This window comes from Vanellus vanellus, assembly GCF_965231255.1.
Source record: "Vanellus vanellus genome assembly, chromosome: 14".
Taxonomy (NCBI): domain Eukaryota; kingdom Metazoa; phylum Chordata; class Aves; order Charadriiformes; family Charadriidae; genus Vanellus; species Vanellus vanellus.
Window position 1 is genome coordinate 15,108,786 of NC_138919.1, and position 69,045 is coordinate 15,177,830.

General features: G+C 54.8%; 1 protein-coding gene across 3 annotated transcripts; it reads left to right on the forward strand.

Moving 5' to 3' along the window:
- Positions 1-588: 588 nt before the first annotated feature.
- MAP2K3 (mitogen-activated protein kinase kinase 3) lies at positions 589-35,166 on the forward strand. Of its 3 annotated transcripts, none has more exons than XM_082490293.1 (13): positions 589-642; positions 19,817-19,849; positions 20,466-20,535; positions 22,428-22,476; positions 25,437-25,550; positions 26,048-26,167; positions 26,645-26,761; positions 26,925-26,976; positions 27,792-27,919; positions 28,527-28,604; positions 30,772-30,911; positions 31,753-31,798; positions 32,293-35,166. In XM_082490293.1, exons 1-13 carry the CDS (start codon positions 627-629, stop codon positions 32,374-32,376), a joined length of 1,047 nt encoding a protein of 348 aa, XP_082346419.1. In that variant the 5' UTR covers positions 589-626; the 3' UTR covers positions 32,377-35,166. The 3 variants fall into 3 exon arrangements, with proteins under 3 accessions (XP_082346419.1, XP_082346421.1, XP_082346420.1); XM_082490294.1 differs by lacking the exon at positions 589-642 and adding an exon at positions 14,576-14,593; XM_082490295.1 differs by lacking the exons at positions 31,753-31,798; positions 32,293-35,166 and having other exon boundaries at positions 30,772-31,124.
- The last annotated feature ends 33,879 nt before the right edge of the window (positions 35,167-69,045 follow it).

Sequence of the window (69,045 nt, forward strand, 5' to 3'; positions counted from 1 at the left end):
TTAGCTTGTTCAACTGCATCACTCGCGCCCTGTTCAGCTGCTGCGTTCTGCAGCCCAGCTCGGGTGTTTGGGGGAGCATCCTCACCCCGGGATGTGTCACGGCACGTTGCTGGTTTAGGGGGTGTTGATTCCTCAGTGATTCGGAGAGGAATCGATTTTTCAGCCAGACACGGTGTGATTTTTCCACACCCACGGGGTGCAGAAGTAGGTTCCCATGAAGATGTCATGAGTTTGGCCGGTCTCAGCTGCCCAGCAGCAGCCTCCCAGTCCAGCACCACTCTTGACCCCGTGCCAGTCACGGGACGGGGGCCCCAAACGCCATCTGTACCCTGCGGGTGCTGCGGAGGTGTCACGCCGGTGGCGGGGACAGCGGGGACGCCCCGGTTGCGCGGCAGCACCTCTCCCGCCCGCCCGCCCGCCTCACTTCACCCTCACATCCGTGACGGAGAACCGCGAAGCTCCTCCCTGGGAGGCAGTAACCACTCCTCCTCTCCCGCCACTGACCAATCCCGCCGCGCGTGTGGAGGGGGCGGAGCCTACCGGCACGTCGCCCCGCCTTGCCGCTCTTCCCCGGCGGCCGCCGCGCTGGGCCGGACTCCGCCGGGCGCTGCGGGCCCGCCGCCGCCATGTCACTGCCCAGAGGTAGGACCGGGACCGGGGCCGGGGCCGGGGCCGGGGCCGGGACCGGTGGGGAGAGGGGGGCTCCGGGCCGGGTGTTCCGGGGGAGGGTGGGAGCGGGGCTGCGGGCCGGGCTGAGCCGCGTCGTTGGGTCTGGCGTAACCCGCGGGGACGGGGCTGTTGCCCAACCCGGGCGTGGGCCCCGTGGGGCTGCCTGTGCGTGGGCCCTGAGGGCCTCGCCTGCAGCCCGGCATCGCCGGCCGGGACCGGGCTCCCGCCTCCGTCCCGCCACCCTGAGCTGCAGAGCCCGGGGCGTGTGAGCGGCGTGGAGGGGGCGACGCTGCTGTTGGGTGGAGAACGATGGAAATACGCAAATTTCATGGCGGAGCCTTTTCCCCCTCAAAGCAAACGCCCAAGCGTCGTGGCTGGCTTGGAGCAGCGCGCGCCGAGGATGAGGAGAGCCTTCGTCGGGGCCTGGCGAGGCGGGAAGGCCGGGGGTGAGGATCCCGCTCCCCACGGCACGGGCGGTGCGGTGGGGTGACCGGGGCAGGGCTGTCACCCACCGCTGCCGTCGCCTGTGCCGGGAGCGCCGCGGTGGAGTTTCCCATTGTCTGCGCCGTACGCGGTGGGCAAACGTGACCGTGTGTCACGGGGGTTATTTATAGAGCATCGCCCGTGACTGAGGTAGCCGGGTGGCTTGTCCCGAGGTGAGCGCCGGCTGGCAGGCATCGGCCCAGGGTGACACCGCCGGCGTGCCGGGGCTGAGGAAGATGGGGAAATGGCTTTGCCGGTGTCTCGGTGCTCCGGGGAGCCGGTTGCATCAGCGCCGTGCGCACAGACCGGACGGAGGAGGGAGCACCCGGAGTACGGTTGCTGCCTCTCTCTTATCACCGGAATAAAATTTGAGGGGTTTTCCTTGTTCGGGAGTGATGCGCTGGAAACTTGAAGTCAGGAACCATGTGAGCAGATGAACGCACCTTGGCGTGACTTTTCCACCCCCCCCCCCCTGCCCCCCTTTTTAAATGATCCATGTCTTAACCGGAGGGAATGTGGACCTGAGTTTCCTGTTTGCTGTGTAAGCAGGGTGTGAATCAGCAGCGATTTACGGTGCTGCTGAGCGGAGCTGCTGACTCACAGGTAGAAGCACATGCCTCCGGCCGCCGGCCCGCGTTGGAAGGGATCAACCGGGCTTCTTAAAAAGGCTCTCACCGGGACATCTGAGCCCAGACCTCTCGCTCGGCTCGCAGGTGCCGTGGGCAGTGTGCGGATGTGTGGATGGAGGGAAGAGGTGAGCCTGGCTGAGGGACTGCTCGTGTCCCATGGGAGAGGAGGCCCGAGCTGGGCCCGGGAGGATTTTGGGGGAAGCTGTGTGGCTGACAGCAAAAGGCGATGCCTGCGGGAGCAGCTGGGAGTGCAGTGCTTTCCTCGGAGGAAGTTTGGAACCCTTCTGTGTCTGCAGGTTTCTGGTTGCACAGGGCGGTTGATTGTGACAAACCGGTTCATTCATACAATTACTCCTAATATCCTTTGCTGGGGGTGTCACACGTGTGCCGAGTGTGCCCGGTCTCTGCTGGCACTGGCAGCTCCGGGTCCCCATCTGACCCGAGCTCCTTTGTCTCTGTTGGGGCAGCATTCAGCATGGGGATCGATCCTGACCGTGTATAACATGTCTGGCTCTTCAAAACCCTCTCCTCTCGTCCTGCTACCCCTCCACTGTGCCTCTCCTCGGTTTTGCATCTGCCTCGGCAGCGCCAGCCCTCCGAGTGGGTTTGCCGGCTGCACATTGCTCGCGGGTCCGAGTGCTTGCACCCGCTGCTGGCAGACCTCACGGCGGCTCCTTCTGCCTTACCTTTTGAACAGCCTGAATTTAAGCTAAATTTCCCTAATTTCCCGTAGGGAAATTCAGCAAACAGTCTTGGGTTTCCTTTTGCTGGTTGCGTTCCCTTCTCTGGCTTGAGTTGATCGGGGTTGTATACGGAGGCTGCTGCGTTGGAGCTCTCAGGTTGGCTGTTTCCATGATGGATGCGTACCAAAACTCACCTGCCGTCATTTTGGCTTAGTCACGGGATTGTCTCCTGCCTCAGGAGTTTTTGGGGGTGCACGTGGCTGGCTGTGACACGGGCAATAGGAATGGTGCTGGGCGAGAGCTTTGCCTCCCTCTGTGCTAAACATAGCTTGTGAGATAAACACCTTCTGGGGATTATGCGAAGCTTAGGAAGGATTCCGGCTTTCTTCCTCTTCCCATTGCTCCTATCTGCTTGATCCAAATTATCTTGCAGGATCAGGCGTGCAGGGTGGAAAAGTCGCTTGGTTTCCTTGTTATCTTGCACTGTCAAGTCTGATGTTTGCGCAAAATATGCAAAAGCTGCCTGTTGTCTTGGGTCACCAAAGCTCCCTCCAGCTGTGCTTCCCGGAATGGGTGGCACTAAGGGAAGGAATTGTGTGCAAAGCTCCGGAGCTGCCCCTGTGTCCTCCTTGCAGAGCTTTGCAAGGGACGCGGCCTCTCGCCGCAGATTGCAACACGTGGCTGGTCCTGGGCGTGATTTTCCAACAAAGTCTGCACCTTTTTTTTTTGGTGAAATGGCAGCTGTGAAGGGAGGGGTGTTGTATCCGAGGGGTTAAAGCAGAAGGGGATGAAGCATCGGGGAGTTCGCAGCTTTTGGGTGTGTGCAGAAACATGGCAGAGGGTGTAGGGTCTGTGTTAGACTCTGTGTACAAATCCAGGCTGCTGCCTTTCCCCTGGGGCTCGAGGAATATTTTGTTGGGGAGAAGGGACAGGATCGGGCTGGAACCAGGCTGTATTTCTGGGGAGGCAGCTCTCCTTTGACACCGTGGCTTGGAAAAATCAGCGGTGAGAAATGCCAGAACCTGGGCATGAACTGGTGCTTGTTCTGGTGGCACGTCTATTCCGGGTAGGTAAATAAGCGGTGGGGACGCGTCCCTCTGAGGGAGCACATCACCGTTACGCAGTTCAGTCGGCTGTGAATCCTGTACTGTCTCATGTGCCATTCACACTTTTCCTGCTGCCACCCTAAAACCAGGCAATTCTGCTGAAAATACACATGGGGCCGTGACCCGCAGAAGCAGGACTTTGGCTTCAGGCTCCCGTCGCCTCTGGGCAGAGCAGCCACCAGTCTGGTGTCCCCTGGGTGTGCGTGGGCAGGGGGGCGGCAGGGCTGGGAGCTCTGATCCCACAGAGCCAGGTTTTTATTTTAATTCTGGTTGGAGCCTCACGGAGCTTGCATCCAATTAATTACAACAATCATCTAGAGAGCGCAGTGCTTTGCTGCTGCCCTCCTCCTCGTGCAGCGCTCTGCTCATGTAACAGTGGGCGCCTGTAAAATAGCATGTTGGACGCGATAAATATTTTAGCTGTGCTTCAGCAGTCTGTTTCCTTCCCTGGAGGGATGCTCCCCTGCTTTTTTTTTTTTTTTTCCCAGTGGATAATGCTTCTCCCTGAAGGCTGCTGCTTTTATTTTCCAGCTCTGGGCTGCAGTCCAGGGCTGAGCCAGAGTTTGCTTTGCCCCCGTTGTTTGCAAAGGTGGTTGTCGCCGGAGGAAACTCTTTGTGCTTTGTTGAGCTTCTCTTTGGGTGTCTGGGGATGGGTGCAGGTTTCTGGTCCCGATGATTTTGTGACCGGAGAAGCCACTGCTGTGAATGTGGGGGAGCACTCTATGGGTTTTTGGACGGAAGATGGTTTTCACTGGTGTTAATAATAAGCTGCCCAGACAGGCTGTTTGCTGGGGAAAGAGCTGGGAGAGGAACTTACATTGACTGGGAAGGCGATTTTACTCTACCGACAAAAAGTTTGGGGTTTTACTGCCATGATTCAGGACTGCTTGTGGGCACGTTTGGAGTGAGATCTACCCCACTGCCTGTTTTGCTGACAAAACTCTGTAGCGCAGATCGAGTGTTAGCCAGGGATTTTGAGTGGGGAAGAGGGCAGAGAGGATTTTTTTATGGTGGAAACTGGAAGTTTCCGTTCTTTTTTTCAGTTTGGGAGATACGCTGTGTCCCCACAGCCCCATATCTGCCTGGGGACGATGCTGCACTGATACCGTGGCAGCATTGCGAGTCTAAACGTTCATTGCCCCAAGGAATATCATAATTACTGGGCATGACTGCAGCTATCTTGGATATCACAGTAGTGTCTTGTGGCCCAGCTGGCCTCTGTTTGCCGTGGGTCTGAGTCTGCTCCCTTTTTTTGGAGCTGGGATAGGGCTCCTTGCCTGCACCTTTCTCATGCAACGGCTTCTCTCTCTGGCAAAAGGCTGGAGCAGAGTCGGTGCCCATGCAGGAGGTGGGGGGTTATGGTGTGGCTAAGGGGAAGGGTGGGATTTGGGGGTCCCATGGTCCCAGTGCATAGGGGAGGGAGAGGGGAATCGCTGCCTAATGCTGGAGGAGGTTCTGAACCTGCAGTGGGATGAAGGTGGGAGCAAGGCAGACCCTCTCCAGCACCCTTTCCCCCAGTAATTCTGTGCTGTGTTGTCTACGTGGCTTAATTAATCCATGGGCTTAATGCCGCTGGGCTCCGTTGTGCACTGTCTGCTCTATCGACCTGTCGCAAGAGAAGATGGGCAGCACTTGGGAAGAGCGTGACCCTTTCAAGCCCCGGAGGCCGGTGGGCTTTTCCATGTGGCATGATTGCCCTTGTGTGCTGCTGGATCTAACGTAGGGGAAAACGGGGAAACACTTGAATCGTGGGCTTTAATGTCAAGAAGGACGACAGTGAGCGTCATGCTCGGCTGGAGGTCAGGGTGTTGCTTCCAGGAATTACTGCAGCTGGTCCGACAGCTTTTGGGTGAATTAAGCCAGATTGTGTAAAAAGACACCCGATCTTGTTTTTTAAAGACATCCAGTGCTGGAGTTTGGTTTCTCCGAAATGTGAGGGTTGTGACCTTGGGGAGCTGTTTGTTGCGCTGGGGTGTGGTACGGCGGGATGTCCCTGCCCTGCCCCTGGCTCCCTCCTGACCCTGGAGAAATGGCTTTATGGCCCCGCTTGCCGGGAATCCGGGGAAGGAGAGGTGTGAAGGTGATGGCCTGGCTGTTACCTCCTCCCCTGGGAGCTGGCAGGGTGCATGAGGAGCTGGGGACAGTCCGGCACCCACTGGGCTGCCGCAGCCCCCGTCCTCCTGCCTGCACTGTGCTCTGGGGGGTCACTGCTGAACTAGGTCTATCCTGTGCTCTAAGCTTCGATTTCATCATTTCAAGTGAAATGCTTATTTTTTAATTGGAAAAAAAGATGAATTCCCATTAAAAACATCACTTGAGTGGAAGAGGAGGCAGGATGAGGAGGAGACAAAACTTACCAGAAGTTTGTAGAGCATCCATCCTTCCTCCCCCCACACCACCACCATCACCAGAGGAAAGGAAAGAAACCTCCCGAGTGCTCAGTACAGGTAATTTCCCATCAGAGGCTGCTAACCCTCAGCTGTGATTTGGCACTGACACCAGTCTAACTGCTTGTATCCGATGAACCTCTCTGCGGATGACGATGCTTGCTCCCTGTGCCTGTCGGCGCCTGGACCCCCTCCTCCCCAGGAGCTGCCTGTTGGGCACCGAGTGCCCCTTGTCACGGGGCGTTTGCACCCTGTCCCCTCATCTCCTGCCTTGGTAGTGCCCGTTGTAGCTTAAAAGCAGCTTTTAATGATTATATTTCGTTCCCATAAAGGTCTCGGAGGTTTCCAATGAGGAATGCATAAAACCCTGCAGTGCTGCCGGCATCCTGCCGGCATCTCTTCGGTGGTGCCGAGAGCCGTGTCCTCCCTTGCTGTCTGCCCGGTGACGGGTGGGACCAGCGGTGCAATGACCCGCGGTGCAGGGCAGAGGGACAGGACGGGAAGAAGCCCGACTGCAGGGTTTGGCAGGTGACAGTCATGTGTCTGACAGATCATAAACACGCAGGGCTGGTTACGTGGACAGGCTGGCGGTGGTTTAGGGGAGGATGACGGGGTTATCTAGGGAGTGTCAGCGTGTCTGGGCTTGCAGGCCAGTTAGATACTGCTTTGTGGTGCGTGTGTGTAAATTCCCTCCTAGCCTGAATCTGGCAGGGATGGCTGATGAAGCAGCTATGGTCGGTTGAGTGCCGTGCAGCCCTGGCCATCTTTACTGGTGTTACTGGCAGCCCTATGAGACGGCGGCATCCTGACCTGGCTTGCTGGAGGGCATTTGCCATTCATCTCAAAGCAGCCGGAGCAGATGTCCTCTCCTGCTCCGTGCATCTCTTCCTGCAGGAGACTGTTTCCCATTAAAAGTAGTGAAGGGCAAGCACACCGTGTGGTGGAGGTATTTTTGGCTGTAGGATGGAGAATCTTGGTTTACTTGGTGTCGGAGCGGGAAAGTTGAGGCTTGAGAGGGAGACGAAGGAGCAGCAGAGGGTGCAGCCCGATGGGCCGGCGAGGATGGTCCCTCTGAGTCAGTCCTGAAGGTGTGCCCCGTGGTGCAGGGGGTGTGTGGTCCTGAAGGACGTCTTTGCAGCTCGTCACCAAAAATGACGTGGCTCTTTTGGTGACAGCCAGATGTGCTCACCATCAAGGCTTTTTAAGAAAGCTGCTCTGCATAGCTAAAAATCCCCTGCCGCTGCCGACCGCTTGGTTTCTCTCCTGACACACTGCCAAGTTGCACCTCAGCCAAAGATGAAACGATCTTGTGCTGCTACGTTGCTTTGGCTGGTCTTTGTCATCTTCCAAGCACCTTTAAAAGGTGCTCCGGGGCGGGGGGTAGGTGGCAGGCACAGCCCCACGTGCCTGTTTGTAAAAACCCCATGCTTGCACCCAGAAAATCCCTGCCGGCGCAGGGCAGGGCAGCGCAAGGCATTTTTGTGTGTGTGTGCACGCACGTGTGCTCAGCTGGCTTTCGAGGTTTCCCTGGTCTCCCCGCAACTAAGATCATTCACCCTGTGCCGAATCTGCACCCTTTTTGCCTGCGATGCTCCCTGCCAGCCGCCGTCTCTGAGCTTGGTGGTCAGAGGACCCAAATGATGTAACGGTGCAGAAAGGAGGATGCGGGTGCTGGTGGGGTGGGATGTGGGTGGCGATGCTGCCAGGGGACCAGCACGGACCCATACCGGCCTCTGTTCTGCTCTCTGGCTTTCTCTCTTTGGCAGCACCTGTTTTCCTTAAGGCTGGAAGCAGCCGCACGCTGCCTTAAGGCTGCCAACAAAGGAGGAGGTGGTGGGTGTTTTAGATCTGCTGCTTCTACAGCCCCCTGTGTCTGATCTTCATTAGCATCTGCAGTCTGTTTCCTGCAGGTTTTTGGGTGATCCCTGCAATCGCTTGCCATGAGTACTGTGTGCTGGAGGACGGCTGGCATCGGGGACAGGGCTGGGGTGGTTCTCCGAGCCCGGGATACCCGCAGGGCTGTGCCGTGGTCGGGCTGCCGCTTGTGCTCCGCAGACGCTGCTCTCTTGCCCAAGAGAAGCTTTTTGCAGATATTAATTATACCTGCCCCTGCCTGGTTTGTTGAAGGACACCGGGGTGATGAGAGTAAAGCGGAGGCTGGAGGAGGTGCCTCTAGAAATCACCAGGCAGAAATTGTGGGTGAATTTTAATTGAAACTCTTATCAGCCTTGAGTGTGCTTCGCTAAGGTGCTAGAAAACGACTCAGCTTTTCCTCCAGCGGCTCTCCTGTACGCGTGGTTTCCTTTTCTGTGTACGTTACGTTGCAGGTCGCTGCAAGAGTTTACCCTTAATTTTGGATCCACAAAGAATTTCTTGTTCGGTAACTGTGGATTTCCCCATGGGGTTTTTACAGTCGCAGCTCAGCGAGGGAAACCGTGCGTAACTGTCACAGGGAAGGGAGCCGGCGTGCGTTTCCCTTTATCTCAAACAGGTTTGATGTTTCACGTGTCTCCTTCCAGCTCCTCTCTTTGCCGTTTCGCAAGCCGCCCTGCAGAGCACCGCTCCTTTCCCAAAAGTGCTGATGTGAGGCTCGCTCTTGGGGGGTAAAGGGGATTTTAAAAAATGTATTGTTTCTTATTTAAGTGGAAACGGTTCTTGGAAGCCCTCAGTGCGCCCCACGAGAAGCTGCAGCCTGAGCTGCACTGAGTCACAGCCTGCGAGCTCTTGAGCTGGGACGTGAGCCGGATGCATGCCTTTCCCAGGCATGAATCAAAGCTGCCCTGTGGGTACTGGGCAAATCTGCCGCAAAAAAAGGTGTTTTCCCCATGCAGAGCTGTTGCAGCCAAAGATAAGAGCCCTTTGGGGGGGGTGGTGGAGGGCGATGCTGGGCAGTGGGGCTGGCAGCATTTCTTGGTGTGCTGGTGGTCCAGTCTTTAATTGGGGGGTGGATTTTTGAGCATTGCAGCAGGAAGTTTGGAGAAATAAAGGAGAAACGTTTGCAGGTGACTTCTGCAAAATATGGAGCTTAGCAAATATGTGGTGCTTGTCTTTATATGCAGATATATATCTCTATACCTCTATATATCTTACTTTATAAGATGGATATATAGGTACATCTTACTATAACTTCCTAAACCGATGAGCAGAGGAGCTGATCTCGCGGACCAGCTGGATGTGTGGGACATGTTCTGGGAATGTGGGCATACCTCTGTATGGGGCAGAGGAGCAGCGATGGGAGAATAAGAGGTATGCGGTGCGGGTCAGAGGGATGGTGTGGTTAATGCCGGGAGAAGAGGCCGCAGGTCCGGCTCGCTGCGGCTGAGCTCTCCGGGGGGTTTCAGGAGCCAGCTCTCCCCTCGCTACATCAGCCCCGTTGCAAGCAGGTCACGGGGACCAAACAGGTCACCTGCTGCCTCTCTTAACCTGGGAGCATCATTAGGTTTTAAGACTGAAGTTTTTCGGCTGAGCGCTGAGGTTTGAGAGCGGTAGGGGGCTTTACATGGAAATAAGGATGAGTGCTGGCCTGAGGGGAATTGGGCAGTCTTCATAGTCCCTGTCTGCTCTCAGCCTGTGGTTTTCCTATGTCTCACCCAAGTCTGGGGAGGTCTCCTGACTCCCCCTTTGTCTCGTGATGGGGTGGATTCTTCTCACAGAAAAACTCAGTGGAGAAACTGGGGGCTCCAACTGGCTGTGTCTGCTTTGCAGCAGCCCTCTGGCATGGTGAGCCCTTTGCATTTGTGTCGTCTTCTTGGTTCCCTGCTGCAGGGAGGGGACAGGGTGAGAGAGGCAGTGAAGAGGGATGGCACTGAAGATGCACCAAAAAGAGCAAAGAATTGCTGTGGGACAGCAGGAGACATAGGGGAGCGTACTGCAGCCCTCGCCAGCCACTTTCTGGAAGCGGCTGGATCAGCACCCTGCTCCAAAAGAAATAATCCAAGGTTTTCCCTGCTCTTCCACCCCGGAGACGTGGTGCTGGGTCACTGCTGGAGGTTTTGCTCTGAAAGTGCACAGGTTTTGTCTGCCTGAGCTGCGGTGGTGTCTCAGGAGCGGGGAAGCGCTCTGGGTCCCAGGGGACAATGTCACTGTGAGCCATCGGAGCAGCTGCCTGCCCTGTTCCCCAGCGCAGATGCTGGTCTCAAGAAAATCCTGCCTGAAGTCTCCGGGCCAGGGAAGCACCTGGGTCGGTCTCTTGTTTCTGCCACTCTCCCAGAGCTGCGGACTTTGAGGCCTTCTTTGTTTGGTGGTGGGTTTTTTTTTTTTTTTTTTTTTTTCTCCCCTCCATAAATTCTGTTTTCAGAGCAGGTGCCTGCTCTGTCTTACATCATTTGCAGAGATGAAATCACTCTATCCCTGCCCAAAACAAATTGGAGGGAGGATGGTAGAAAGCTAGTTTGGTTTTTTTTTTATTAAAGAACTGCATTAGAAGCAGAGAGGGAATACATTGCTCTCTTGCCAAGTTTATGGAGTTTTGGGGACACCTGGAAGTACTTGAATTGCACCAATTTGGATAGAAAAAGAGTGTGTAAAAAGTGTTGACTATAGAGTTGAGTTACAACTGACAATTAAAAAGTCAAATGACTCTTTTCCTTTCCTACTAACTAACCTTGTGCCTCCTGTCAAGCTGACCTATTCCAAAAGCGATTTGAGTTTTCTCTCCCATCAGGAAACTGTCAGCAGCCAGTCGCATCAGTTCCAAACAGGTTTTAATTTTTGGTGGCTTCGCCTATGGGCTGAGAAGTCAAAGGCAGGAGCGTTGCTCTGGGGAGGACTGGGTACCGGCTGGCACGGAGGTGGGCACAGGTGACGACGGTTCTGCCTCTTCCTTTTTCTCTGTTTTTGTTTTTTTAATATGCTTTTTGCTTCTCTCTAAGCACGGTCTCCTTTGCCTTTTAACACTTAAGGCACTGGAGCTGGGATTGCTCCCAGACCTTTGTCTCACGACAGCTTGCCAGTGTCTGCAGCTGAGTCAGTGTAGCCCGTGCTGGTCCCACGAGATGGCTCGTGGCCACGGCTTTCAGGCTGGCCATGCACCCGTGCGCTGCCCAGCTCTGGGATTCCCCATGTGCTGCGGGTTGGATTAATGACCCATCCCAAGCGTTTTCCCACCGCCCCCCAGCCTACCCTTGGTGGGTCCACGTTGACATTGTGCCGCAGCTGAGCTTTGAGGAGGCACGGCCTCTGCCGCTGCTTTTTTGGGGGAGAAGACCCAGTCGGAGCGATGGATGCAAAGGAGGCAGTCCGTAGCCCCACGAAAGATGCTTTGCCCCTGCCCCGGCTGGGTGCCTGTTCCCTGTGACCGTAACCACCTTCACAGGGGGGTTTTGCACAAGCGCTGGTGCGTGCAAGGCTCTTGGCGTGTATGTAGTGTGTCCTATAATGGCACCGAGCAAATGCCAGCTAGCTGGGGCTTTTAAGCTTCTAAAGGCAGTCTGGTCTCCGCTCGTGCGGGTTTCTCAGAGGGGACCCTGTGTGCTCGTCGTCGCGGGGCTGCAGGATAGCAAGCCGCCACCTGGGAGCAAAACACAAAATCAAATGTTTTTTCCAGCCCTCGGGGTTATGCAGGTAACCTAAAAATACAGCTGGAATGTAGCTGGGCGGTGACATCCTCCCGGAGCTGCCGGCAGAGCCGGCGTGGCTCGCGGCGGCGTTATCTGGCCGGTGCACGGAGGCCGGGTGTGGCTCCGAGCCCCGGAGGTGGCAGTGCCAATGTCGGCCTTTGGCCATCGGTGGCTTGGGCTAACGTGCCTGTCCCCAAATCCCTCGCTGGGTACCAGGAGGTCGCACCCTCCTCCTTTGCATCAGTCTCGCCCGGCCCCGGTGGCACTGTCGGTGTGACATCCCGCTCTGCCGATTGAGACGAGCCCTGCGCGGTATCGGTGATCGATCGTCCCCAAGCGCCATCCGAAGGGATGAGAAAAATATCCCTGTTCCCTTTCCGATTGGATTTGGTTCAAAGGCTTTGCTTAAAAATAGAGCTGCCGCAGAGTTTCCAAGCTGCAGGTCCCGTGCCTGGCTCGGGCACGCGGGGCTTTCCCGTGGGATGTGCACCTCGTCCATGGAAAGGCAAGTGCATCCCGGGCTTGGGGCAGCGGCTGCGCTACAGCCTTGGCCAGGGGAACTCCTGCAGTTCCCAGTCGGACAGCGAGGCGCAGCGGGCAGCGTGGCACTGGGACGGCACGGCCAGCTGGTGCGGGGACTTTTCCCTGACCAGAGGAAAGGGGTGTCCCCTGAAAACCGCCCCCCTCCCCTGGTCAGACAGTGGCTCTTCTTTCAGGGCAGGTGACACCATTAATTTTTTTACTCGGCCCCAAATGCACACCTGTAAAAAAACAAACAAAAAAAAACCAAAAAAAACCCCAACAAACCAAAACACCTCCTTGCTGACCCTGAATGGGGTGTTCCTCTTTTGCCGCTCACGGCGCAGCGGCTCTTCCCCGGTGCCCGGCTGCGATGGTGACCCAGCCGTAACCAAACCGGCCTCGGGAGATGCTGCCTTCCTGCAGGGGAAGGGTGGGGAGAGGGCCGCGGCATTGGCAGGGCACTGTTTGAGCTCATTGCTGTTTTTGAGGGTGTGCTCTTCCATTTATTCAAGCCGGCCCACTGGCAGGGGGCTGCTGGGAGCGATGGGAGCGCGGCTGCCACCCCACCGGACCCCCACCTCTGCCCCGGCGTAGCCGGACCTGCAGCGAGTGCCTTGGCTTCTTTCTCCCCATTGCAGGGTTTGCTCCCCCAGCATCCCTCACCAGTTGTGGGGTGATGTCCCAGCCCAGAGGCGTGGAGAGGCTTCGTTAACACCAGTGAAACACCCCATGCCTTTTGTTCCTGCGGGATTACCTGTAGCGTTTAAAGGGCTGGATGATTAATACACAGTGGCGTGCGTCTTTCGAGGCTGGGCAATTCCTACCGCGTCAGCAAACTTTTGAAAAAGCTGCCAATGGTGAGACTTGAAAGGATGCTTGGGTTTGGGTTTGTTTTGATTTTATTTATTTATTTATTTATTAAGATGCTTCTGAGATGTCGCTCTGCTTTGCACCACCCCTGCTCCTTGGGCACTGAAACCCAACAGGACTGATTCAAAGGGAATCGTGTTTCCCATCCCACCTGCTGGGTTAGGGACTTTCTGCTCCAAAGCAACACTGACTTTGTGGGTGTCTGTAAAGGTCCTTGAAGCATCTTCTGTCTGGGTCAGGGAATCAGCTGTGAAGCCAGAGGACGATGCAGCATCGCTTTGCTGGTGGCTCTCGGTGCCGTCTGCGATAGCAGCTCCTGCGTCAGCATCCTTTATGTGCCGATGATCTGTGCCTGAAACTATACCCTGGGAGTGGAAATGCGCCTGAGAAAATATCTTCCGCAGTCCTTCTGGGGTTTATATAAACACTATTTAAAATTAGCGTCACTCATTATGTTGGTATGTGCATTTACCTCGACCTCTGACTTTCCTGCCTGCAAATGTGTATGGCCCGGCACAGCCTACGAGTTAGGGAATAGCTCGGGAGCGAAGGGGAGGCATGTTTTCTATAATTAGTTTAAGGTAAAGAAGCTGGTACAGTATCTCCCCTCCAGGCTGACAGGGAAATCGAAAACAAAACTGCAGCCCGTCAAAGCCGAATCTGGCTTTGATCAGGAACGTCAGCGCTGGCTTCTGCCGGGCTGGTTTTGAGGGAGAGGGGAAGAGCAGCAATACTTTGCCACAGCTTTTCTTGCATGTGTTTGCAGAGAAATGAATGATTTTTTTTTTTTTTCCCCCCCATGCCTTCATCGCTCTCCCTTGCTATTTACCAGCCAAATCCATGCAGCGATTTATATTTTGCCAGCAGAGATGCCGTCTCGGTTGTCACCCTGGAATAGCTGCTAAGCTCTGTGCTGGTATTGTCATGGAACAATATTTCTACTATTTGTTGTGGTAATAGTTGTTAGTGGCAAAGCAATTAGCGTGTCACCTGCAGCACAAAGAAATGTGACCTCTTTCTCTCCCGGCATCCCCTCGGTGCCCAAACCAGTGAGCGTGGGCTCCCCTCTGCTCCGAACCGGCTGATGCCGCAGGGCTGTCCTGGAGCCGGGGTGGCTCCGGTGTGATGCCTGGGGAAGGGCGATGGAGGAGGCAGGAGCGGGCTCTGCCCCTCCGCTTGCAGGCTGGGTTTGAATGATTTAATTTGTCGGAAGAAAACGTGTCCCACCGGGATGCACTGTAGCAGTCCAGTGCTTCGATGGCTCCCGGAGCTGGAGCTGGCTCCCCCCCAGTTTCCTGTTGACGTCATCTGCTATTTCGCTGCTGCAGTTTTTACAACTGTTGAGCTTTCAAGGGTAATCGGAGCTGAGACCGACCAACCTCGGCAGCTGCCGATGAGGGAACGTGGCGCTACCTTCCCCGTCTCCCCCCACTCGCCGGCCTTGTGGACCCCCGGGAGCCGGGAACGCCGGGCGAGGAGAGCTGCGTGAAGCCGGCGAGCGAGTCGGGCCATGCATTCCCACTGAAAATAATCATCGGTGCTTGCAAAAAGTGCTGTGTGCTGGATCCTTTTTTTTTTTTTTTTTTTTTCCTTCCCCTCCCTCTTCCATCCCGCCCCCATCCCTCTCTTCGTCCAGGCGTGCGGACGCTGTTCTTCATTTCTGGGAAACCATGGACAAGAAGCAAGGTAGATGTTGCAATTTGCAAAACACGTGGTGGGGGAGAGTGAAGGGCTGATTGTGGTGCTAAAAGGGGCTGTGCAACTTTTTTTGGGTCCATCCGTGCGGTTTTACTTCTTTCTCCTTGCTTGGGCAGGGGGTCGGTGTTTGCAGCTGGGGGTCTATTTTTAAAGCATTGGAAAACTTGCATGTTTTGGGGGGGGGTTGAAACACTGGCATCTTCAGTGTAAAAAAAAAAAAAAAAAAATTAAAAATATCAAATCTAGCGTGGCTAAAGGAAAATATTTGGAGAGTAATGCTAGCTCCTGGCTCCGGTTCTGGTTGCACTGCTGGGACACAGGGTTTTCCAGCAGCTCTTGAGTGGTCGTCCCCTGCCTGTCCCTGCCTGTTGCATTGGAAAGACGGGCGGCTGCCCCGGCAGTCAGGAGCTCTGATTCAGCCCGGGCTGACAGCCTGTTTTGGGGCTGCAAGGGGCTTTTTCTGAAGTGCATTTTTTTCCTCCTCCTCGCTCGCCTTTTTTTTTTTTTTTTTTTTTTTTTTTTTTTGCAGAAGTGGCGAGCGTGGGGCGGCGATGACCCGCAGGAGCCCCTCGCTGCAGCGGCACCTCGGCGGGCCGATGAGTGACGGCTTTCGGCAGGTTGAGAGCCCTTTTTCCGCTTCCACAGATAGCTTTTTTTTTTTTTCCACTCTCAACAGTGGAAAATAGCACAAAGTGTGCCTGTGAGGAGCTGGCTCTCATGACCGAAGCAACCAAATTCCCCTCTCTGCTTTGCACCCTGCCTCTAATTTCTTTCTTTTTCTTTTTCTTGATGCTTTTTTCGGTTGCAGCTCTTTCTTTGCAGCGGGGCTGGGATCCCGCCCTCTGGCCTTCTGCCCCAGCCGTGGCTTTTTGCTCTCCTCCTCAGATGGAGGAGAACAGGGATGCATCCCTAACATTTTTTCCCCAGCGCTAACGAAGCAGTCCGGCTCTGGAAGGAGCCTCCTGTGCCGAAGCCGTCCCCGGGACTTACCTGGGGCTGGAACCAGAGCCCTGGGGAGGCAGCGGAGAGGTTTAATTTCAAAGGTCGGCTCAGGCAAATAGTTTTATTTGCAGTTCTTTAGATTGTCCTGTTCGTTTCTCTCCGCCCACGCCAGCAAGAGTGGGAAGGATAAACCTCCCGGGGAGAGGTGCAACTTAATACCACTGAAGTCGGTGGTGGCGGTGAAGATGAGGATTCAGATGTTGAATTGAGCAGTTCCAGGAAATGTCTGTGTAGCTGGTGGAGGTTATAGCACGAGAGAAAAAAATTTGTTAGGCTTTTTTTTTTTTTTTTTTTTTTTCTTTAGAAGGAAATGGTTCCTTTCTTAGCATAAAGGATGCAGTTACGTGCCTGCAGCATCACGTGGGTTACAATCTCGTCCGCACCAGGAACTTCTGTCAGCTAATTTTCCCCTGCCTGGCTGCGAGGCGCCGTGCAGCGTGTCCCCGCGGCCCGCAGCCCCTTCCGCTGCCCGGCATGCCACACTGGCAGCGCCTGCCCGTCCTGCGTGCTCGGGGCCGGCAGCAGAGCCCTGGGGCTCGCGGGGGTAACCGAGATGTGTCCCTAAATCGTCTTGCTGCTGCCCTTTTGCCCGCGTGGGGGGATCTCCAGAGGGGAGCTGCGTTGCTCTGTGCTTGCAGCCGCCCTTCTTGCAAGAGCCCGGTGCCCTGGGAAAATAGCCTGTTTCCAGGATTTTCAGGTGGCACAAACCATTCTTCACGGTATAGCAATTCCTCCTGCACCGACCCTACCAGGATCCCAAATGTGGGAGAGACGGTGCCGAGGCCTCGCTGGTGGGAAGGAGCCGAGAGCAGCTGCCTGCGGGGGCTCAAAGCAAATGCTGCCCTGGGATGTACTCGGGACAGAAGGGCTTGAGCTGCAAGGTCTTGTCGTGCTCGTCCCACTGCCTTTTTTGTTCTTCACGTTTTATTTTCCTCCCCAGACCTTCCTCCACCCTCATTCACCCTGAAGCAGTGCGTGGGCTCTCCCTGGGGGGGGGGGCTGCAGAGGCTCAGGAACCAGGTCACCTCCCCGGGGTGATGCATCCAGCCCCGGGAGAGTTTGCAGCAGGCAGCCCGGCAGCCTCCGGATGCTTGGGGGGCCATCGGTGGGCTGTGCCCCCACCTCCCATGTCAGGGCTCTGCCTGCACTGAGCAGGCTTTTCTTTTTTTTTTCTTTTTTTTCTTTTTCTTTTTTCCTTTTTTTTTTTTTTCCTTTTTTCCCCCCGGCTGTGCTCAAGGGGAAGCGTTGCCTGCCCACTCAGCCTCTGCCCAGCTGGACCCATGCTGCTGCGAGAAGCTTGGAGCAAGAAGCCGGAGTTCAGGCCAGCCTGCAGGCTGCTGGAAAGCTTGTGGCAAATTTTGGGAGAGCTGTAACAAGCGAATTCAATGTCTGCCTCGGCTCCCCCGGCTGCAGGGCAGCATCAGGGCTGATTTTATTCCTGCAGGCATGGGCTGAGCTGGGTTTTCCACCGGCCAGAGCCTGGGAGTGGTGGCAGAATACCTCCGGTTTAATCGGTGCTTTTTCAGGTTGGAGCTAGGAAATGCGTTTTGGGACTAAGGTGTGACAGGGTGGGAAGGGGATTGTCACTGGTCTTGGCAGTATGATGCTGGGAAGCGAAGGGCAGTGCTTTGGGGGTACAGGGAAGCAGGGTGATGTGCAGGACCCCCATTATAGCAGAGTTCATGGGGGATGGCCAATGCACAGAGACGTTAAATGACTCTCCTGTATGGTGCAGGGGGGTTGTAATGGGGAATCTCCCCATCCCTCGCTGTCCCTCTGACTCTTGCTTGCAAACCCTCCTGCCTGCGAGCATGGGCTCCACCGAACAACGCGCCCCATTGATTCCTGACCCCGGGCTGGGTGCTCCCAGCTCCCTGTGGCCCGGCTTTTGCAGCCAGGGCTAAGGAAGGGCTGATGCTACATCCTGCGGGACGCCTGGCTCGGGGAGCGTGTGGACCCTGCTCCCGCTGCGTGAGTCACCGCGCTGCGGCCGGCGCTGCCAGGGGAGCCGGCGGCACAGAAGGCGCTTTGTGCCGGCTGTGGGATTACTATGGCAATCGGGGAGAGGGAGAGCAAACAGATGAAGCAAAATACCAGCTGGGATGAGGGGCATTTCAGGGCTTCGTGCAGAGGTCTGGCTGGTAACTGCCTGGGGGGTGCGGCATGCAAACTGCTGGCTGTGCTTCGGAGCAGGTCATGGGGGAGAAACGCTCGGTACAAGGCTCCCAGTTGGCAGCAAGCTGAATCCATCCCCCTGGATGGGATGGGATGGGATGAGATATGTGCCCATGGTGAGCTCCCCAACTCGCCTGGGTGCAGAAGGACTTTGGGGACCCATGTTTTTAGGTGCTGTGGTTGGCCCCCACGCTGAGTAGCGAGAGGCTGGGGGTGGGAAGGGGAGGTATTTCTGAACCAGCAGACGGCATCTTTCCTTTGGCTCCGTTTTGTGTTTGTTCCCATCATTGCTCACCCAGGTATTTTGCAAAGTGTCACCAGTGGGCATGCTGGACTATTGGTAGCCCCCCTTCCAGCCCTGCTGGGTGGGTGATGGGGAAAGGGAAGCTTTACAGGCTTGTGAATTACAAGCTGTGATTGCCGTGACATGGTCAGGTCTCCAGAGGTGGTTTCCAGCCAAGCGGGATTGGTTTGGGATGGAGCAGCTCGCTGGCTGGTTTTATTGAGCTGGAAGTTCACGTGGCTCCTGTCGCTCCTGGGAACTGCACTGGTCCCAGACCTTGTGGGCCGGCTCTGATGCAGGAAAGCTGGCAGGGAAGATGGGGATATGGACCGATACGTCCTGATTCCCTGGGCAGGGAGGGATGCTGCTGGTCCCTCAGTTGGGACCTTGCAGTATCTTGCAGACCAGCTTTCACCTGCGGCCTCAACAAGGTTTGCGTTTGGGGAAGGACAGGACTGGAAAAGTGGGTTTCAGGCACCTGTCTTAGCTGAGGCATCTGGAGAGGGATGGGGACAGGGACTGGCTGTGCTGGGAACATGCTGGATGTGTATCGTCCTTCTGTCTCACTGCTTGAGCTCTCGCATGGTGCAGCATCTCCTGCTGAACCCACAGCTCCTCGCCTCTCCCCTCCCTTCCCTGGCAGCCTTTGGAGTGCTGGACTTTGTCCGCACGCCCGTTCCCGGGAGCCAGGCAAGTAGGAGCTGTTTTGAAGGGCTGTCCAAGGCCATGCCGAGCCGTCCGCTCCCAGCCCGGTGCCTGGAGCTCACCTCGCTGTTTGCGCTTTTTAATGCATCTTCCAGATCTGTGAAGCCAGAAGCGCCTTTAGCCGCAAAGCGCAGCTGCCCCCTTGTCCCTCCTGGGGGGCTCAGGACTGCGACGCTCTCAGCTGTAACACTTCAGCCCCCATCCCAGCCTCTCGGGGTCTGTTTATTTTCCCAGCGAGCTGGGGTAGATGGGTGAGCTGTTTGCTGATGGAGGAACGGCTGGGGCTTCGGTGAGCAGCCTGAGGTCCGTGGCACCGCAGGGAGCTGATTCTTAGCCCTGCGCAGGTTTTCCCTGCCCAGTGCTGCCCGCTGCCCCCCCTGTCCTGGTTATCTCTCATCCCTGTAGTTTCATCTGCAAGTGTTTGGCCTGTCCGGGAGCTGCCTGAACCCCGTTTCCCTCTGCAGCAGTGGGTTATGATATCTCAGTGCTGTTTGGAGTTGGGGAGGAGCGGGAAGAGAGCATCCTCTCGCCAGTCCCTCCTGATGGGGTCGTGCCTTGTCTGGTGGGGTCTCTGCAAGCCTGGGTTTGTGGCCGGTTTGCAGTCAGCTCATGTCTGGTTTTACCCTGTTTTCCCTTTGTTGGGTGTGGGGTGTCCCCTCTGATGTTTGGAGTGACTCCTTGGTTTTGCTTGAGGTCTGGTGACCGTCACCCTCCGTGCCAGGTCCAACCCCCGCTGCAGAGCAGGTCCGGCTCTTCCCAAGCAGGACCTGGATGGGGGCCGGGGAGGGGGGCTGTGGGGCAAGGAGGAGCTGGACAGGGAGCATTTTTGGGAGCATGGTTAATGGCGTGGGGACCTCTTGTGGCTGGAGAAACGGGGATCGGGCCGGGCTGGGCTGGGCTCCGGCAGCCCTTCTACCTCCATCTGCCCGCAGCGCAGCGGGGATCGCTCTCCTTGGGCCGTGCGTGGGACCGTGAGGGATGCAGGACTGGTACCCGGCTCATCTGCAGCACAAAGACTGAGCTGATGTCTCCCTTCTCTCTTTCAGATTCCAAAGGATCCTTGGAGCCTCACAAACCGGGTAAGCACCCAGCAGAAATCACAGAATCATCAGAGTTGGAAGGGACCTCTAGAGATCATCTAGTCCAACTCCCCTGCTAAAGCAGGATTGCCTAGAGCACATTACTCAGGACTACATCCAGGCGGGTCTTGAAAATCTCCAGGGAAGGGGACTCCACAACCTCCCTGGGCAGCCTGTGCCAGTGCTCTGTCACCCTCACCGTAAAGAAGTGTTTCCGTGTAATCACAGCTTTAACCCATCTCCTGAACGTCAGCAATCAGCATCCGCAAAGAGAGGGGTCTGTTAATGGCCATGAAGGGTAAAGAGCACTTTTGGGGTGTCTGCAAGGCGGTGCTTGGCTGCAAGACTTGGAAAATGGTCTCTGTCAGTGCACCCCATGGTATTTCTGCAGGCAAGTGCTCGACAGGGACATTGAGACCCACTTGAGCTTCTCGCTTTTGCCTGAAATTTTGGGCAAATGGCTGTGAGCGCTGTGACCTTCTTGTCACCTTGCTGTAGCTGCACAGTGTCGGGGGTCCAGGCCCTGCCTCCCCTACCTGGTGGCTGCGGGCAAGAGGATGCTTGAAGGAAGAAAAGTAAAAATACCAGTTGCTCACATGTGCATCTTCTCTTCCAGTGAAAAGCAAGAAGAAACGGGAGCTGAGGATAACATGTGTCCCCATCAAACAGCCCGTTGCCAACACAACGTAAGTGTCTCTGTTGCTTAAATCCATTTGGTGGTTCTCTGGAGCTGGATTCAACACCATGTCAAGGGGATTGACCTGTGTAGACTTTATAGAATCAGGATAGTTACTTTTTTTCCTTAAGCACTGGCTTGCAGGTGATGAGAAAGAATTACACACGTATGCACGTGTCCATGCACACATCCACACAGCATGTGTGTCTCTGGGAGGTGCCTGCTTGACTTGAAATAGCTGAAAGGCAAAGGCTAGGAGGCTGCTGGGAGACTTTCTTCAGTCTTTTTGCTGTGGCTGTACCAATGCCAAGGGGCGAAGGCATGGCAGAGAGAGCAAATCTGCCTAAGAGAAGAAGAGGGAAAGGTTTTTAATGCAGAAGAGAAGAGGTGATGGCAGCTGGACCATGGCAGGAACAGGGGGATGAGGGTTGGGGGATGCTCGGCATGGCAGGGCATCCTCCCCTGCACCTGTGCGTCAGGGCTAGTTTGAGTTGTTTGCAGCTCCCTTCTTGCAGTGAGGATGTGGATGTCTTGCGTTGCTGTGCTGTGCACTGCTGGGTACCGAGGGCTGGTGCCCAGCTACATCTGAGGGCACTGGAATTTCTCTCTGCCCTGTTTGTCTTGTGTGGCTGATGCTTGTTATGCTGTGAGGGAGAGCCCAGGGTAGAAGCACTTGGTTTGACAAAGAGCAGACGGCTTAAATACCTCTTCCACGGTGCTCTTCCAAAACACCTTGGGCTGCCTCTCCACCGCTGAGCCTTGCTTGCTCCAGAAACCCTTCCTAGAGACCCTCCCCGCTCCAGGAGAGCAGTGAAATCCCTGAAGGGGAAATACCACTACCGAAACCCCCAGGTAGATGGGGCAGATCTGTTGGAGGGGCAGCCAGGGGAACTCCCCCGTTAATGCTGTGCAGTCTACCACGCACACGCCGAGCCCTGCAGGCACCAGCCATCTCCTTCCCCCACGGGTGCATCTGTCTCTGCTCCTATCGGTGTTTAAATTTTCCCTGAAGAAGGCGTCACGCTGGAGCTTGCGGGGTGCTTGCGTGCCTAGAGCGCTCGTGTAAAAGCTGGTGCAAGCTATCCACAACTCCTTTGCTCTGTGCTTTTCAAGCTGCAGTGCAAATATTTGCGCAGCGCAAGGCTTTTGCTGTGAGCCTGAGGGACTTCCTTGAAGCTGGAGGTGGCCGTATTGCTCTGATGGCGACTAAACCAGTCGGGCAATCTCCCCCGGTCTTAGAAGGTCCCAGGGGATGGGGAGAGCAGAGAAGCGAGGCACGAAGGTCGGAATGCTTGTGTTGGCTCTAAAAGTACCGTGCTGCCCATAATGGGAAGTGGGCAGCAATGAGGAAAAAAGCCATAAAGGAAGACTTTCGCCTGCGCGGTGTTGTGCAAAGCGTGACGCTGAAGTGCTGCCTGCTCTGCCTGCCACGCTGCCTGAAACAGGCCCACGAGTGTACACAAATGACTCACGGGGGAGGAATTACCTGTTGTTCCCCCGGCGTGCGTTTCGGGCTACGTGGCTGTCCTGTTACAACACCTGCCTGTCAAAACATGACAGCGGAGCTGCTCTGCCACAGAAATGTCTCATCCCGTCGGTCTCGGTTCCTCGGGCTCCTGAGCAGGGGTGGTTTCGTAGCCTGTTGGTTCGATGCCTGTCTCACCTAGCTGACTCTCTGGGGTTCTTCGCTGGCTGCGTGCAGCAACTGCCTCGTGGGTACGGGCTGAGGTGTTACTGGCAGGATTAAAGCATTTGTGAGTGTTTGGAGGGGCTGGTTTGATCCCACGACAAGGCACAGTGGAAAGCAGGGGCTGAAAGTGCTTTATGGAACATGAAACCCGGCTCTGGCCAAGAGGGTTAACAAAGCCGGGCTTTTTCTTGACTCTCTCTCTTTTCTTGCAGGCCCCCAAGGAACTTGGACTCCAGAGCGTTCATCACTATCGGAGATAAAGTACGTGTCAATGTGTTTTTTTGGGGTGTGTTGTTTTTTTTTTTTTTTTTTTGCTTGCTTACAATTTTATTTGCCCCCTGAATGGGGGGTTTTGCAGATCACGCCTGACAAATCAGATCTTGAGATTTCGGAGCACCCCAGTGCTGTCCTAGTGCAGCCTCGCAGGATGCATCTTTGCAGGGACAAAGCATGCCACAGCAGGACCTTTCCCCTGTGAAGCAATGGGGTGTCTGTGTGTATTTAGAGCAGTGACCGGTGGGGAGCTGAATGTGTCACCCCGCCTGCGAGACGGCTCGTCTCTGAGCCCGTGCGCTGGCTGGCTGATCTCTCCTGCCGGCGGGCAGTCCCTGCACGGTGGGTGTCAAAGGCAGGGTGTGCAGTTTTGTCCGTAGCGAGGGACCACAGTGGTCCCATGACAGCCCCACTGGCCACCTCGGTCTGAATGCACGGACCCAGCCCATCTGCCCTAAATCAGCGTGGCCTCACCGCGCTCTCTGGCTGCCCCAAACAAAGTCCCCTTTGTCCTGCTGACCCGCAGGGCTGTGTTACTGCCCGCGGCCCAGGAGGAGCTGCGCACAAAGCTTCTCCCTGGCTCTCCAAAGCCTTTCGTAGTGACCTGATGAAAAACGCTGCTAGAAATAGCCACTGTCTCTCTTTTATTTCATTCTCTCGTTACGGGCTCTCCTGGGGCTGCAGAAGGCTGTTTGCAAACGAGCTAAAAATACCGTGCGTTGGATCAGCCCTATATCTGGCTGCTTACCTTCCAGGCTGGGAGGTGGCTCGGCTGATGGCATCTGGACCCCTCAGCCTTGGTGCAAAGTTTTAGGGTTAGGGGACGGATAGGAGAAGAGAGAGGGGAGAAGGAGCTTTGGCTGCATCCAGGGAACAACCCCACCGATTGTGTCATTTTCTGGCCATTGTGTCGAGTGTATTAATAGCCTGGGGAGAGATGCTGTCTGTAACAGCCTGGGCATGGCGTGCGCAACAGAAGAGTGCTGTAGCTTGAGGAGAGCTCTCTCGAGTCGCTTCCTTCCCTGCTCTGCCTGCACTGGTGTTTGCAGGAGGGGTCTGGTCCAGGTATTTTTGGAGTGACACAATGTGGGATGGAGGAAGAGCGCTTGGGCAGAAGGCCAGCTTTGCGCCATCAGGGTGGATGATGACCTCAGGTCCGTTGGATCCGTGCAGGTGATGCTGTGCGTCCCCATTACCACCTCAATACCCTCAGGGCATGGGGTGAGCGATGCTGGGGCTCTGTTGGTGCATCACCTCTGTTGCTGGGAAGGGCGATGCTGGTTCCTGGAGCATGCTGGGAACCGCCAGCTTCTGGGGAAGCCTTAGGGTAAATGCCAGGAAAAAAAACCACAACAATAACCTGGAACAACTGCGGAACACGTGTCCTGAAAAGCACCACCAGATCCTTCCTGGAGGCCCCCACAGGAGCTGCGAGCCTGCACTGCTCCGCTGCCAGCTGCCCAGGGCAGCAGGGTGGGGGATTGGATGTGTCCCCGCTAGCCCTGCTCTCCTTGTTTCTGGATCCACCGTCCTGCCCAGGAAAGGGCCGACACTTTCCTGTGCTGGGCAGTGCATAGCTCAGCGTTGAGCTCAAGCGCAGACCTCTCTTGCTCCCTGCCTCGGCCGCCTGCCAGGCACATCTGGCTCAAATAAACAGGAGCTGGGGCTGGTGGGATGGTCTGGCGGACCTGGTCGCTGCTGGCCGTGCGGTGGCCAGCGCTGAGGGGAGCTTGTTGGCCAGGAGCCCGGCAGCCACATCTCCCAGCTTGGCTCCTTAACGCCAGAGGCTGTTTCCTCTCCGCTCTGGGCGTAGCTCACAGGCACGGTATCCGGCGCTGTGCCGTGGATGTTTCCCACCCTCGCTGCCTTTGTGGCTACTGGGGCAATTTGGCATCCTGGTATTATATTTTTGTTCCCTGAGACCGGAGGAAAACTGGAGGCTGGATAAAGCCTGGCTAAAAGAAGGCCTGTGACTTATTAGGAGCGATGAACGCAGCATCCAAAAATAGCCCATGTCTCACTCAAACAGTTTGTGCCCTGCCCAGCAGAGCAGGCAATTACAGGGTAACACGTCTTCAGGGAAACTGGTTCGTGGGTTGCGCAGGAGCTCGTTGGCTCCCTGCTGCGTGGGGCATTCGCTTGTCTGAGCACTGGCAATGGATTTTTTTTTTTTTTTTTTTTTTTCACCAGCTTGAAGGGAGATTTATGTAGTTGCACTCACCTGAGCACCTTCATTGGTGCTAACTCATGTTTTACCTTGCTGGCTGCTTTCTAATGGTGGGAGAAAGTATCGAAAGCGGGTAAAACCCATTTGAACTCCCCGATAATCAGGAATTGAGTTACTGGGTTGCTGCATGCACCGTCCCATCGAAGAGAGGCTTTGCAGAGGCGGAGGTGGTGTTAGACACATAGGTGTGTTTGTGACCGATGATCTCTTGGGGTGCGGGGTGAGGTGGGGGATCCCCGGCTGCACGTGGGGATTTGGAACTGCGGCAGAGGTTCCCGAGTGCTGCCCATGTTGGCACAGGAGTTGTTAAAATCCTGCAAGTAGTTCGTTAACCGCAGAAATACCCTAGTGTGGGTAATCCCGGGTAGGCGGAGAGGCACGAACCTTCGGTTCCCTTTCCAGTGGCAGCATGCCCTGGCTTAAAGGATGAAAGTCCTGATCTCTAGGTGCAGATGGGGAGTTAAGTGAGCCCTGGTGAGTACAGGATGAGAGGGTTTGGGCTCCGGTTCAACAGAGAGAAAAAAAAAAAAAACAAAACCAAAACAAACCCAGCCAACCCATCTTTAAGCATGGTGCCTCTAGTACGTATCGGAGCTGGTGGAGTCATGTAGGTACCGTCGTTTGGAAGTGCTCTGCATGAACGAGCTGCAAGCGTTGGAGCTCTGCTGATGTCCTTGGTGATAAGTGTGCCTGTGTCTGATTTTTGTCTCTCTTCTTAAAGAACTTCGAGGTGGAAGCTGATGACCTGGTGGCAATTTCAGAGCTGGGCCGTGGGGCCTATGGTGTGGTGGAGAAAGTGCGGCACGCGCAGAGCGGCACTATCATGGCCGTGAAGGTGAGGACAGCTGCTTTTTGAGGGAGGTGGAGGTTGGGATGTGCAGCTCCAAGGGAGCAGAGTGACTCTGCTGAACTCGACCGATTGCAGCAAAATGGAGACAGACTTGTCTCAATTTGGCAGCCTCTGGTGTCCCTGGTGTGGCTTCGCTGTTGAAGGGTCTCTGCTGATACCAGCTGGACACTATGGGGTTTATCAGCAGTCTCTGAAAGCCAAACTTGGTGCCTGCAGTTAGATAGCTCAAGGTTTGGATGTCAGAATGCTTTCCAGGCTGCTGGCCTGCTCCTGCATCCGCTGCAGAGCTTGCCAAGGGTTTGTCATTCACTACGGTGCTGTGTGGAAGAGGAAATGTGGGTATCTCCTGGGGTGCTACTGGCCACAAAATCAGCCCAAAACACTTGGCCTGGCTTCAGAACTGCAGGTCCTCTGAGTCAACCCAAGGGACAATGGTGTTTTCCCACCTACATGAAACACCTCTTCTTTTGTATTTGTCTCAGAGGATTCGAGCGACAGTGAACACTCAGGAGCAGAAGAGATTATTGATGGACTTGGACATCTCCATGAGGACAGTTGACTGCTTCTACACTGTCACGTTCTACGGAGCCCTCTTCCGTGAGGTACTGAGCTGGTGGATGATTGGTGGGCTGCGCAGCACCTGGGGCCCCTGCGGTTGTACTGAAGGCATTAAACTGTCCCAAACCACCTCTCCTTTCTTCAGCCCAGCTGGGCTGTGTGAGATGCTCCCATGACATAAAGTTAAAGCCTTGCCTCCATCAGGCAGTGTTGAGCAGGCCCTGTTCCTCAACTTCCATGGCGAGTGCCCAAGCACGTTGTCCATGGCCCGAACTGGCTTTGGGGTAGACCCTCAAAGGGTGCCATCGCAGGTGGTTTTGGTCATACATGATCATCTGTGCCCATTACTATCTAGTGCAGAGCCCATTTGTTGATGGTGTGGCCAACAGCAGCTACGCAGCAGGGACCTTGGCTTGCTCTACGTGGAATGGGCAGGGTCTGTCCGTCCATCCCCACCTCTCCCTTCAGCTCCTGGGGATTTCCAGGGTATTCCCTCTCAACTGCTTTCTCTCTGTCTGCAGGGCGACGTGTGGATCTGCATGGAGCTCATGGACACCTCCCTAGATAAATTCTACAAGAAAGTACTGGAGAAGAAGAAAACCATCCCTGAAGACATTTTGGGGAAAATGGCTGTGTCTGTGAGTGCCTCTTTGGTTCTTACATGGTTTTGTGCATCCCTTGAGCCTGTTGGAGGTCTCTATTCAGGATCACAGTGTGTGGAAATGGGTGGGGTGGTGTGTTTGCAGTGGAAGGCTGGTGCTGTGTGTGATTAACAGATACTCTTTCTGTGTTTGTTCCCAGATTGTACGAGCTCTGGAGCACCTGCACAGTAAACTGTCTGTAATCCATAGAGGTAGGTGCTGGATGGGATTCATGTGATGCGGCTGGAGATCTAGCCTTGAAATAAGTTAGTGAGGACTCCTTCCTAGAAGATATGTGGTGTGTCCCTCAGGGATGCCTACAGTGGAGTCTAATGGTACTTTGGACCATGGTGGACAGATCTCGATGTCCAAGGCTTGTTCCTGAGATGTATCCTTCATGCATCTGTTTGCATGAGGTTGTTCTCATCCTTCTTTCCAGATGAAGGGTTGAATATAATAACTGAATTCCTCACTACCTGTATTTTTATGGGCATCTCTAGCTCTTTTCGAGTACAGAGGTGCATCGAAGGCAGCTCTTGGGGACAAAATCCCCCAGCCTTCCTGGCTGGATTGTTCTAGCAAGGTGAGGGCTGAAAGAGATCTTGCAAATCACTGTAACATTCTGGTCCTGTTTGTCATCCTGGTATAGTTCCTTGTGCAGTTGTGGAGAGATAATGATGGACATGAGACAAGCTGTCCTGAGAACTCTTATCGAGTTGAGCTTTTAAGGCTGAACTGGACACGTAAACCTCTGCTAAGGAGCTGGGAATTAACTCCTCAACATTTTATTTCAACCTTTTGACCTGCCTCGTTAGAGAGGAGGAGGAGGCAGCGGCCTGTTCTGCCTGGAGGGCATGGTTATAGTTTTACTTGTGAACAACTTTTATTGAACTAAGACTGGTGGGGTTTTGTCTCCCTCCCCTTGTGTTAGGGCCTGCCTGCTCCCCTCCCACCTCCGTGGGGAGTTTCCTGTCTTGTCTCAGGCTCTGCAAAGGCTCAATCTGCCCTCTCGTGTTCTCTCTCTTAGACGTGAAACCTTCCAATGTGCTGATCAACAAGGAGGGACATGTGAAAATGTGTGATTTTGGGATCAGTGGCTACTTGGTGGACTCGGTTGCGAAGACCATGGATGCCGGCTGCAAACCGTACATGGCTGTAAGTGTGTGTGAGGGGGGCCGGAGCCGGAAGAGGCTGCTGCTTAGAAACCTGCTGCTTGGTTCACCTCTGTCCCGAGATAGAAACCACTTCAGAGTGCTGTGGGCTTCCTGACGCAGCAGAGTCCTCTGAGGACGGGATTACCCTCCCTGTAAGCCCTGCTGTGTGTGTTAATCCCACAGCAGACTCTTCCTCTGCCACCTTCCATTTGCAGAAGGGTAAAAGACTGGCTGGTGGTGGTTGGAAGGGCTGCTCCTTGTTGGCAAGAATACACTGAGGCTTTTCTTGGTAGGATCACCTAATTTCATCCTCTCAAGTCAATATGGATTTCCCTTTGCCGTACGTGGCAACTGTGTGGGTAGCTTGTGCTCCTGGGGCAGGGATCGTGCTGCAGGGATAGTGCAAGTCTCGCTCAGGAGCTGGAAGGGAGAGTTTACGTGGGTTGTGTGGAGCAATCAGTGCTAGATTTAACCTCAGAAGCTGCCTCCATGGCAACATGAGCCAGGGGAATCCACCCAACCCGGGTTTTGAGCCAGAGATTTGCTCTGTGGGGTTTGCACTGGGAAAATGAGATAGAGTTGTAATATCTTCCATTTTGCTGTTACAGCCCGAAAGAATAAACCCTGAGCTGAACCAGAAGGGCTACAACGTGAAGTCGGACGTCTGGAGTCTGGGGATCACAATGGTAATACTGAGGGCTTGGACTGGCACCCTGGGGTTGGGATGGGGTCTGTACTGGTGGGGCTCTAACCCTGCCACCGGCGGTGGTATCTGGTGGCTTCACCCCTGGGTGGATGCCCACCAAACGGGGCTAAATTCTGAGCGTGATAGCTCAGGGCATGAGATAGTTCAGGTGGTGCCGCTGCCCTGTGCGCACAGGGGTACCTCACCCCGGGGCGAGGTGGCTGTGAGCCAGGGCGTGCAGCCAGCAGTGCCACCACTGCTGCGGCTCTCGCTGAGTCTGCCTGGCTCTTGCCAGGAGATAATCCATCTTCTGCCTCTTCTCTTTCCTCCTCTCCCTTCTTGTATGTTCCTGCTGGATCCTGGGGGATACATAAAGGCCCGTTATCCCCACGTGGGTCCCTTGTACCCCTCTGCTTGGTTTCATAGAGCTACTTGTGTACAATGCCAGCTCCAAATCGCTCCGTTAGCTCTGAGCTGTGTTGGTGCGGATGGCAGACTCCAAGGGGACAATATCTGGATGACAGTGGGCTTAGCCAGGCATCCAAGACTTTGCCTTTTAATTGCTCTGCAGTTCTCCGTGTGCTGGCTGGAGAGGTAGTCGGTGGAGCAGGGTTTGCTGCAGCTTGGTCACAGCCTTCCTGCACTCCCCCCCTCCCGAATTAGCAAAGCCTTGCGTGAGGATCGGGGTGAACTAGCCTGCCCCGCTGCAGCGAGGGGTGCTGTGCATGGTTTGCAGCAAGTCCTGCCTGCAGGGTGGCTCAGAGCAGCCAACAGGAAGGGGAAATACTTTCAGTTCCAAAATTGCAGCTGCTCAGGATGGTTTATCTACCTCCTGCGAGAAACGGATCTTGCAGAAAGCAGCTGAAATCTTCTGGCACCAGAGGACAAAGGAAATCCCAGCTGTTGGCTTGAAGGAGATGCCGCCTGGGAACGCGTCTCTTGCTTTCCAGGAGACTGTCTCTCTGCGGGTAGATTATTTTCAGGAATTTTTCCTGCCCCCTGTTAGCTGTGACTTGTTTGGGGCGCTGCATCCCTGCATTTGTGTGCGCTGCACAGATCTCTTGGCAAATATTCCCTCTTCCCCGGGTAGTTCTGTCTGCAGTGCCAAACCCAAGCCCCTCTCCTTGGCGTCCCCATGCCAGTGCAGAGCAAAGCTGGGCTGGCTGGCTGGAAATGTAATCAGCTCCAGCTTTCCTCCCGAGATGCAGGAAGCTGTGGGATGGGAGATTACGTGAATGATGAAATCTCTCAACCTTTCCAAAGCTGGATGGGAGAGGGGACCTTGCTGAAAGCCTGCCAGCCTGCAGCTGAATGGAGCCCCAACCTGGCTGACTCCCTCTAATGTCTTCCTCCTGAGCTGGCTTCCTGTTGTTTGTGTGTTGGTTTTTTTTTTTATTTGAGGGGGTTTGATTTCAGACCGTCCGGTTTTAGGGCCGCTGAGTTGCAGGGCTAATCCAGTCCTTTCCAGGCTGGTGGCTTCATTCAGTTTTCCAGCAGCAGGAGCTGAACTCCCGAGGCAGAGGCAAGCGAGGGTCCCTGGCTCTGCCCTGCCGCCTTTCACGTTTCTCATTCCTCCCATCCCACCCTGCCAGGCAGGTCTGGAGGTTCTGCTGCCTGTCTGGAGATGGGAGCCGACCCTTGGCATGAGCTGTGATGGGCTTTATCCTGCTTGAATGGGTGATGGAGCAGAGCTGACTTGTAGGAAGGACCTGGTAATGGAGGTGGTTTGGCAAAGATCTTCCTAAGTGATGTTCTAGCACTTAGTTTTTCTTGGGTTTGTGGATCTTTTTTGTGTCTAGCTCAGACAGTAGTAGCCTGAAGCCCAGAGGCTGGCTTACGGAGGGCAAAGCACTCTGGAAGCTGGTGCAGAAACAGCGTGCCGTTATTATTATCTTTTTAAATAATCCCATTTTACATATCTTTGGTGGCTTCCTGTAAATGCATTAATATGCTGAGCCAGCCTCAAAAGGAAGTATTTTTGGCCTCTGGGTCTTTGTATTATAAAAAAAAAAAAAAAAAAAAAAAGTGGTATGACCCAAATTGAAAATGGTTTGTAAGGAAAGAGGTTTTTCATTTTGAATCCGAGCTGGCTGCAGAGGCTGAGGTAGGCAGGCTGTGTGGGGTTGCACTTGTCCTGGTGTCTCATGTCAGTCTGTCTCCATCCCCAGATCGAACTGGCCATTCTTCGCTTCCCGTACGAGTCCTGGGGGACCCCCTTCCAACAGCTCAAGCAAGTGGTGGAGGAGCCTTCACCCCAGTTACCCACCGATCGCTTCTCCAAGGAGTTTGTGGACTTCACGGCGCAGTGGTGAGTCTCCGACAAGGACTGGTGGCTTTTCCCAGCCTGGCTGAAGAGCAGCCCTGATGTGTGGGGGTTGGAGCAAAGCGTAGGGCTGAGTTTGTTGTCTTTTCGGAGCCCATTTCTCCCCACTTGGCTGTACCAAGGCTGGTGCTCAGCCATGGCAGGAAGCACTGCCCAGACTGGTTTTGCTCTCAGCCTGACTCACCCGGGCTGGTTGGAAGGCGCAGAAGTTTCTCTTCCCCTTTTGCCATCGTTGCTGCTGAAATTTTGGTGGTTTCTGGCGAAGCGGCAAGGAAACGAGAACGAACCCCTTGGCAGCGTCTGGGTGCCTCTGGGTGAAAGCTGTTTTGTGGTTTTGTGGGTACCACGTACAGTAGCTGCTCCCCTCGGGGTGTCACTCTGCTCCCTGTGCGCTGCTTGGAGCTGCCAGGTCGGGGTGAGCCCGCCGAGGCAAGGGCCAAACAAGCTTTGAGATGGTCTGCCTGCCCTACGGGTGGTGCGAAACCATCTCCTCTCCTTCCCTGGTCTATTCTGGACTGTGTGGACAAGTGAGGGTCTATTCTGGACTGCACGGGGCAGACTGCAGCGAGCTGCTTGCCTTGAGCTCTTTGTGGCAGAACACCACGAGTTGGCCTTTCCCAGTTACCTGCCTGGCCGCTTTGCTGGTGGTTGAAACCTGCTTGGCCAAGGAGGGAGAGGAATGGGTGCTGCCCATGAAGAAGGATGTCATGTTGATTGGGAAGGGGAGATCCCTTGTGACAGACCACATACAGCAAAAAAAATGATCCTACAGCCTTTCTCTTCCATTGTTTTTTTTTTGTTTTTTTTTTTTTTTTTTTCCTTCCAGCTTAAGGAAGAACCCCGCTGAGCGAATGAACTATTTAGAACTTATGGTAAGTGCGAAGCCATTTCTGCTGGCCTTTATCACAACACGTTTCAAAAGTCCAGTGAATGGTCCGGCAGGTCCTAGGAAAATGGGACAGCAGGACGTGTGGGTGATCGGTTCGTTGTGTTTTTTCAGGCACGGAGCGGGATGGGTGTAGTGTGTCTAAGGTGGAAGGGTGTGTTGATTTCATGGGTGTTAAGGTCAGGGTTTCTAGGTGTCTTCTCCCTCTGTCCTATCTGCTCTTGGTGAATTTAGACCTCAAATGATGGTAGTACAGCTGCCAAGGTGGGCTGTTCTGCTGGGGTTGGACCTCGAAATGCCAAACCTGAAAGCGTTAGCTAATCTTTAAGCTAAAGGATGGCATCCGTGGGAGCCTGGGGAGGAGGTTGGTGTCCACCTCTCCCCCAGTACCTTGCCAGCGGCGTGGCATCCCCCAGGGACTGCTCTTGGGCTTGTCTGTCCTTGGATGTCAGCTGATGATGTGTTTGGTCTTGTTGGCAGGAACACCCTTTCTTTACTTTGCACGACACCAAAGAGACTGACATGGCCTCCTTCGTGACAGAGATCCTCGGGGAAGACTCCTAACTCAAACCTCACAGCTCCGTGCGGTCCCCTCCATCCTGGCTTCCCCGCAGAAGAGCGGATGAGGACTCGAGTTAATGGTGGTTTGCACAAATCGCATTTCCCCAACCTGTGGGCATCGCTGGCCCAATCCGGCCTTGCAATCTCTTTTCTTTTTGCCCTGTAAACGAAATCCCCCAGGATGTGTATTTTGAAGCCAACACCTTTCCAACTAAGCCACGGAGACCGAAAGCTCAGGAGTTCCCCGGTGATGCCAGCGTATCCCTCCCGGGGAGAGGACCCTGCCCATGGTGCCTGAGCCGGGCCAGGGCAGAGGGTGCCAGAGGGCATTTCCCCTCCCCAGCAGCCTGGTGCGCAGCACAGGGGGGTTGTTTTTCTTTGCCTGGGGAAGGCAGAGAGAAAAAATGCTGCTGAGCTTGTCCCAGTCTTCTCTCCTGCCCACCCAAAGCCCCTTCGCTGGAGTCTGGTCTGCCTCACCTTCCCTTTGTGCCTGGCTTTCTGCCTCCAGGAGCCTACGTGGCTTTTTAGGGGGCTGTGGGGCTCCCTGCGCACACTGCTGTTCACACCAGAGGTTGTTTCAATGCCTGGCTCGACATCTTAATGACCCTTCGAGGCAGCGCCAGACTGGGCATCCCCCTCCCTCAATGGATACACTGCTCCTTTGGGGAGAAAACAAACAAACAAACAGAAAAAAAAAAACCCAAAACCCCAAACATTTTTCGATGAGCGCACCTTGACGCAAGCTGCGACGCGCGTTGTCCCCACACCTGCCTATGGGACTTCATCCAGCACAGAGCGCTCCCTTCCCCACGCGGGCACAAGGGGATGGAGAGACGAGCAGGTCCCCGGGCGCTGCCTCTCTCCCCTCCAGCCCTGGGCTGGGAGGACTCATCCCCTCTCCGGGCATCGAACGCCTTTTGCAGCCTCCGCCTTCCCTGGCTCCTGGAGAAAATGTTGCTCCATCTCCCTTCCAACCTGGAGCTCGCGTAAGACCTCGCACTGTGACACCCGCTCAGTTTCGGAGGCCGTACTTGCACCCCGCGTGTCCCAAACTGCCTTCGAACCCTCCAGCTGCCCGCCGGGGTGTCAGCCGAGATCAAAACCCCAGTGACTCGCACGGGGGCTGCCGACAGTTGTACATTTTATGTCTATATATAATGGACTTTGTAACATGTTTCCTAGTTTTAATCTAACTTGCTATAAATTAAAGCCCTTCTGTGTGGGAGGAGCAGTTCCTTCTCCACTAACAAATCCACTGTGAAACCCTGATGTGTTTCCCCACTCTCCCAGCCCGAGCACTCTGCAAGGGAGCAAAAGGGATTTCTGTCTTCTACTGTGTCTGATCACGGGATAAACGCACCGGCTGTGGATTTTGTTGGGTTTTTTTTTAATAGATTGAGTTTTCAGAGGCAGGTTGTTTTTTTTTTTTTTTTCTTTTCTAATATATATTTGTGTGTGTTGTGTATGTGTGCGCGCTATATATATATATTATATATTTTTAAATCAATGATGAATGTGTGAATGTCTATGTGGCCAGCAGATTTGGTGAAATGGCTAGCATTTTTCTGGCTAAATTTGGGGTGGTGGGGAAGGGGTCACTAGAAGACACCCTGGCCTAAGACTTTTTTTTTTCTTTTTTCTTTTTCTTTTTTTTTTTTTTTAAAGAAGAAATGCATCTATTTTTTAACTGAATCTTTTGAAAATGTTTATTCCTGGAATTCATACCCTGGAGGTCTGGATTTCAGGGTGCATTTCCAGCGTTCAGGGTCCCCAGTCAATGAAGAATGATGTCCCCTTAAATTCATTGCTCCTCACTCCTGCAGCCTGGGGTCTGCAGGAGCGCTGGCACCCCTCTGCCTGGGAACAGGGTGGCTTCACACCATCTATTCCCGCGAGCTTCCCCCCGGGGCAAGCTGCTGTGGGGCAAATGGTTTTCAGTCCTCGATGCCCCTGTGCTGGGGCATCATTCAGCAGCGCTTTTCCCCCCCATCACTGCTCTGATCCCCTTCCCTGAGATGATAAACCCCGAGAGAACCAGCCCAGGCTGAGCTGGACAAAACTCTCTTCAGCCTTGGTTTGACCCTGACCCCCCACCCCCCCTCTTTATGTAAAAATAATAAAGCGATTGATGTTGTTCTCCACTTCTCCCTCCTCGGTCCTGCTCGGCAAAGCACCTGGCGCTCTCCGGGAGCACCCGCACCCTTCCCGCTTGGTTTGACAGCTTTGCAGCTGAGATGTACAATTGTATTTTTTTTTTTTTCATAGTTGGTTACTTTGGATTGTTTTTTGTTTTTGATGTTTAGCTTTTGGGGTTTTTTTTCCCTTCTCTCTTTCTTTTGACCCGTTTCACCTTCCTTTATCCCTTTATCTCACCCTTTTTTGGTGCTTTGGGGAATTGTGATTCTTAATTCTTTTTTTTGCATGTTGTTTGTTTCTTTTTTCTTTTTTTTTTTTTTTTTTTTCCTCCTTCTCCTCCTGGAGAAAGTCCCCATTTCCTGTGTTTTGGGGAAAGGGAGCATCTGCCCTTTCAAAGGCTGGGGAGATGCTTCTGGGGTGGGCTTGTGCCCCTGTGGTCTTACCTGTCCCTCTTCCCATCCAACGCTTTCCTGTCCTGCTGTCTCCCCTCTGCCAGGCGGGGGGGGAGCGGCAGCCCTGGGGGGAACCAGCGTGCTTTTGAGGTGGACGAGGATTTTGACTCGCAAGCGGACGCCCCTCCAGCCTTGTATTTTTGAGAACGGTCTGTACCCATTAACCCCAATCCTTGTTTTCAATAAAATTCACCCTCAAACCCGCTTTTTGTCGCCTCTTGTGTTGCTGTTTGAGCATCGCTGTTGGTCCTGAGAGCCCCGGGGATGGGCGGGCGGCAGCCCCGGGCGGGGGGGGTCCTTGCCACCCGTGGGCTTTCTCCTCCTACCGTGGGGTAACGCTGGTCCCGATCCCTTGGGGGGGCTTATACGAGCCGGGACCCCCGGAGGAGCCACCCCGGGAGCGCTGCCGGGGGCACGCAGGGCTCTGCCCACCCCCCTCTCCCGCGGCCGGGGTCTGGCTGCCCGGGGCGGGGGGGGTGCCGGCCCCGGGGATGGGGGTGGTGGTGGTGGTGGTGGTGGTGGGGGGGGGGGGGGGGGGGGGGGGGGGGAGGTCCCGGGGGCGGCAGGGGCCGCCCGCGGCCGCGAGGGGGAGGCAGCGCGCGCTGCCAGTCCCTGGGATGCTCCTCTGCCGCCGGCGGGACCCGCTGGGGTTCGTCCCTCCTCGGGCACCCCCAAAACCTGCCTTGCCCCAACCCCCACCCCACCCCAAGCACCCTCCAGCCCTCCCTGGGGGGGTGCGTGGTCGGGATTAAGTCCCGGAGGGGCCGCTCCCCCCCCGAGCATCGTCCCCACGGGCGGCGGAGCTGCGGGTGTAGCGTGGGGGCGGGTGTTATTTCACACACACACCCACCCACCCCCCCCCCGCAACGGGACAGGGGGAAGGGGTATGGCTCCCTCCCCAAATATTTTCCCTCTCAGCCCCCGCCAGGCAGGATCAGGCCGGGGACACCACGTCCCTCAACTGGATGGCGATGCTCTGCCCGGAGATGGGACCGAGGGGGGGGGGGGACGGGGGGGGACAGGGGTGCTGTGGGTGAGAAGGGACCTCGGGGACACCCACCGGCCCACCCACGTGGCGTGGGGTACGGCTCGGAGGGGGCCCGACCTGCCATGGGGCCGGGACTGAGCCGGAGGGCTCTCCGTTTCAATTACCGGTTTAATAGCTACATGGAGACCCATTAAAAATGCATCAGTGCCTCCCAGGAAAGAACTTCAGGAGAAGTGGAAAATTCATCATTTTGAGTTGCCTTATTAGGAGAAATGGTGGTGTTCCCCCCCCCCCCCCCCCCCGTTTGTCTCAGATACAGGCAAAAAGAGGTTATTTCTGCCACATGAGTTCCCCGTGGGTCGATCGCATGGAGTGAACGGGCAGTGCCCAAATCCGGGTGAGGAGGATGCGGCCCTCATTGCAGAGAAGGGAAAACTCAGCACATCCAACACCGGGAGAGGACATCGGGACCGTCGGGGCTGCAGCAGCTCAGCCCTCCTGAATTTACGGGCCAGCGGCTTTCCCTGCCTTTTGCCGAGCAGCGTGTGCCGGGAGAGGTCTTTCTAAGAGGGCAGACCCCCAAATGTGCTCTCCCAGTACAGCGTGGGTGTTCGTACTGGTCATACTGGTCCTTTGCTGGGCTGGTGGGTCTCTCCAGGAGCTGTTGAGCTGGAGCTCATGCCGTTCCTGGAGAGACGGTTGTGGAGGAGGGCTGGCTAATAGCATTAGCAGGGGGTGTGATGATGCAGCCAGTTTTCTGGGGCTGCGGGTTATTTATTTTGCTTAATTTTTCTTCTTTTTTTCTGAAGGTGGCTCAGGCTGTATCTAGGACGGGTTGTGTTTTTTTTTTTTTTTGTTTTTTTTTTGGTTCAGGTGCCCTGTGGGCACCTTCTTGGATCAATAGCGTAAATTAGAGAGTTCACGCAGGTCATTAGTTTGTGCCAGATGTGTTCAATCCTCCCCTAATAGCTGTCTCGCCCAGAAACTTCCAACCCTCCCGCTCTTGTAGCACCTAAGTGCTAATGAGCTCAAGCTGCAGAATACCAATGAGACCTCAGCAATATGGATCAGCCTTTCCAGACTCGGCCAGAGGCTTTAAAATCATTTCGGCTGGCACATGGAGGAACTGGTGCAGCCCGGCACAGAGGGAAAGGGTTAAGCGAGGTGCCCCTGGGTGGAGAAGGTCTTTGCTACCGGTGGTGAGTTGCCGTAGGTGTCTCCCAGTTCTTCTCTCCAGGCAGAAGGGTGGGTGGCTTGTTCTGGGGCGAGGAGAGCTCGTGATCTGGTTTAACCATGGGGGTCCCTGTGTGTTGGTGCCCTCCCTTTTTCCCCTGATAAGGTCATCCATGGAGATGAGTTCCTAAGCTTTACTCTGTTTTTACCACCGGCTTAGATAAAGCATCTCCAAGCCTTTTCTGTCCGTCCTAGCCAGCCTGGTTTGCAAATCCAGCCCCAGTGGCTGTGTGTTTATGGACTGAACCATATGGGACTGGTCCATATAGAACTGTTTTCCTGCTGTGTTCCTCCGGGACTTGTGCTGGGGCCAACGGCAGCTCCCCCACTGATGGGGTGCTGGAAAACGGGGGTGATTTTTCAACCCCCAAGCAGGGTTGGCCGGTGAACGCAGACCTCCTGGCTTCTCTCTTGGCTCGAAATCGCTGCTGCTTTTTTGGAGGTGGGAATGCTGCTGGGGAAACGTGGGGGTGGGCGAAGGAAGCCTCAGCAGTGCAAAGCCTGAAAATATCGAAGGTTGAAGCAAACACTTCATGGGGGGCTGAGGAGGTCACCCCCTACGCAGGGAGCCCCGGTTCTCTGGCAGCCTTGCCCGGAGGCTTTCCAGCCCCCGTGAGTGGCGGCTCTGGCCCTTTGCACGCTGCGTTAACCTTTCTCAAAATACCAAGCGGTGCTGGAACAGGCTGTTTATTTCCAGACGCCGGGAGCGGTGGCGAGCGCTGCAGGCATGTGGGCAGAGGGCTGCGGAGAAGCCTGGTGAGCCGGGGTGGCTTCTGCGCTTGGTTTGCAGCTCGGAGCAGCTCGGAGTGGAGGAGACGAGGACCTCGATGAATCAAAGCAGTTACCTCGCTATCAGCTGTGTTTTCCTTGGTGTCATTCTCCACTCAGGGCCGCTTATGTGTCTTCTAGAGTGGTACGCTCTCTTCTTATTATGGAAGCTGAGCTCTTGTAAATAAAATCCAAGGTTTCAGATAAAAACTCCAGCTCAGGTCTGAAGCTGCCCCAAACATCACTGTGTGCGTGGCTTCTCCCAGCACCACCACTCCGGCTCAGTGAGGCAATTAATTATTTCCTAGGTCATCTCGACCCTCTGCAACGGCTCTGCGGAATATCACCGCCCGCAACAGGTCCCATTCAGTGTCGGCGACGAGGAGCTGTTGAATGAGCTTTGGGGTGCCCCAGGATGTGACCCCGTGACAGAAGCCGTGCCTGGTGAGCCCTGGCTGGTGGCGGGAGGTGTTTAGCCGGTGTGCAGCTGCCCCCAGCCCTGGGAACGGGGAGCCCCAGCGATGCTCTTTGTCCCCCCCCCCCCCCCCCACTTCGCAGGGCTCATTGTAATCGCTGTGTACATACGCACCAGCTGCCGCGCGGGTCCGGCGCTGCCTCACCCGGATCGATACGGGCTGGCGCAGCGCAGCTCCGGGGACGGGGAGCGAGGCGGCAAAGCCGGGCTGGAGTGACGAGCGACGTTGTTGGGTGCGATTTTGGGAGCCCGGGGTAAGCCAGGAGGATGCACCGGTGCCGGTGGCTCCCAGGGCTCCGCCAGCGCGAGGTGTTGGGGTGGCAGCAGCGCTTCTCAGGGAGCGGTACCTCCAGGTTGTCTTCCCATCTTTCCCACCCCATTGGGTTTTTTCGGTTTTAGGGCTTTTGGGGTTTCGGTTTTGGTGTTGTGTGTGTGGTTTTTTTTTTGTTTTTTTTTTTTTTTCTTTTTTTTTGAGACTTATGCTATGGTTATCATGTGCCAGGGTCTGTCGCTTTGCTCCGTGTCTCACCCAGGGGCTCTTCCCTCTCACGAGGGACCGTTGCTGCACCTTTCTGCTCAAAACCTCATTTCCTGGCCCCCAACGTGACGGGGGACCCACAGCCCTGGGCACAGCCACGTCTACTTACACATCTGAGGATGCCGCCTTGGTTCCTGCAGCCCTTCTGGGTCCGGAGTCTCAAACCGGCTCCTGCGGCCATCACCGCTAACGAAGGGTTGGCCTTTATTGTTTGAAAAGATGGTTTATGGGGTCTTCCCACTACCAAAGTCTCACCCCAGGTCCCCTCCCTGCTCGCTGCCTTGTGCTGAGCCCCCGCTCTGTGGGCGGTCGGCATCTGGTGCCAGAGATGCGTTTTGTGGCACGTACCTGGCTCGCAGCTGGCTGGCCCGGCAGGGTGGCTGCACTCTTCCCTTTCCCATCTATTAAAGAAGCGAAGCAGAAGCTCGGGTTAAAAAGGATGAGAGAAAAGGTGTTTTCAAGGTCCCATGAGGGAGCAGGCACGGGGCTGGGAAAGGGGCTGGTTTGCACTGAACAGCCATGCAGGGACGTGCAGCAGGAGGGCTTGTGAACCCCCATTGACTTTTTCTCCTCTTTGGTGGCCAGGAGGGACTGTCCCTGCGGGCCTGTGTTGCGATGGGAGCAGGGAGTCTCCTGAGCAGGTTTGGGGTCGCCTGAGCTAGGAGAGCCATCTACCAAAGTCTAACCCGTGTGCAGCTCTGGGACCGGAGACTGTGCCCCAAGCAGCAGATGGGGCCAGGACAGATGCTGCTGCCCTCACTGGGGCTGGATTTGTGCCTCCTTGCTGAAGTCTGCAGGATTTTGGAGCATTGGAGGGTGCCGTGCAGCCTCTTTTCCCAGGACAAGGGTTTTTTGGGGAGCAGATGTTGCCCACAGGGTTGAGCTGCTCCTCCAGGGCTGATGAGATACACCAAGAGCTGGTGTTCCCAGTGCCAGCTCTGAGGGGACTGGTGGCACGGGCTGTGCCCGGCTTGGCTGCTGATGGAGAGACACCAGGAACCGATGCAGCTCTTGGGCCCTCCCCAGCCAGGCACCCCCATCCTGCTGGAGATGGGGTGGGAGGTCTGGTGCCCTTGGTCATCCGTCGTGGCTGGGGGTGCTGCTCTTGCTGGCACCATATTAAACCAGTGTTTTTCCCGGGGCGCTGGCACACACCAACTTGCAAGCTGTGCCACTTCTCAGGAACCTCTCCAAATAGCCCAGAAGTGCTCTGCGGGTCCTGGTGGCCGTGGCACTCGCCTCCAAAAGGCAACAGTGGCCTGCCAGGCTCCGATCTGGCCCCTTTCGTCTTGGAGAGGGCGAAGCGGGGCCAGGATTGCGTGCCATGAGGATCCTCCTGCCTCACCAGCCTGGCCAACCCTCACCTGAGCTTGGAGCTGAACCGGCAGGAATTTGGGGTTGATGTATTTCTCACGAGGCCGGAACGCCTGCTCGCTCTCCGTTCAGTGAATCTTGCTGGAGGTCTGGAGAAGCTCACTGAAGAGTTGTGTTTGCGGGTGCAGAGCAGTGCCCGTGACCCATGGTGATGCCTCCCCTTGGGGAGGGGGCTGTGCCAGCACCATGGGGACATGGTGGGGGTCTCCACTCCCCTCGCACCGCCCTCCCAAGCTGAGCCCCATCGGCCGCAGGACGTGTCCTTTTTTCTCATCCTGCCTCACCCTGAGTTTCTTTAATTACAGCTTTGGGAGGGATCTTCCCTTTTATTCCCCCAAATCTTCTCCTTAATTAAAATCCTCGATCTGGGCCAGCGGGAAGCAGCTGTTGCCTCTTTGCTGTGCGCTTGGGTGTGTTGCAGGCTGCTAACCTGAGTGCTGGCCAGGCAAGGACAGGACGGGGGACAGCGTGGGGACAGTGTGGGGATGGTGCTCACGGGGGCACTGGCATCCTCACCACCTCACCAGCTTCCCCAGGCAGCCCGAGGAGATGCTGAGTGGAGCTGGCTGCCATGACCACCCTTGCCCTTGCCCACGGAAGGTCTGATACCATCTGAGGTGTGAGTGGGTACCAAGCACCCGGTCCCCCCGCATCATTTGCACCGTGGAGTCCCTCCCTGGGGGGGATGCAAAAGGCTGGAGCACCAGCACCCCGTGGAGAGGACACCGGGTTTGCCCAGCTTCTGGCCTGGAGAAGGGCTGAAAGATGCAGGTGATGAGGGAAGCTGGGACTGGGATTGTCCCTCGAGCTTAGTTTGCCCCCGGGACCCACCATGTGTCTGGCCAGAGTCAGCTCTTTCTCACTCCTCCTTTCATTCATGCCCTCGCGCGCATTCAGAGGAGGCACATCAGGAGGCGGCTGCAGCGCTGCAGGATCCCAACCCAGCGCTGGCACCTCGCAGGGCTCCTGGGACACCCCTGCCACCCCCGCGTCCCCGGCCCGGGGCTGTTCCCTGGCACAGGCTCTGCAGCTTCGTTATGTTTTCTTCCAGAAATAGCCCAAAGAGGTGACTTTCTCCCTCCCTGCCTGCCTGGGGCTGGTGTTTCTGCAGCGATCCATCATCAAAGCAACAGGGAAGTGTCAGGAACAATTAGTGAACCGGTGGTGTTAACTTTATCAGAGACTGTGTGTCTCTTCTTAATGAAACTCATGGGGGGGGGGGGGGGGGAGAGTGCTGACAACAGATGTATTATTTCACCTCCGATTTACTGGCGCATGCATTTTTCATTCATGGAAGCAGCTGATATGCAGATTTATTCAGAGCGGAGCAGGTACAGCCCTCAATGGATCAATTATTGCAGTATGCTTAGGAGAAAGGGACCTGGCTGAGCACATGGCTGTGCAAGGCAGTTCCCCAAGGCAGCCCCAAATTTTGTCACCAAGACAAGCTAAAAGGCCAGTCATCTTTTTTTTTTTTTTTTTTTTTTTTTTTTTTCCCCAAATCCATGCTCTTCAGCCCCAACTCTGTTCCCGGTTTGGACCAGGAGAGATTTCCACTGACCTTTGTGGCTCGTGTCTCCCATGTACTTCATCCAGGGTGGCCTGGGTTGACTTTTGGTCTTCTTTCAGCTCCCCTTTGCTGCGGTGCAGCCCAGGGCGGCTTCACCTCCACCCTGTTTTGGAGGAACACATCCAGCCACAGGCAGTGGATTTACATTATGGCCGTATTCATGTGGCTTCTTCAGGAGACCCTTCTTCCCTCTGTCAGATGGGTTCTGGCTACTTGCTCACCGCCGTCATTCCTTGAACCTCCACACCAAAGGCAGGTGCCTCTTACTGGTGATCCGAGTTTGGCCCCCAGATGTGTCTGAAGCTCTTCTCCACCCATATGCAGCGCGTGGTGGTTTCTCTTTGTGTTTTGGGGGGAGCCAGCTCCCCAAAGGAGGTGGGGGAGGCCACCCTCTGGAAGCCAAGGACAGTTTCAGCTCTTTGTGCTGATGAAACTGAATAAAACCCAAAAATATTGGAGGTCTTTTTCCCCTCTTGTTAGGAATGGAAGACGGGAGTCTTCTCTCTTCTGGGTACTATACAACCAGCATGAATTATTTAGGAGAAAGCGTCTCTCTGATAAATAATTTTTTTACGTGGGGAGATTAAAGCTGATTTTTTTTAATATAATAACAAAAGCAATTTCTCTTTCATAAGTCCTCATATTTCACTCAGTGAAGAGATCCCAGGCATCCATTTCTGTATTGATCAGCAAATAGGTCCTTGTATAGATTTAGTTCACCCAACCTTGTTTAATTTTGGATTCATTGATTCAATGCAAAGATCTAGATGAAAAGCAAGTGGGCTGTTTCCAGTGCTGGTGATGCTATTTTTAAATAAATCTAGTGCATGCTAAAATAAATATGCAAAGCATTTTGTAAGTCCGTATATGGGTGGGGAAGAGGAGACCAGATGTACTAAAATATTTAACAAACTTTTTCTTGATTTCTCGAAATGCATGTTTTATTTAGTAAACACGAGTGGAATTTAATCTCGTCCAATATTTGCTCCGAGGGGCTGTCCCGCGCCCGTCGCCTGGTGTGAGCAGGTACGCGGGACCTCGAGGGAACAGTCTGCACAGTGACATTGGTGCCACATTTAAATGCAAAGCTCATTAACCGCGTCTGGGATTTTTTGTTTGTTTCTTTCTTTTTTTTGCTTTCACGTCCGTTACAAGAGCAAGAGATGAAACACCCATCTAGAATTCCCTTTCATCTCCAGGCGCGTTGCTCAGATGACAAAGTTTCTCCTTTGGAATTTTATTTGATTTTGAAAGATGAGAAAGAATTAAAAGCATCTCCGGGAGGTTGGGTTCACCTTACTCTATCCAGGATCCTCCAGAAGGCGGATGCATGAACTGGCAAAGGCTCCTGGCCCCAAGGGATGGAGTTCATCCTGGGGCCGGGGCCGCGTCCCAGCTTTTCCTTCACCTAGGGGTGACCATCCTGCAGATCTCAGCCCGCTTTCCTGGGGAACGGCGTCCCACTCTGGGCGTACGTGCCTGTCTCCTCGAAACCCTCCGCTTTCAATCCAATCAAATTTAATTGAATTATGGTTTTGATCACATCTGACGGCGGCAGAAATCTCGCTGATAATCAGATTCCCATGCATGGCACGGAGACGGGGCTGGTGGAGGAGGGAGGCGAGATGGGGGCTTGCGTGCCCCTGCTGATGCTGCGTGGTCCCTATGAGACACCAGAGAAGCTACGTGGGAGCTGGACTCCATCCATCCTGGGGCCAGATCACTTTTTGGGGCTAGATGAATTTACTGCACGTCTCAATGGGGACAGGTTGTGTTGTTTCTGGTCAAAAAAAAAAGCTGATTTGAATGGCAAAGCCCTGGGGTGGCGGGGGAGCAACTCCAGCATCCCCCACCGCTGCTGCCCCAGCACTGGTGGCACCCGGCCTGTCATCCCGACCCGGCCGGTGTCTGTGTGTGGGTGTGGGCTCAGCTCTGCGCGCCTGCCCCGTCTGCTGGCGCTCACACCAGCACGTGTGCTGCTGGGGACGGCAGCGATTAATTACGGGAATTCATGTGTGGTTTACATGAAGTCGACTGGAAGCGCAGCCCCTGGGATGAGGGGGATCTTCCTGGTAGAGCCGTGCTGCCTCCTGCTCCAGACGCCTCTCTGTCAGCAAGTGTTTAATTAGGCGTTTATTGTGCATGTGTAATTTTGGAGGTAATGAAGCAGGTGGGGAAGAGCGAGCCGTCAGCCTGTCCTCCATCCCCGGTCCTCGGCAGCAGGTTGGACACAGCAGCGAAGGCATCAGAGATCCCAAGTGGGGCTGTGGTAGGCCTGAGACACCAGGCATTTATCCCCCGGGTTGGGAGGAAAACAGTAATCCTCCACCCTGACCTCAACGTCTTCAATGAGCCATCGGAGGGACACATCTGTCCCGTCCCAGGGTGCCAGTGCTTCTCCCCCGAGGTATTTGGAGAAGATGGGGCTCCACAATACAACCCCCGGTACCCGCAGCCCTGTAACGTGGCGCTGCCGTTGCACGAGGCCGTCGGCCTTGCACTGAGTTTGTAAGGCCTCAGGGCTGAGGCTTGGTGGACCTGCCCTGTCTGAACGTTTCTTGATCTCCCACAGCTTTGTTTTACCCGATTTAGCTGTAACAGCCGTTTTTGTAATTGAGCAGGCAGCTATGGCTAATTTATTTTACTTACAGCCCTCGTTTTACACAGATAACAGTAACAAGCAGTTATTCCATGTAGAATGAGATTTTTTTTTTTTTTACTAATATAATGATGTGGGACAGAGAAATAGAGGCCTGGTGTGAAAGCAGAGATGTGAGAAGTGGAGACGTGGGATGTGGCGTAGAGGAGCGGAGAGGTGGGACGGTGAGACCTGCGTCCCAGGAGTAGCGGTGGAGATCCCATGGGCTATAAACAACCCGCCAATGGTCAGTGAAGGACATGCAGAGCTGGAGCTAAACCAAACTGGGTTTAGGGGTGAGAAGGAGAACAAAGAAATAGTATCTAAAATAGGGAAATGGCACGGTATATAGTAAATTCATATTTAACGTGGAGCTGCAGACCAGTGGAGAAAACACAAGGTGTAAAAATGTTAGCGAACATCTGAAAATGACCTCAAGTGGATCCCAAAGGGAGGAAGAAGAAACCATCAACATGAGCATCATATTCTTTCCGTTGGGGACTCCAGATGCTGACCACCCGTGTAACAGGGGACATGAGTGCTGGGGGACGGGGACATGTCCCCTCCTGGCTCCTGCTCCCCCCTCCTGTTGCCACCTCTGCCCTGGCGGGTGGGCAGCCGTGGAAGTGGGGGGGAAGGGGTGTTCCTGCACCTGCGCTGGGGTGGGGGAGGCGCCCCTGCAGCCTGGTACGGAGGATGGGATGGAAGAGGGTTTCCTGTATTTAGGAGCCCACAGAGCAGAGATTGGACCAGAAAGTGTCGCGAGCTGAGGGTGCAAAGGGTGGGCAGGTTTCCAGACGGTATCAGTGGTCTCCACAACAGATTCCCTCCCATCTGGTGATACCTAATCCGCAAAAATTAGGGTAATTTTTCTTGCCTTTGATGAAACCAACACTCAGATCTCTTGTTTCCACTGACTCATCCTCATCAACAATTTATATGAGGGGCTCAGGAGAAACGTTCGGTGCAGCTGACTCTGTCAGAAGTCCCAGGAAAGGATTTTAGCTGAAGCCCCCAAGTCCTGAGCATTCAGGTTGTCCCAAAGGATGCTAATCATCATGCTGGAGGGAAAGGTGGCGGCATGGTGGCTTTGCGTGATTCCCAGGGAGGGTTGGAGACACGGGTCTCTGGAGCGAGGAATACTCTGCTATTCTCTCTGAATAATCCAGACTCCCAGGAATGGTGTAATGGAAAAAAAAAAGGGAATGGGGGAAGGAAACTTTGCATTTCTGCAGAGCTTTGAGTCCCCGAGGCACTTGCTCACCTCCTGTAGCTCGGCATGGACCTGAGGTGTCCGGGAGTAGGTCCGTCCAGCTGAAAGGCTGGGAAAAAAGGGAGGCTGGGCAAATTCAGGGGAGAAAAGCTGTTCTCCCTTGAATGGCCCTGACTTCTTTGGAGTTTTTTGTTCTCACTTTGTATTTAAGGCCTCAGACTAAGACTCAAGATTGCTAGTTTCAAAGACTCTCAGTTGCTTCCCTTTCCTTGCTGATTGTTTTTTCCCCCCCTTTATATGTTATTCTTGTAATTTACTCCTTGAGAGGTGCCAAAATATTCAAGTCATAAGAAACAGAACCAAGAAGACCTGGATGGTGTTTCCCTGTGGCTGCAAGTCAGTGGATTTCTGGAGATTTTCAGCAGATTTCAGGTTTCAGCAGACTTCTACTACAGTGAAGGAAATCAGACTTGATCTCTGTTTTCCAAAGTTTCTGACACTAATTGAAGGTAGCGTCTCCTCTCTGTGGGCATGCAACTGTGGTGTAATGCATCTAATCTCCTTGGATGCACTTGTTTGTGTTAATTACACCAACACTTGTCAACAGCAATTCTGCCACTGCGTTCTTTTTTTTTTTTTTTTTTTTATCAATTTTTATTTTCCTGGTCGATGATTAACACCCGATTGCTCTGTCATCAGTCATCTCCTGTGACCGCTGAGCTCAGGCAGGACATGCATCACCCCTACGCTTGTGCCATCCAGCCTGGCTCCGGCTGCTGAGCCTGAACGTTGCCAAACCGGCAGTACGTGGAGTGTGAATGTGTCCATCGCCCTCAGGGGAGGATCGTGTTGTGTCCAGGATGTCTTGAAATCAAGAGGGGGTGATCCATCACATCCTTCTAGCCCTAAGTCTGCAAAGCTACAGTCTTCTGTTGGCCATGAAGGTGACAACAGAATCCACCGCTCCTTTAAACAAGGCGGTGGTAGGTCTCTTCAGACCTAAGTGATTGTTGCTGGTTTGGCCAAGTTGAGTTGAGCGGTGGCTTCCCCAGCGCTTAGACTGGTGGGATTTAGGTGGAAGTGGCTGAACAATGCTCCAGCATGGCTTGGAGATAGAAGAGACCCATGACAGTAAACTGCCGGAGGGGGGTGGAGGGTTGTAGTTGTGGAGTGTAAATGAGAAGAGAGAGACTCCTGCAAGGACCCTGCAGATGAAGTGTGTTAGGTCGGTGCAGAAGGTAGCAACAAGCCAAGAGACCTGAATATCACAGCCAGAAGGATGACAGAACATTGCCAAGCTGTGCAGCTGTCAAACAGACCAGTGCTGAGCCTGGAGGAGACGTGGGGAGTCTGGAAAGGAAACTACGAGGTCAAGAAACTGAAGTGTAAGGTGACAGCTAGAAATAGAAGGTACCCAGTGATATTTGTATCAGAGGTGTCACGGGGAAGGCATGAAGAAATCCAGTCCTGAGATACCCAACTCCTCATGCTTAAGCCTTTCACCTAAACCCGGCATAAACTGTCTTAATGGCTCTCCTCAGCTGACCACAAGAGGGGACAGAGCCAGGCATAGCAGCCGGGCACTTCCGCCAGTCCACTGGTTTGGTTCAGATCACTAATGAGCTAATTAGTTGCTATGGAAATGCAATGTGGGAGAACTTTGGGGAGGAGAAATTATAGGTAATTTTTATTTGTTTGGGCCCTGTTCCTATAGCAACAGGAGAACTTGTCACTGAGTACCAGTTGGTTTCCATGGAGTTGGCTGCTAGTTCTGGGTTATTAATGCCTCCAAGCATAAAATAGTGCGACTTAACCTAGTAGGACTTGTGGGTTGTCCTTCATCACATGCATGGGAACTTTGCATTTAGCCAAACTCCTGGCCTTGCTTTTGCAGTGAAGCGAGCATGCTCCCTGAAGCTGGGCAGGAGCATTCATCATCAACAGATAGAGTGCTAGAAGAATCTATTAGATTCCCCCTCCTTTGAATTCAAGACATCCTGGAATGAATAATCCATCACTTCATAGCTTGTTCCACTTGCAGCATTGCCTGAGTTTTAATTGGATTTTCTCTGGGTTCAGCTTCCAGATGCTTGGCGTTGATCTGCCTTTCTTTGTTAAATTAAAATGTCTTTTAGCACCTGGCAGTTGTGCTGTAAAAGGACTTATTGTAATTAAGTCACTTCTCATCTCAACGCAACTGGTTCTCCTGAACGAAGCCATTTGTTTCCCTCAGCCTCTCGCTGTGAAGCATCGCCCGTTTTTGCACACCTCGGAACAAAAGGGATGTGGTCTCTGCTTTGCAGCCGTGTTGGAGGTCTGTCAAGGGACCTCTCCAAACTCCTTCGGAAGCTGAGCCTTGGAGCCAGACCAAACACTCCTGAGCACTAAAGAGACTGGATTTGGGAGAGAGATTGGTTTTATGCTAGGTTATAATTTCCCTCCCACCAGCTAACTCCTCAGCCTTCTGTAGGTGATAATTACCCAGTAGGAGCTAAAATGTCTCTCTCCACTCCCCACTTATCAACCCATACTCCACTTTGAAGGCATCAGCCACTTCTCTCTGAAGCATCCTGACCAGTTCCCGCAGCCCTGCGAAGCTTGGAGCAAGTCCGCGCAGCCTCCGTTGGCTTTGAAGGTGGTGCAACAGCTACGGCCTCTCCCTGGGGAGAGGGATCTCGCTCCGGCTTTGAAGGCAAATAAGGTGATCAGCGTGTGGATGAACCTTTAATGATATTTGGCTGAGTGCACCGTGCAGTCGGAAGGGAGGCATGAAGCAAACCAGCTAGCAAAGGGCAGCTACTCATAACCAGCCCTTCTTCAAATCTCTTGGCAAGCTTTTCTCCTGGCCTCGCAGCTCCTCATGCTGGGCTCACAGCTGCTCCTTCGCTGTTGGTGAGGCACAACTCAAATGCCTCAGAATGAGGGTGGAGAAGAAGGATGGAGGATGAGTCTGAGATGGGGGCTGGCTATGGAGTCGGGAGGAGAGTCGGTGTCTGGCTGGAAAAACCTGGAGAAGCCAAAACTTCAAGGTGGAAGAAAAGCTTCATGCAAGAGTTCCTGTATCTCCTTAGTGCCTCTTGAATCACTGACGAATTATGTTAGGAATCCCTCAGCAAAATCTGTGTTTGTTCTTTCATGCATTTCCTTCCAACGGTGGTACCCATGGGGGGAGAGCCTTGGGAAATGCTGTTTTTAGGCAACTGGTGATGTTGGCTTTAACATCGAGACTGGCTGTTGGATGGAGAGTGTCACCTGGATGAAGCGGGCACATCAGCACACCAGGAACCCAGCTCCAGGTTGGAAATCCAGGACAGGGACGCAGAAGATGAGAGCAGCAGGTGCCCAGGACGTGATGCCCTGGCAATGCATCGTGTGGCCCCTGCCCCGGGGGAGCTGCCAGGGTCTTTCTGCCCATGTCAGGGTCTGGGCTGTAAATAACAGTGATGTTCTTAGTGGTCACCTCCAGCCCAGCTGCAGCCCATGACTCATGGGCTTCCTGTCCACAGCAACGCTACAGGCTGACTCACGGCTATGGAGGAGTGTTTCATCCTGACCCCACAGCCCTTTGATTTCACCAAACACCATCGTGTATTTGTGAAGGAGAGGTCTCCATTTCAGGGCTGTGAGATCTGGCTGGCATCCTGCAAAGACACACGGCAGATGGTGCTTCATCCCCAGCTTCACCTGATTCTCCTCCTCTCCTTCCTTCACTCGTGGCTGGCAAGAAATGCTTCCTGGCTTGGTTTGATCTGCAGCTCTCCCAAGTAGTCCTTTGCTTCTCCTGTGCTGTTAGAGCCCCTTATGAAATCAGCATTGTCCATTAATGTCTCACCCTTCCTGACCCCTGGGCAGCCACGGCTCTGCACCAGAACAGGCACATGGTGTCATCGAGGTGTGGGAAGGCAGCTGATATAGTCCTTATTCATCCATCCAGAAGCTGTTTGAAGCAGTATCTGCAGAAGAGTTTGAGCATGGAAAACACCCGACACCGGGGAGGAGCGAGATCAGCCTTTGGGAGATGGCTATGAGTTGCGGCACTGATGGCAGTGGAGCTACGCTGCTTTGCTCTGAGCATCTGGCACCGTCATGACAAAGGAGGGGAAGGGATGACATGTCCTACGTCACAAGGTAAGGTTGGGTGCCAGCTGAGAGCGCCTTGCCGGACCCCTGGGGGATGTGATTGTTCCTGTCGTGTCCGTGCAGGTCTCCTCCAGTCCATTGCCATGCTCTGAGGGGATGTGGTGGAGCCACCTCGGAGGGGTGTGACGGGAAAGGTGCTTCTGGCCGGTGAGACCACCTGCCGTGTGGCTGGAGCGCTGTGGTGAGCACAGGAGATACTGCCCAACTCCGCGGTGAGGGTGGTGGGAGGAGGAAACAGCTGGTTTTATGACACACAAGCACGTGCTTTTGATCTGAGTAACCTTCTCCTGACAGAGTTGGGAGCGTTCTGCTGCACCCTGCACTGCCGGGGAGGTCAGTGGGAGAGCCATGGGGCCGTGGGGACTATGTCCCAAAGCATGGCAGCCATGTGTCATACCCGTCCATGAGAGCTGGCAGCAGGATGGTGGCCACAGAGGAGCTCTGTAGTGGGACAGGGCTGGGTGGTTTCTCCTCCAGCAGCTCTGCCATGAGTGCGACAGGCAGGTTTGGGTTGTTGTCCACAAAGCAGGTGAGGCCTGTTTGGGTATGATGTTGTCCCAACCTCCTGCTCCAGGTTTCTGCTTTCCCCAGCTCTTTAAGACACTTTGTCAGGGGGGTCGCTATTGCTGAGATATCTTGGTGAGCTTGTGGTAGAGGCTGTGGTCCTTCCTGATACTTACCCCAGGATTTGTCCATGCTGTAAGGGTCCAAGAAGCTCTACAGCAACTGAAAACCCACAGCTTCGTGGTCCACCAATTTTCCACCCGTGTTGCCGCTTTTAATCAGCCATAGCTTGGACTCGGAGCACGCTGCGTCCCTGCAGATCTCTGGTTACGCACTGCTCGGCCCAGGGGCAGCTCAAGAAGGGGCAGAGAGCAGCGTTCGTCCAAAAGCCTCACACGTGACTTCACAGCTTCAGTCTAAAATAAAACTACGGAGTGTAAAGGTGTATTATAACGGCAAATACTGGAGCTACCTGGGAGCAAGCCCAGGTTGGATTAGTCCTAGATGAGAAAGTCCTTTTTCCTCAAGGAATGGCCATAGCAGACCCTAATGCTGCAAAGCAGAGAGGAAAAGCATCTGGAGAGCTGAAGGACTCTCTGGCAGCCTATTCTCCTCCGCTGACTGTGGCAAAGAGGAGTCTGTATCTGCCAAGGGGTGTACCTCCTGCAGCCTCCCATCCACTCCCTGTCCACTGATGGCCTTGCCTCGCTAGGAACATGTCTTTCCAGGTGAGCACGGGAAGGTGTTTCCTGTGGAGCCACTAACCAGCGGTTGAGCAAGCGTTGCTAGCTCAAATGCAGGTTTTCCTACTTCCCCAGCCCTTTTCCTGCTCTTGATCCATCCACGGGGAAACATCTTCTCCGAGCTGCTGATGCTTCCTGGCTCCTCAGCCTCACCCACAGGAGGAGTGGACGCATGGTGGTCGGCTCTGGGCTCTGGCAGCAGAAGAGGGTGTTGAGGGCTGGCTCTGAAGAGGTGAGATCTTTCTCTAGCAGTGCTTTGGAGGTAGAAGCAAGAGGAGGGCTCCAGGAGCCATCCTCAGGGTGTTGAGAAGGAAGGAGCTGAGTGAGCGTGAGTCCATGTGAGTGAGTTGGATGGGATGGGTAAGCGCGTGTGGCTGCTCTGGCCATGCTGCACCTCCCGCCGTGGTCCAGGAGGCTCCTTGATTGCCAGGAAGGGGCATATGGAGGTTCAAAGGAGTGATCTCCAGCAGTTCATGACTGTCAGACATGTCCTAGAGGCTCAGGGGACAAACCAACCACCTCTTGTGGGACCCAGAAGGGCTGGGAGGAAATATGGGCTTTTTTCTCCAGGGCTGGGCTGCTGGTCTGCCCCCAGGGGCAAAGGGAAGAATGGATGTGGTGGCCTGGGGATTATCTCGGTGCTTGAAGGGACTCAGGGTGGTTTCCTGGTCTACCTTGGGGTGCAGCAACGTGCTCCAGCCCCCGAGCAGGGCTTTTCTTTCCCAGCTGGGCAACAAGGTGACAGCAAGCGCCTGCTTTTGGGGGAACCATTTCTGCAAAGGATTTCTCTTGCTCTGACTGTCCCCAGTTCACCAGTGGCGTTGCCGTGCCTGTTCCGGGGGGCTGTTTGCAGGGCGATCTTTGATGGGACTCCCTGGGCTTTCAGTCACCAACAAGGATTTTCTATTCTGTGTACACATAAGTCATTTTACATCTCCTATAACCTGCAGGGCAGGTTGTCCCGGGGCCGGTGGCTCTCTGTGGATCCCACAGACAACGCGTCTGTGCCAATGAGGTGCTCACGGTGTCCGGGGTCGAGGGGTGATCTGATCTCAAGGATCTGATTCTGGGAAGGACCCACGGGGCTGTGTCTCATCTCTAGGACACCCTGCTCGGTTCCATCATGTTTAAACTTTCATCGCCAAATCAGCTTCTGCAACTGTGCAAACATCCTCCCGTAAATAATCTGCACAGATGGGGCTTTATTTGAACAAGCTGATGTGCACTGGTACAGCGGGGTGCTGGGGTGGGGGCACCTCGCCCAGCCCTGCCCTGGGCTTTTCCCGTGGCCAGGAGGTGCCTGGGATCCCCAGATCTCTTGACTGGTGCTTGGACCTGGGGAAGTCCAGGGAGTTGGGTTCTGCTGTGGGAGAAACATCAGAAAATAAGTCTCGTGGTGGTGGAAACCCTGATGGCGCTGGGGAAGGAGGGAGGGAGAAGGTTCCTGCTCCTCTCTGGGGGGCTTATTGCCTCCTTTTGAGCTGCTCTGTCCTCTGTGATAAGAGCTGCTGAAAAAGGAAAATGTTATCATGCTGTCAAAGGTCTCACCTGGAAAACCTCAAAGCAAACAGGCGCCTGTGTTTCCCAAGCGAAACCACTCCTTTTGGAAGCCCTGAAGTGCTTTGACACCCTTGATTTCCCCCCCTCCCCTCCCAACTACTGAATTACTTTGCGCTGAATAGGCTCCCGTTTCCCCAGAACCTCATTTTTCAGGCGAATCCCCATCAGTTGATGTTTTTTGCTGCTCCGACTCCAACGGTGGGCTGTGGGGGCTCACAGCGGCCATGGCCGAGGGAAGAGGAGGTGACTTCCCGACCTCCGATTCATTAAGAGGAAACCCCCAGAGGAGGAGGAGGTGTGCTATCCTTCATGCCCGATGCTTTGCCATCAGCCGGACCAGCGAGCCGGGGCTGGGCTGGGAACTGGGGGGGTCCCCTTGCCCCCCCTTGAGCTGCCCAGGGCGCAGGAGCCCTTTGCTCGCCGCAGGCAGGGAGGACGCAGGAGCCCTGCGCGTTGCCTGCCCCTTCCTCATCCAGGGAGTGCATTTTGGGGGACAAACTGGAAATACAGGGCTCTGTCCTGAGCCCTTTCCTGACCGAGCACCAGAGCCGAGCCCGGCCGGCCGGGAGGGAGAGAGGGAGGCATCTGCCCCTGGCTGCGTCAGCTGGCTGCGGGTGATGGATGTCATTGAGTTGGGCAGCTCTATATATTTATAAATCGTAGCAGAGCGGCGCAGCACTTACCAGCCTCAGAGATCTCCATCTACCTGGCAGCCAGACCCGAACCCGAGCTGCCCTCCGCCCTGGCCTTGATTCTGCTTCGCTGCCGGCAGCCGGGGCTGCTCTTGTTTTTAATAGAGCATTTCTAGATTACAGCAAGTGACAGGGGAATGATTTGCGATGTGTCAGGTTTCCTGCCCTTTCTCTTATAGCCCCGGCTTATAAAAATATGTTCCCGCTGGGATTGCTTTGGTTCCATCGTTGCTGGCCAGTGCAAATCCCTCTTTATTATTTGTACTAAGGGAGTGCCTGGGGGCTCGGGAAAGCTTGTGGTACCCGTGCCCGGCAAAGGCCAGTCCCTGCTGCGGCTCTGGGACAAGGAGGCCTCATCACTCTCTACAACTACCTGAAAGGAGGGCGTAGAGAGTCGGGGGCTGACCTCTTCTCCCTGGTGACAAGCGATAGGACAAGAGGAAATGGGTTCAAGTTACGCCAGGTGAGGTTTAGATTGGATATTAGGAAAATTTTTTTCACTGAAAGGGTTATCAAACGTTGGAACAGGCTGCCCAGGGAGGTGGGGGATTCGCCATCCCTGGAGATGTTTACAAAAAGAGTAGATGTGGTACTTGGGGACATGGTTTAGAGGTGGTTTTGTCAGGTTAGGTTAATGGTTGGACTTGGTGATCTTAAAGGTTCCTTCCAACCTCAGCAACTCTATGACTCTATGATTTCCATCCCTGGGGAGATGAAGGGAGGTGCCCTGGGACATGCAGGCAGGGAAGGGTCACCCCGACACCGCCGGAGGTGGGACCCCAGCCATCACACAGTTTGGTTTTGCAAAGACTCATCTCCTGTACGCCCTGTGTGCGCTTCGCCTTGGACTTTGAGGTCTTGATCTCGGCGCCTTTATGAAAATCTGCTGCTCAACAGGAAATCTGTTGGCTTCGGTGCGTGGGCATGAAGCTGTTTTCGGCAGGGACTGCTGTCTGGGTGGGCCGGGACACTCGTGCACGGGCTGCGGTGGGCATGGGGCCGGGGGAGGTGGGAGCCGCCACGGCCCCGGCTGCCTCCCTGCACGGTGCAGCGTGGAGTCGGGGCTGCTCTGCAGCGCCAAGATCCTGATGACATCAAATGAGCAATTAGCTGAGGCTGATGAAAGCATCCGAGGGAAGAGTTCGCTTGCAGAAAGGAGCACAGATCGTACCTGCTGTTGCCCTCCACCCCGGCGTGCCGTGCTCTGCTTCCCCACGGCTTCTCCCCTCTCCGGGAAATCTCAAAGGGCTTCACAGCCATCACCAAATTAAGCTTTTACTGGTGAATCAAGACTGTCCTCACTTCCCAGATGGGGGAACAGGAGGACAGGATGAGATGAAGCGGTTCACCCAAGCCCATGCAAAACCTTAGCAGCAGATCTGAGTCCCAGCCTGCAAATCCTCCTGCTAACCTCTGCTTAATTGAAAGGCACCAGGGGATTTTTAGTGGTCCTCTTTAGATTACTCATTCATTTTAGTCTCCGTAGTTCCTCTCCACCTTGGCAGAGCTGATTTCCTTTATTAGCTCTAGACTTTCACTGTGGTGACAAAGCTCCTAGAAGATCCCTTCCCTCTGCAGATCTTCCTCTTAAAAACCAAGTGAAGCATCCTTAGCTTGTGCGAGTGGATGCAACTATATTTCCTGGCGCTAAAGGTGCCGGTTCTTCCCTTTGAGAGCACTTCAAGCACTTAGACTCCAGCTTTTGAGAGTTACGGCACAGATCTCACACAGAGCTGAACGTTTCCAGGACCTTCAGGAAGACAGAAGCACGGGGAGGACATGCAGAGGATGCCATCGGCCCCCTGGGGCATGCAAGGAAGGGAGAAGGCACCTTGCAGGACGGGGGAGCTGGGCTGAGCCGGCGCTAGCGACCGTCCCAAACAGGTTGGATCTGTTGATTGCTGGCTGCAGCCCTGCGCCGCGCTGGGGGCTGGACCAGCGAGCTGGAAGGAGCCCAGAGAGAGAAAATTGGCTGGCACAGGCACCAGTGAGAAGTAAAGCGCTTGTTGCTCGGGCAGGAAATTGCCGTGTCTCCCAGAGCTTGTGTCTCTGCTAAAGGTCCCCCTCGGCCGGGGATGGCACGGGCAGCGCTGCGTCACCCAGATAAGACCTGCAAAACCACAGCTCAGAACCACCGGGGAAGTGGAAGTCGTGGCTGTTGTCACCTGCAAGGGGACCGTGCTGCAGTGTCCCAGCATGGCACAGCCCCAAGCTCAGCTCCCGCTGCCTCCGCCCTGGCACGCGTGGGCTCTCGGCGCAGGGCAGCATCCTCTCTCGCTGGCTGGCACCCGGCGCGACCAGGCGGCAGCGCTTTGGGTGGCTGAGATGCTTCTGCAATGGCAGGACCTGGCTTTGGGTCTGGTCCTGGCCTGGCATAGCGCTGCTGATGCAGCTCCTCTGGACCAGAGCCAGCGAAGCCGGGGGTGGAATTACACCTTTCTCCACAGAGGGAGATGCTCAGAGACTGGGATGTGCGCGGGCAACAGCTCTCTCCTGCTCAGACGTTGCTGTGAGTCCCCAAGCCAAGCGGCAATGGGAGCTGCTCGCCCGGCGGGAGCCGCTGGGTGGGACCGGCTTGCGGCACAAACGCAGCCCTCAGCCTCCCAAAAAGCACCGGGGAACGCAAACCCCCGCGTGCTGCAGGCACGACACAGGCTCATGCGGTGGGTTGTTGGTCGGGATCGAGAAATACATCCATAAGCCATGGCAGGGTGGGTGGGCAGAGGAAAAAATACAGGGTCTCCCTCAAGCAGCCTTCATCCATCCGCTCTCCCCCGAGCTGTTCCCAGCCCCCCGCGAGCATCTGCCGCCTCGGCCAAAGGTCAAAACCAGGCAGGTAGGGAAAAAACCCCACCTCCACTGCATTTAGTGGATTTTATAGACACATGGGGAAACTGAGGCACGGAGATGCCGGGAGTTCATCTGAAGTGCTTGGAGTCCCTCGGCTTACGTTAGCCGCTTTCTCCCCCCTCCTGCTGCAGCCTAAGGGGGCAGGGATGAGGTGCAGCGCCTTCTTCGGAAAGAAAACCGATGGCTTCGTGTTCCTAACCTGGGTATGCGGCAAAAATGTTTGCAAGATGGAAAGGGTCTGGGGAGGCTGGTTTCCAGGAGAGGCTCTTGGATGCTGAAGGACCCAGAAATGCCAAAAAATCCAATGGCTGTAGCAAATCTGGAGACGCAGCAGGTTCGAAAAGCCGCAGAGGCGGGTGCTTTTCCAAGGGGCTGGAAGGGGATTTGGGGAGGGGGCGGGAAATCTCCCTGGCAGTTATACCATCCCTCGAAGAAACTGGGCACCAGTTTGAAGGAAATTGGGACCCTAAACCAGTTTTCACCCCCCTGATTAAGCAGGAGAAGGAAATAATAAAAGCACAGTGTCCCACCAAATATAATTACCAGAAAAAAAAAAAAAAAAGAAGAGATTTTTCAAAGTTTGGGTCCTCAGAAAGGATGTTTTATTCATAGCCCGGCAGGGTAGTGCTGACGGTACCATTAATTATGGAGCTGCCGGGTGCTGCGCCTGCTCCGGCGAGCTCGGCTCGGCTTTATCATCCTGACACCCGGCGCGGGGAATTGGGGTGTTGTGGGGAGCCCGCGGGGCCAAGACATCAGCTTGGGGTCACCCGCCAGTGTGAGCCCCCCTTCTCCACCCCGCAACCAGCCATGATGCTGGATGTCCTCGGCCGCCTGGCGGGTCCTGCCGCCCCGCGCCACGGCTCGGGGGATGAGCGTCGCCCTGCCAAAAAAGCAGAGGCGGCGGGCGAGGGTGGACGCCCGCCAGCCGAGCAGCCGCAGCGGATCACCGCCCTCCCCGCCGGCAGACGCCGAGCAGATCTTGGCAGCCGGCGGTGAAGCAGTGCAAGTTCACGGCTTGGTCAGAGGCCCAAATGAAAAGGGACGACGGTATTAAAGAAGCACATTCGGAGCACACCTCACGCGCTCGGCGGCGCCAGGACAAGGCGGCGAGGCCGGGGCTGGCCTCTGCCCAGCTCCTCCGCGTGGGGTGAGGGTGGTTGCAACCATCCCTGGGCTTGGTGCAACCCCAGGAGCAGCTCACAGCTCTGAATATTTCCTATTCTAGGAAATTTCCCCGGTAAATTTCCAGAGGGGTAATAAAATATTTGGTGTTAAGCAAACTAAAGCAGGTGGAAGAGCAAACACAAGGGGGAAAAGGGACCTGAAGGGTCCCTGTGGGAGGTGGCCGCAGCTTCCAGAGATGGAAAGGAGAGGGACCAGCCCAAACGGGACCGGCCTGGAAGATGGGCCTGACCCTGCGGGAGGACAGTCCTGTGCCCGGGCAGCTCTGAGAAGGTGGCCTTCAAAAGGCAAAGCGTCACATTCATAATATTGTCACGAAAGAAACTTCTTAAAAATTCTCTTTGAAAGGCAAAAGGGGTGAAACGAGGGTGGAAAGTGGGACAAGGACCTGGTGGGGGTAGAAGAAGAGGGCGGCCGGCGGCATCGTTAGCTTGGCTGTGGGGTTGCACACCGGGGTGCTGGTGCACACCCAGGCCGGGCACCCGGCTGGTGGCATCGCACGGAGAGCCGGGTCTTTTGTGTCTGCGGCACCTGAAAAGGCAGGCGACAAAGCAGGAGATGCTTTGAAAGGGCAGGAGCATCCTCAGAGGAGCAAACGCTGGATTAATGAGGGAAACAACCTCTGGCTGCCTGGCGAGGGGGGAGCGTTAGGCAGCGGGTGGCCCACGGTGCTGAGCGGTGTCCTGGGGACCCGTGGGGCTCCCCGCTGTCACCTGCAATTCGGGGAGCTGGACCTGATGATGGGGGACAGTCCTGCCTTGCTCTCCTGAGAGGCTGCTGGGACCAAGCGCCGCATTAACCCATCTCTTTTAATCAAGGTAATGTTCACTTGCGCCCGGGCCCAGGCGGTGTCACGGGGGAGGATTAATCGCCGAGACGCGGTCCTGGCACACCAAAACCTGACGCCGGCGACAGACAGCCTCAGTTCAGATGGCCCCGCTCATCTGCGCTTCCTAATGCAAACAGCGCTTCATTTTCGGAGGAGATGCAGCGAGCGAAGGGAAGTCAGAGGGGCTGCCTGAGCGCGCCTGACCCCCATTTCCAGCCCCAAACCACTCCTGGCCCCATTACCCCACGGGCAGGCATCCACCAAACCCAAACCTCTGCCGCTCCATGGAGGGACAGGCTCTGCTCCCGCACCTACCCCGGCTGCTGCGGGCTGCGGTCGCAGTCAATGGAGCTTTAAGAGCAAATAATGCGTATAAAGAGTTTTATCTGGGGGTTCCCATCCTGAGCTCAAGGGGCTCATGACCCCCAAAGTGCAGAGGGACGCAGAGCCTCTGCCCTGGGGCGGGCTGGGCTGCACCATCAGAGAACCAGCATTGGCTACCCAGGGGGATGCAATTAGCTTAATTGCTGTGAGTATTTGAGGGAAGATGGTGTACTCTCCCCAGCTGAGCCTAAGGAAAGGCATGGCATCCTCCTCCCCAGCCTGCTGGATTATATTTAGGAGGCAACAAGCAGGGTGAGTTGGATGCTGGAGGGGGAGGGCTGCCTGGTGTGGGGTTTTTGTGATGGAATGAGTTGTGCCGGTGCTCAGCCCCTCAGCTGCCTCCCCCGACTCCTGCACGGGGGTCTCAGTGCAGCATCGTCAGGGGAGGCAGCGTGGGACAGTCTGTCACCGCAGCAGGGCTGGGCTGGCTCCCAGGCACGTCGGCTCCATCTGCTCCCGCAGAAGAGCCCTCCTGTTCAGCCTCCGCAGCCAAAGGTAACTCGTAACCCTTGCTCAGAGCTGGCTCCACGCAAAGCCATATGCTCTATAAAAAGCCACACTCCCTGGGAAGGATGTCGTGTCCCCCCCCCCCCCCCCCCCCCTTAAGGTTTTTTAGAGACACCTGATGTTGAGCAAACCTCCCCTGTTGTCTGGGGTGGACGCTTTTGGAAAGAGGATCTGGGAAGGTGGGATTTGTAGGGAGGAAAAGATTTGTCCATGGGGGCAGATGGGCAGGGACCTGCACCTCGCTGCCCGCTCTGCGCAGGGTTAATTAGCGGCAACCCTCGCCTGTCCCTGAGCCCTGCTGCCTTGCGCTGAACGTGCCAGTCCCTGAAACTTTAATGCCTTTACACTGGTCCTTCAATTATTAAGCGTGGAGGTAATGGAGAAGCCGGGCTGGGAGAGGTGGCTGCCGTGCGTGGGTGCAATCCTGCATCCCGGGCACGCGGGGGGCTGCAGCGCGGCTCTGAGCGTCCTGCGGCTGCTCTGCTGCTTCATACGGCTCAGGCATTGCCTCTGCCCTCCCCCAGCCCGCTTTGCCTCCATCCTTGGTGCTTTTGGGAATCTCCCCCAGCGTGTTGCTGCTCTACAGGGACCATGGAGGGTCCCGGTGTCTCTTACTCTCTGCCTGCAGTGTGTTTTTCTTGTTAAATTTGCTAGAGGGAATCGATGTTCTCAAGGGGCTGATGGCGGAGATGTCAATTCAGAGGGTTCGCAGACATCTGCGACTCATTTGTCTGTAATTTGGGGGAGACCTGTGAGCTGTGTGGCTGTTTCCAAGGTCCTCTCCCTAAGGTACAAACAATGTCGGATGGAGGTGGAGGGGAAGGAGTTCCCTGGGCAAAGAGTGAGTGTGCTCGGTGCTGAGATGGGGCTTGTCTGCAGTCGCGATCAGAGCCCGGTGGTGGTGGGGAAGAGCCTCCCTCTAGCACCGTGTTTGCAAAAAAATGTAAAACTCTTGTGCTAACAGGGTAATTAATTAACTACAGCTCATTAGAGGAATTACCATCCCATTAGTACCTTTGGATCATAGTTGGGGAGGGGGAAAAGCTGATCCTTGGAGGATGTGAGTGAGGGCACCGCAGGCTGCTGGCACGGGGAAACCGGGGTGCTTTGGGGCTGATTTGTGGAGATGGGATCAGTCTCAGCCAGCTCCTCTTGGGACCCCCCCCAAATGATGGCTCTCTTCTTCCGGGGAAGCATACACGGAAATTACTCCCGTCTTCCTAAATCAGAAGCGCCAGTACCAGTGTTTTCCCACCTATCAGAAGGTTGTGCTGGGTGTGAAACTGTGATCCGTCCTGCCGTGCTCTGCCTATGTCCACTTTTGGAGACGGCTCGTGAAACTCTGAGTTCGGTGGGGATGGATCAGGGCAACAGGCTGAGCGCACGTGGGACAGGTGGTGGGGTCTCAGCATCTCGCCTCTCTGGGAGCAAAGCCTCCCTCCTGCCCCACTTCTCCCCTCGAAATCCCATTAGCACTTCCTTTATTCTTTACTCCGTGTTGCTGTCACTCGCTGGTCGCTCATTTCTTTGATCCCGTTAATTTATTATTTTTATTTCAAGATTATTTTTTTTAATTAAAAAAAAAAAAAAGGCTAGGTGAGCGTGGACCTTGCTGATTAAATATAGCAGTGAGATGGGCTGATCAAAGCGCGCCAACCTTGGGGTGTAGCTCTTGTCCTCTGTGCGCTTGGCCCGTTTCCCTCCTCCTCCTCCTTTTCCTCCCTGCCGGGATGTGGAGGAGTGCTAGGGCTTGCCACAAGTCCAGATAAATGGCTCCAGACCTTAAGCCCTGGCTGGAACAAACACCAAGTTTTCCCCAATTTCCATTCCCTGAGCCCGATGTTTGGGATCTGGGCGTTTCTGTAATGCAGCAACACACCTCATGAATAAAGATTAAGTTGATTAAAAAGGAAAACCCAGAGCAAGGCAGAATAAAAGTGATTTGCAGAGATTAGATGCTCTGGCACATCAGGAGTTCCCTAAAGGGCTGAGCTAACATGTTCAAACATAAGAGCTTTAAGCCCTCTCCCCTTTTTTGTAACTAATGGCTTTGGGTCAGGATGACTAACTCTCCCATTTGATAATTGTCCCCTTGGGATACTGGTGAGATTTCATGCATAGAAGGACCTGCCCGGTCCAGGGACCAGTCTTCCCTTCCATAACCCGTTTAGTGCAGTTATACAAACTGATCCGCCAGCAGGATGCTTCCCTTTGCAGTGGCCACATGTGGGGGGAAAATGGAGCAAAGGAGGGGTATGAGCCCTGTACCCCAGCAGGCACAGCCCCTTCCATCCTCCTGCATCCCAAAGCCGGGGCATCCCTTGCTAGCGGGTGCCCAAAGAACAGATTTTCATGAATAAGCCTAAGGAGAAAAATTAAAAAAAAAAAAAAAAAAATCTGAAAATGAAGCACCTCCAAACGATGGCTCAGCAGACAGCATCGTGTCCCGGGGCTCTTGTGCAGCCAAGGCAAATTGCCTGACTCCTCTTGCCGTGCACCAAACCTTATGGGCTGCTGGTGTCACAACCTGAGCTTCCCACCCACCACACAAAAGCAAAGCTACAGCCTCCCTGACAACTGGGAAAGAGGAGAAAAAAAAAAAAAAATCAAACCAAAAACTAACCAACCCAAGCCTACTCTTTTCTTTCCCCAGGGTATCTTCTTCCCTGGGCAGCCCTGAGGTCCAAAGCACCGGCTGGCCCGGAGGGCTGCCCGCTCCTTGCACGGGGCGAGTGCTCCGGCGTATGCTGGAAATGGACACTGTGTAGTATTTAATGAAGCAGCGGGGAAAGGAATGTGCATACGTAATCTAGAAAAATCCTTTGTCTGGGATTTACAGGGGTAGATATAAGGGCAGAATTCAGCCTGCTCCACTCTAATGACACAACCTCTGTCTTCATCAGAATTTATTATTTGCTCTCAGGTCTGCAGCAATGTCGCTATTCTGGGCCAAGAGCTCGTCTTGTTAAGCCCTGTTTGAACGAGCGAGACCATTCCTGTACCCGAGAAATTATAAATTAATTGACCTTTTAATTCTGGCCTGGAAATATGATGCTTTCTACACTGCATCTTTTCCTCCCCCATTTTCTTTCCTCTCTAGAGATGCCGTCACTGAGCGAATGCTGGTTGTGCCCAGCCGGGAAACCACCCCTGGGGTGATGTGTGTCTGTGTGGGACCTCCGTGTGCGCCGACGCGTGGGGAAGCCCACCCTGAGGTGGGCATGTCTGGAGCGGGGCATCCTCAGCGCTGTCGGAAGGAGGCAGCTACAGAGCAGGATGCCAGCGGCCGCGGGGGGCAGAAAATTGAGCTAATTTGAAGATTTCCATGATAGATTTCCAAATAGGATTACGTGACACGGTTGCCGGTGATGGCAGGGTCTGGAGTCGATGATTCAGGGTTCTCTTCCCTCCTGCCTGTCCCTGCGTGACCCGGGAGCCGTGACTCCTGCTGTAGTAGTTTTTTTTTTTTTTTTCGTGCGAGCCAAATTCCATCATGGGTAATTACACTCCGTCTCTTCGGGTTCCTCGGGGAGCATCGATGCAATTTGCTAGTCCTCTCCCTGCCGAAGGAGTCTCGGGTTGCAGGGAGTGCTACAGCCCGGAGGTGGCCGTGTTGTAGCCGCGCGAGCCCCGGTGAGCGCCTGAGCCTGCGAGATGCCGGCGGGAGCTCCCGCTGGCGGGGCTGGTTCGCCGTCTGGTCGCTTATCAAAATAAAACCACTGGTTTGCTCCAAGTTTCTGGATGGTGACGGGAGAGGGGAGGCCCAAAGGGTGTATTTAGGCTGGATGCGCTGCCTGCGTAGGTCGGGACAGTTGCACTCGGACAGCGGAGGGGGCAGCTGGTGTTTCGGGAAGGTGGCAAAAGCTTTGAATCCAACCAGAAATTCGGCTGGTGGAGCAGCAACCCCCCACCAGCTCCGCTCACTTCTCCCCGCAGTCACAAGCGTTCATCCCGAGCAGTTTTATCCAGCACCGTATTTTGGCGGAAATCACTAGCCCATCAATCCAGGCAGCTATTTCTTTTTCCCCCGCGGCTTCAGAAGGCAATAAGTCCGCAGCAATACAAATACTGAAATGCTGCGTGTGGGGGATTAGTGACTTGGCAATTAAAATATTTGACCTACATCTCGCTGAGTACCAGCAAGGTCAGACGGAACTGTGCTTCTTCCCAAAACTTCTCCCCCAAGGAATTTTATTAATGTGGCTACTCCTGTTTGGACGGGCTGTTTGCTCCCTACTGAGTACGCGGGGCAGGGCTCGGGGCTGGGGGCTGTGGGAAGGCTGTACCCCTCAGCTGTGATTATTTTTTTTTTTTTTTTTTTTGGGGGGGGGGGTGGGGTGCCAGGAGTGGTTTCTGGAGGCAGGTAAGGGATCTCCTTTATGGCACAAACACCCCTGAATATTTACAGGAGTCTTCCCGCCAACACAGCGGAGAACAAGCATCTCCTTTTGTTCCTGCGATTGTACGTGCCGAGAATCCTCGTCCAAACAAACGAGCAGGTTTTTCTTCCAGCAAACATCACAGATCTCTCTTCTTCCCCCCCCCTCTCCCCCCCCTTCTCCCCCCTTCTCCTTTTCACATGTTGTTCGCTCTGTTCTGCAAACAATGTTCTTTTTAAGCCCGGGCAGAAAACTCTATCTGTCTTCAGTGCATGATGTGACGGCAGAAACCGGCGATGTCCGCTTGGCAATGAGATTAAGCGGAAGTCATTTATAAAGGTCCTCTCATCCCAAAGCCAGGGGAGGGGGGAACACAAACAACCCCCCCCAGCACTGCTTGATGTGGACGGCTGGGAACACAGCTGGGGTTACAGGGGTAGTAGTCAGAGGATTCATGGACACCCCCCCCCAGCCTGAGATCCGGCACAAACCCTCCTTGGTTTTGGACGGCAGCGAGCAGCTAACGGGGCTGGAGGATAACCATGAATTTGCTCCCTCGGAGCACGGGCTGTTGGCCGTTTCCCCCAAAACTTGCGGCCCCCATGGGGAAGGGGTTTGGCCGTGATACAGGCTGAGGGTTGTGCTCTCGTTGGGGTCCTGTGTTGTGGCTGGGTCCAGCAGCTCTGCCTGCGGGTCCCACCATCGGACAAGCATCTCCTCTGATCCTACCTGCTGCAGGCAGGGCTGCAGAAACACCCAGCGGCGGCAGCCTGATGGGGAGCATGATTTCAGGGGTGATTTTTAGAATCTCCTGCTCCCGGAGCTGAGCATTGGGGGCTGTTGGCACTTGTTAAATAAGCAGGGAGGTAGCTGCAGCCCTCCGTGGGCTGTGATCCCGGGGAAGGACTGTGCGAAATCCATGTGGCTGCTCTGGGGGTTGCTGCTGGCTCCAGCACCCCAGAATCCCAGTGCTCCTTCCCCTAACTGGTGAGCAGGCAGGCGCTCAAGGGGGCTGTCTTGGAGGAGGAGAAGCCCAGGCCATCATCGTTCCCCACCGATGCTTAAACCGGAGCCTAACAACCCAGCGCAAGTCTTACCCGAGTGGAAATCCTCACCGATCCAAGAGCGCAAGTGTTTGCCAAGAGGTTCGAGTAACAGGTTTACCCAACAGGAACCATGTTGGATTTTGGCAGAGGGAAATTAAAACCAACGGACTCGCAGAGACCCCCATCATCCAGGATGGAAGTCAAGTCACTCGCCCATGCTGAGGGGGTCCCCCATCCCTTCTGCTGCTTTCCAATGGGATGATGCTCCCCAAAAGGTGTGAGGTTGGGGTGAGAAATTCCCGATTGCTGCTGTGGACTCACCTTAGCGAAGGTCATCGCTGGTCTATTTGCAATTACGTTGCCTGCTCGGGTCCTGCTGGGCTTTCCGTGCCTCCCCAGGCTCACGCCAGGTGGGTTTTGATAGAGTGGTTTTATCGAGTCACACTGGCCTTGGAGTCCAACGGCAAGCATCTCTTGCAGAGCCATAAATGTCTTCAGGGCTACCAGCTTGCGAGCCAGCAGGGAGTGGGGAATTGCTGAGTTTGGGGAAATTTCTCATCAGAGAGAAAACAGTTCTTCAGGTTCCTCCCTGAGTAATGCAGAAGAAGAAACGAAAAACCTCCCCAGCAACATACACACCAGCATGGCGCAAATGAAAAAGCATGTTTTTTTCATTCAACATATTTTCCTGCACCTACCCTCTGATTTTCTTTAGAAAATGAACTTCTGGCCAAACCTATTCAATCTCACAAAGCATTTCAATTTTGACAGGAGTGCATATTCTGGAGGAACGTGGTTCCATCAGAGTTTCTCCAGCCAACTCTAATCCCAAATGCCGTGCTGCGACTAAACCTCATTTCTATGTTAAGTACCTTCACTTGCCTGTAAGGGCCAGGTAAAATCTCAATCAGTCAAGTAGCCTCCCTGCAGCCGTCCTGTTAAACATTGTGGGTTTAAAATTTTTCTTTTCTTTTTTTTTTTTTTTTTTTTTTCTTTAATGGAGCAGAGGTGAAGGATCACCTGGGGAGAGGCACAGTTTGATCCCTGATAAACCAACCCTAAAATTTACACTGGAAAGCTCCCTTACATCAGGGGAGATGAGGACGCTTGGGGGTCCTGGTCCCTTGGGGCTGGGTTCTGGGAAGCCCTTTGCTGCTTTTCCTTTTATTATCCAGCCTCCAGAATGGAGGGAAAGAGAGGAAAAAGCCAAGAAATTCTAAAGCAGCATCTCTGATGAGAAGCGCAGAGTGCCTGGCGTGGCGGGCAGCCCCAGCGCGCCGACTGCAGTTCTTTGGGAAGATTTTTATATACATTTCTCCGCTCGCGTGTGTGTATATACCTGGTGACAGCCAAATTACCAGCCCGGGGTGGGGCTGAATTTAAGGCACAGGCTGTTGTAGCAGAGGGAGGACTTTCCTTTTCTCCCAGGGACCTGGATCACACCTCCTCTGGGTACTACACCTCCTCTGGGTACTACACCTCCTCTGGGTACTACACCTCCTCTACGCGATGCTCCTTGCTTTGCGTGCTTGCTGTCCCCATGCAAGGAGCACGTACAAGCCGCTCGTGGCAGGAGGGTGAGGTCCCCTCTGAAAAGAAGGGATGTAGGAAAATCCCCAACAGCTCTTTGAGGGAATTACCCCTCCCCGGTCTCTGCAAGTCACAGCATTGGAGCATCCAGGAGCAGCGGGTACCGCTCAACGTGATGCATCATGCAAAACCCACATCCCAAATGGGATTCCCTGATTCACCCTGCGGGGATGAGCACCCCAGGAAAAGGGAAAGAGCCTTTTCCCACCCCTTTAAGAGTTTGCAGCGCTCAGCTTTGCTGGGGTGCTCTGCCCCTACGGCTGAACTGCGGCTCTGATCCGGCGTGTGCCGGCAGCTGTGTGTGCTCAGCACCGGCGCTGCAGAGGCTGGCGCCGATCCCAAACTCACGCAGCGTTTGGAAAATGCGTGTGATTGCACAGAATGGGGGAAGGGAAACATCTGAGAAGATTGCGGTGTTTCACCTCGGCTTTTGGAAACGTGAAGTTTTTGTTTCAAGAATAGTCAGAATACCCTGTGTGGAGAGTAATTTTTTTTTTTTTTTTTTTTAATAGGGCTTTACCTTTTCTGGTCTGGAAAATGCCTTTTAACTAACTTAGGGGAGAGCTGGGATTTTACAAGTGGGTGCAGCGATCTGGTGAGAAGATGGTTCATTTTGGATTGAGCGAACTGTTTTGGTCCTCATGGGAAAAACGCTTTATAATTTTGTCTTTCACTTAAAAACAAAGAATTTGTTACCATCTGAATGTATACTTCTCTCTTTCTTTTGCTCAACAAGCCAAAGAATAGCTCAACCCTTCATCTGCCCAGATCTGGGGCAGAAAAAAAATGTAATTCCTGTTTTCCAAGCCCCCCCCTCCAAATACCATCACAGGCAGCTGATCCCCGTTACCTTCCTCAAATACATCTCTCTCTCTCTGACTGCCATCTTGCCATCCTGGCTTCTCTGACGCAGCCCTGGTGCCGGTCTCGCCCGCGGCTTTGAGTTGGGAACGAAAACTGGGATTTTCGTGCCGGTTTTGGACCGTTTCTTCAACTCCCTTTGCAAAGTTTGAGCACTTGCCTCTGGAGCCCGCAGCTGCCCGGTGTCACTTAACGCCACGTGCTTGGGGACAGGACTTGAGCAATTCATTAAGGTTTTATATTTATTGCCATGTCCCGGGTCCCGTTTGCCCTTTCCCAAACCCTGGGAGCTGTGTGCGGGCGGGCAGCGATGGGACAGAGAGGCTTTGCCCGTAACAGGGGAGCACAAGCATTTCCCGACGCTTTCCTCTCTGCCAGCTGCAGGGACAGAGACCCAAATTCTCCCTCCGACTCTATTTTCTGCCCATGCCCGGGGCAGGCGGTGGCACAGCCAGCTCAGCCCGGGGCGGCAGCGCTGATGGAGAAGCTGCTGGTGCTGTTTCTGCAGAGTTTAACCTTTCTCCTTGTCCAGGACCAGCCCGGGTGGTGCAAGTAACACTTGGGCTGCTTTATTTAGCAGCGAGGGCTGAGATGCCTCTTGTGAAAGATGAGGATGGGCTGTTGGTGGCCGCAGCTCTTAAGTGACCTGTGGAAGAGGAGCAGGTCGTGTCCTGTCTGCTCCCTTGGCCGCTTGCTGCCCACACCTCCGAGCATCCTCCTGCTGACGTCTGAACCCGCCGTGCTCGTGTGTGACCTGGTTTGGCAGAAAAGTGGTGTCCTATGGATGAGCAAGTCCCCCAAGCCCGGTGCTGGCAGGAAAAGGCAATAGCAGGGCTCAAGCCCGGCCTTTTTTTTTAACCAACCCCCCTGTACAGACATGTGGGTAAATCCCCTGGAGATGTGAGCCCAGAGGGAGGACATGGAAGGAGGAATTAGCAACTGCCAGCACAGCCCCTGCCTCAGTTTCCACCTCATTGAGCATCCTGGAAGGAAAGCCGGTGCTGAGTTTAAGTGCTGTAGATGCTCACAGATTGTCCTCTGCATTGTGCTAATGCCCCAGCCCAGCTGCTTTTAGCCCCAGCTGTGTCTGTCCGTGAGCTCTCTCCAGCCTCTCAACCTTGGTGGGCTCCAGGTTGCTGCTTGGGTCAAAGAAGAACGACCTCTGTTGTGCCTCTGGTCATGCTGAGAAATTTGGAGGCTAACCTGCAGCAGAGGAGATTGGGATCTGAATCTTCCCAAGCGGTGAGAGCTGAGCACCGGCTGGGAGGCGTCCTGGCTTGGTGCTTAAGGTACCTAAGGTTGGTCCAGTTACGGTTGGGCTAGAAGGACTGGCCTTGCTTTGGAGGGTTGCTGGGCTCTCCAGGCACTCTCCAGCTGCGTACCCAGCTATTGAGTCCTGGAAGACAAATAATTTGGGGCGGAAGTGACTCGTCATTTTGACCCCCTTCTTCTGTCTTTTTTCTCCTTTGGGGATGGATGGCTCTTTTCCGTACAACAGTGTTTCTCCTGGAGCCTCCTCTGGCAAAGCCGTGGAGATGGGTCACCAAGGGGTCCTACCACTGTATAACAGGTCCATGCTGGGGAAAGTCCCTTCTGGCCCCTCGGGCCACCTCTTTTGCCTCTGTCTAGGAGGATGTCGCTGTAGGACAAGGCTGAACTGGATCCAACCGCCGGCCAGAGGTGCTTATGTAAGATATTTACCCCAAAACCGCCTTGGGAAGGAGCCAACGTGCTGATTAGGTGACGTCTGCTCAGGAGCCTCAGAGCATCTGCTGCCTGGTCTGGTGGTCTCGTAGGCGCTGCCCTGAGGTCGTTTATGTAAGAAGCCGGCTGGGCTCTCCGGCTGCAGCGAGCCCTCTGGGTTATACGAGGTGCCCGGCTGACCCCTGGGGTGTCCAGCCCGCCTGGGCTCTCCTACCAGCAGCCATCGGTCACCGCTGCTCTTTCCTCCTCCCTGTCGTAAAATAATCCGCCCTGTGAGTGAGGGAAAGGGGAGCTGAGCACTGGTGGTGGAGCG

Coding starts and splice junctions, on each gene's coding strand:
- MAP2K3 (XM_082490293.1), top strand. Junction 26,977..27,791: donor ACTGTCTGTAATCCATAGAG/GTAGGTGCTGGA, acceptor TCTCTCTCTTAG/ACGTGAAACCTTCCAATGTG. Junction 30,912..31,752: donor GTGGACTTCACGGCGCAGTG/GTGAGTCTCCGA, acceptor TTTTCCTTCCAG/CTTAAGGAAGAACCCCGCTG.